Here is a 72,089-nt window from a genome sequence, read left to right as displayed (position 1 = left end):
TTACGACAATTTCGACCAAAAGAATCAGAAATCATTGCAGGCCGTAGAATAAATCAGCAGCCATGGCAAAGAACAATACTTTTTAGACTTTACGATGCCATGCTTTGACACAGGATGAGGTCCGTATTCTTGGCTTGATACAGCAGACAGGCCGAAACAAAGGCAAAGCTGAAGACTTGCAATCAAAGCTATTCCCTCCGACGAAAACGTTCATCAGCCCGCAGTTCACTGCTGTGCATTCACATTGAAAGAGAGACACTTCAATCCCGAGACAAAAAAGCTCACAGCTCGAACCAGAGCATCCAAAGAGAAACAGGAAGCCAACAATGATTTAATTCTCTTTCATGACTGGATAATGATACATTAGAGCGAAACATCCCAAAATAGCCACAAAATGAGAACTTTTCTTCACACCCGGCCGAGCCGAAACGATTCGAGGCAAATGTCATGTAGGTGGTGGTTTTACAACGTGGATGTGGATGGGGGCTCCTATGACCTTACCTCGCAAACCCCTGAAGACGGAAAATCAAAATAGAGCAAAACCACAGAGAGAAACAGAGAGAGCGAGAGAGAGCTACAAGCGAAAAGAGGAGAGCATGAGGAAGAGAACGAAAAGGCAAATAGCTGCAGATGACTGCAGAGCACATGGAGAGGCAATCCTCGAAGAATCTCCCATGGCCAACCCGGCCAACCACGACCCGTCAGCCAGAACAGCTTGCCCCGACCCCGACATCGACCCGGTACCCGAGTACCCTGTCCCGGTCCCAGACCCGGACTCAGACCCAGACTCTTGCGCCGGAGTGGTGGATGTTGTTGCTGTCATTGGTGTCGAATCTCTCGCTGTTTTCTGGCTGCACATCAGAAAAAAAATACAATAAACAAAAAATCCCCTTAAGCCCCCACGAATCATGAAACATACATCATTACTAGATTTAAATTGGGGAGTCAGATTCTTTGGTGGGGAAAGCTTTACTACACCCCGAGCAAATCACGGACACACATTGAAAGCTACTCAACCAAACCAGCCCCATCTAAAGGCAGAATAAACAAAATGACTGCAGAAAATTTAATGAGCACAACATGCAATTTGTTTGAAAAAAAAAAATATGCAAAAAGAGAATCTTTGGCCCTTGGTCTTTTGCCAGTTTCCCACTGGACCACCACAATGCACACGGCTCCAGACCTCGTCCTTTTGGCGCATATTGATTAACATCAATCACTACAGCAATTACTACTTCACATAATTTGACTAAAACTAAATGATGGCTACAGAAAATGTCGCCCGACCTTGTAGTAGAGGGGCAAAAGGTGACCGTGTAGTCCGCTCCGGTACAGGTGAAGGTGCTCGTAGCGTCGTCGTAGGCGTAGCTGTACGACCGGGGACAGGCGGACTTGAACATCTCCGAGTAGACGGTGGGGCGGCACGTGACGGGGGAGTTGTACGCGCCGCTGCAGCAGTACTCCGGGGACCCGAACGCCTCGCACGCGCTCTTGCACGCGTCGCCCTCCCCGACCCTCAGTTCCGCCGGGCACTGCCGGTTCAGATCCGCTGAGCAGCCGGTGGACGCGCACGCCCCCGAGCCGCCGCTCCCTTCTATCAACATCGGCAAGTTGTACCTGAAAGAAGACAAAAGAAATGGAAAAGATCTCATCTTTGACTCGTTAATGCTACCCATGTGGAGAAACAACACGAGGGTTACTATGGAAGTACGGAAAAGAAGTATTATTTCCAAGGTTTTATTTTTTGAAGGGGAGTTACCCGTCGACGAGGCTGACGTCGTAGAAGTCCTGGCCGCCGGAGCCGAGGGTGAACTCGGCGAGGGTGGCTGGAGGGGCGGCGCCGAGGCCGTTGCACTCGACCTGGCCGGAGCCGCAATCGCCGGTGAGGCACGACCCGGAGAGGGAGCCGTCGAAGCTGCAGCTGGTGCGGCCCCAGAAGCGGCCGGACCAGCCGGTCGGGGCCTGGAAGGTGCGGGAGGAGTCGGAGGGGAGCTCGAAACCGGTGCTGTCCAGGCTTGGGCTGCCGGCATTGGCCAGGATGCCGGGCCACACCGTGTACTGGCACCGGTTCACGAAAGTGAACGTAGCACCGGACGCACCTGGAAAACAACACCATCCCAAAAACCCAAACATAAGTTGAAGCAGGAAAAAGAAACTCTTTTTCACCGGAAGTCCCGTGGCGGAGGAGGTGAATGTGAGAGAAACCGAAGAGAATGCTGTTAGTGTTACCTCTGGAGACAATGAGGAGAAACAGGGTAAGAGCGTACGCAGGGGAGGACCACGAACGACGACGGAGAGGAAGTAGCTGAAGATCCATGTGATTCTCCGCAGTAGAAGCTTATGAGGCCGAGCGAAGAAGGGGTTCGAGCGGTTGCTCGGCAGCGAAACGAGGGAGGCAGAGAAGGTGAAGAAAATGTGGAACAGAGAGAGAGGGAGGAATGGCTGGGCTGGCAGTCGCCGCGAATGGCGGAGACAACACCCGACCAGAGGCCGAGAAGGGGAGCGAGGCAGTGACGGAAAGCGAGAAGAAACGGCGTTGGGTCGAAATGGGAGTGTGTGTGGCGTGGGGGGAAGAGTTCGGACTTCGGAGCACTTGTGAAGACGACAAAGGTGTCCTGTCTGGAGAAGCGAGCACAGTGCAGGGAACGAGGGAGGCGCAGGCTGAGTAGTAGTAGCTGCTGCTGGGTTGTCCTCGTCGAGAGGTGTACCGTGTACCTGAGCGGAGCTCTTTTTAACTTTTTTTTTTTGGGCCTTTCATTTCGGCCCCTCAATTTGTCCTTAATTTCGCTTGGCTCCTTATAAAGAAAAATCATCTTACATTGAAAGGCGCTTTTATGTTACCTGGTTAAATTTGGCCATAGATTAAAATTGGGCAAAAAGCAATTTTACCGTCATAGATCAACCCTATTCATAGGAAGCTTTCTTTGGAAGTGATCACCAAGAATTTTTAGACGGCGCCCAATTTGCCGAGTTCAAATATAATCTCGAGAGCGTTGCAAAATTTATGATTTCCACCCAATCAAGTGTTCTTATCGGAAAGATTAAATCGTAAGCTTTCTAATGCCAGGAGAATCATGCCAATCGAATTTGAAATAAATCAAGAATTGCAACTTCATTCGCCACGACTATCCCCTCGACGCAATTTTACTACATTCATTCTTCGTCCTAACACATTTTAAAATGATTGGACACGAAGCTCTGGCACGAGCTTTCCATGGACACAAAAATCCGATCAACTAGACGTTACGCAATAATTGAGGTCTAGATTTGACGTTCTTTTATTAAATAAATAATTTTCTAAAGAAATATATCAAAATAATAACCGACTATTTCAACTCGTGCCACACCTCGTTAGGGCACCAAACAGGTGCTACATTGATGCCAACTCCCGCAAGGCCACATCTCAGCTAGTCGCTGGTATAAGCCAAGCCAAGCCTGGCGCAATGTAGCTTATAGGCTATGAGATATTCTTGGGCAAGTTGCGGTCCTACTAGTAAAGGGATTACGGAGATGGGGACGTTAGTATTATGAGTGCGGGATTTGACTTCCGCTTTCTGTAAAGAGATAGAGCAAAAGTCAAAGAAATGAGATTAGACATGGGATAGACCAAAACAAAAAAATTTGAAAGTACATAGACTCTCAACCCTTAAATCAGGTGAATTTCATGCGGGACCCACTAATATCAGGAGTTGAGATAAGCTAGGCTCGTACGTATCCGATATGACCTAAAAATTATTTCGTGGGGCAACATTAGCACTTTGCCATCATAATGTGGCTCATTTCCCGCCAGTCCTAGCACCCACAGACCCCCTTTTGGCAGCATTTATTGGTTTTTTGGCAAAAGTATAGTAGGAGTGTCAATATTTATATATAGTGCTCACTTTAGTGCTAATTTTTTTTTTTAGAGCACTTAAGCATCAAATCGGAGAAAAGCCGAGCATCGAAGTGCCAGATCCGACCAAAAATGATTATTAAAATGCTAATTCCGGCCAAACAGTATATGTGGCACTTTTTTATTAAATTTTTAATGTTATGTGTCAATTTTTTTAAAAAAAATCAACCCACATGGCGCCCACGTGGATAGTTCAACTTAAAAAAAATTATTTAAAAAAAATTAAAATTAAACAAAAAAAATAGCCTAAAAAAAAGGAACCGTGAGTTCGCGGCGGCGAGAGTTATGAGCCCTCGCCGCTGCTGCCCCCACCATCGTCCGCAATAGCGAGCGAGGAGTGGAGTATGGTCGAGGGTGGTCGCCAAGGCCTCGCTAGGGTCGGCGAGGCTCGGCCGTGGTCGGCCTTGCAAACCCACGGCAAGGCCAACCTCACCTAGATCCGGGCGAGGTCGAGCCTCGCTAGAGCTAAGCGTTGCTGGCCTCACCTAGCAATGACCCGGCGAGGCCGGCGGCGCCCCGCCACGACGAGGCTCAACCGCGTCCAAATTTGGGCGAGGCCGGCCTAGCCATGGGTTTGCGAGGCTGACAATGGCTAGGCCTCCCCGACCCTAGTGAGGTCTCTGCGGGGGTCACCCTAGCTCGACGACCCCCCTCGGCCATCCCCCACCCCTCGTCGGCTATTGCCGACAATGGTGGGGGCTACGGCAACAAGGGTGAGCTCTCACCGCCGCTCTAGACTTCTTCTTCTTCTTTTTTTCTTGACTTTTTTTTAATGTTTTTAACTTTTTGCATTTTTTTTTATTGCTGACTTGGAAGCTTCGGCGAGCCACGTAGGATTTCCAAATAAATTCATTGGAGTTGGCTTTGAAATAGCAGTTTTTCAAAAAAATTGACACTTAAGTTATTCGAAAAAAAATATTAGCACTAAAGTGAGTGTCATACACAAATATTGGCACTCCTGCTGTACTTTTGCCCTTTTTATTCTTTGGTTCTTTTGCATAATTTTCCAACTTATCTTAAAATTTACTCTCTTTAAAATTATTTCGCAGGCTCGAGGTCTGTTTTTTTTTTCAATTTCTCCTTAAAATAACATTCTATATATTCAAGTCATCTTCTAAAAATGTACTTGATGGTAAATTAGTAATCAACTATGCTCAATGAGGCCTCAGAGAAGTGAAACGACTCTTGTCCATCTTTTCTCGTAGGTATTAGAATCGTCCTTTTGAAACTGAAAATATGACTTATTTACCTGGCAATTGCAATTTGACAGCCTCTAGTAGCCTCAAACATTGGTCCTGTAGTTCAGCATTGGGAATGAGCATTGGGGCTCTAAAATCCTTTGGCTAAATGTAAATGGTATTTGATTCATTTTTTGACTCACTTTGGGAAGATGCAATTGCATCTCAAATGTTTTCTAAAGTCCTTTGCCCAAAGTACCTCGTGAAATGCAACTAATTTTTTTTCTTTTAAATTTGTCACCTTAACTTGCCCACCATCCGCCGCCCACCGTCCGCCACGGCCCATTGTTTGCGACCGCCGCAAACCGCCGTCCATCACCGCCAACCATCATCGCTTGCCGACCGTTGCTCGCCACCGTCGACTACTGCCGTCGCCCACCACCGATCGCCACTGCTCGGCGACCATCGCCCGCCATGGTTTGCCGACCATCACTCGCCATCGTCGCCCGCTGCCCACCATCGATCGCCACCGACCGTCGCCCACGACCATCGCCGCCGCCACCGCCGACCTCTGTTTTTTTTTTCAAAAAGTAAAAATACTTTATAAAGTTCATTTTTCACTAAACAACATTTACGTCAAAGTTGTTTTTCAATGTGTTTTTAAAATACACTTTACCAAATACTATTTGTATTTTGGAAAAGGTTTTTAGTCTAAAGATATTTGTATTTTTTCAAAATCTCTTGGCCAAATGCTGAACCAAACAAGCCCAATTTCATCGCAATTAAGATTGGGGAGGTTTAGGTGACGTGGCACCTTTGTACAAAAGTCGATTGGTTGGAAACTCGATTTTTTCAGATAACTACTTATTAGCGATAGTCTCTGAAATGTTGGCCCTTTGATCATTAGCTGCATAAGTAAAAGTCAGTCACGCATGCACGTGGAGTGTGCTTGGAAGCTAGTTTATGTTTCATTGTTATATATAATACTGCGACTCCTTCAAATTTATATTAAAATACGCATGTAAATTGTGTTAGGAGGGAATTTGCATGGCAAGGAGTAGTTTATATGTCATAATTGGCACATAATTTATTTACTTAAGTTTTTTTTAGTGAAGATGGGTTAAATTGAATATATCGACTAGTTCGAACTTGAAGTCCTTTTCGGCAATTTCTCAAAGTAAAGGTATCGAATTTTTATAGTTGCAGTTATGCAATATTTCATTATTTCTCTTGGCAAACCAAACGTCCGACGGCCGGATTGTAGAGCGAGGCCCCCTCAAAATTCATACGGTCAAAAGTACCTTAATACATCATAAGCATTTGGACAAAAGCTGCATTAGACTTTTATAAACAAATATAATTTATGGTTAAAAGGACGTAATACCTAAGTCTAAATAAGCCAAATAGTAACATGACTCCAACGTGTCCAAACCACAAGATCAACCCACACAAGTATCTTAGTCACATTTAGGCCATGTTTGGTTCGGCATTGAAAATGAGTATTGAGGCTATAAAGTCCCTTAGCCAAATGTAAATGGTGTTTGGTTCATTTTTTGACTCGTTTTGAGGAGATGCAATTGCATCTTAAATGTTCTCCAAAGTCCTTTGACTCAAAATACCTCTAGAAGTACTTTAGATTAAAGGACTTTTGCAAAATACAACTAATTTTTTTTCTTTTAAATTTGTCACGTTAACTTGCTGCCACTCGTCACTGTCGCCACCGCCACTAGCCACTCGCCAGAGCCCACCGGCTACTACCAGCCGTTCGCTGCCCATCGCTATCAATAGCCGCCACCGACCGCCGACAACCGTCGGCCACCGCCCACCACCTCCGGCCAATCGCCATCGCCACCGCCACCACCGATTGCCGCCGCCCGTCGCCGCCCACCACCGATCGCCACCGACCATCGCCTACCACCATCATCGCCGCCACTAACCGCTGCCTCCCACCACCACAACAACCGATTCTTTTTTCTTCAAAAAGTAAAAATACTTCACAAAGTTCATTTTTCACCAAACAGCATTTATGTCAAAGTTGTTTTCTAATGTATTTTTAAAATACATTTTACCAAACACTACTTACATTTTAGAAAAGGTCTTTAGCCCAAAGGTATTTACATTTTCTCAAAGTCCCTTGGCCAAATCTTGGACCAAACAGGCATTTAGTATCACGCAAACACGTCGTGTCATTATGCATGCATGCATCCATGTTTTGAAAAACACAGAAAAGACGCGTGGCACAAGAAGTGATCAACAGTGTCTCACTCATTTTGTGAAAAATGAATGTTTTGAAAAATATTTTTTGAATAATAAAAATATTTTATATCGCTTGAAATAATTAACTAATGAAAAATATATTTATTATCAACAACAATGTATGTCTAAATATTTCATGGACGATGAATATAGTTCGCGTTCATTCATTTTCTTAGGCGATACGAATGATCATTTTTAAGAAAATGTTTTTAAAATTATTATTTTTTTTTTTCGAAACAAAAGCATGAGCGATGCGAAATTTTTCCTATGCTTTCATATTTTATAACTTCGTTTTTTATTGCATTCAAGAGTTAGTTGAAGCATGCGATATTGAAAGGACGTCCGGGGAATGTTAGCACTTCCACATTTGTAATCAAACCCTTGGACCATAAATTATTTTTCTTTTCTCCCAAATTGACCAGCACATTTGCACTTGCACTTAATTTATCTTCTCACAAACTATTGAGGATCCAAGACAGCCGGTCATCTTTATTTAATGAAAGGAATGATTGGCCACGTTGCATTGAAATTGAAAAACCAGATTTCGTAGGACTTTCAAGGAAAATTCTAGTAATTTATGCGCTATCGATTGACAACATAATTTTGTGAATTTGGTCGGGGGTTCTACAGACAATGTATGGTCATCGTGATATTATAATTATACCTGTCAAAATTGTATTATAAATTCATTTCTTAACCCGTATTTAATGGACTGTCATTAAATGAGTTAATTATATTTAGTAAATAAGTCATAAATGGGTTTAGAATGGTAAAACTCAACATGATATTAGTGTTAAATGAATTCATAACTTACTTACCACATCCGTGACTCTCTCTTTACTCACCTCGCCCTCACTTGATCTCATGCTTACTTACCCGCACTCTCACTTTAATTTGGGTATGATTTTTTTTGTTTATATTTAGTTACATATTGAAGTGTTTTAGTAATATGAGTCAAGTTAAATATAAGTCACTAGCTTTGCATCGCATTGATCAAAATGGGTTAAAATGAGTTAATTTGGATTAAATCATTTTCGACTCGATCCATCCGTTTGACAAGTCTAATTATAACGTATCGCATGATTATACAATTTAATTTTACTTGCATTCATCGATTACCGACACCCGCAATTGTGATCTCTTCCGTGGATTCTATAAGCAAAGTGACGATGGCGGGATGCCAAAAGTGTAGCTGAATTTATTGGTGGATGCCCATTCCAGCACACGAAATAAATCAAATGTTTATTGAGCTCAACAGATAAATTTCAAAGGAAGGGTCCAACCTTAAAAAACCATGGAATTAGGGTTAGAAAGAGTATGTTTGACAACGATTTTAATTCTTTGATTCTGTTCTCCGAAACTGAAAATGATGAAAAATCTGTTTGGTAATGTAAATAATTCTAATTCTCAAATTCTCTTATTCTGTTTCCGAAAATAGATTTGGAGCAAAAAAAAAAAAAAGTTGATTCTTTGTTCCATAATACTTTTGAGAAACAAGAGAAGAATTATAAAAAAAAAATTTAGACCTATTGTAATTGTGCTAATTTAATTCTAAACCTTTTGCAATTATGTCACTTCAGTTCATTTGATCGGCCAATGATGACGTGGCACCGCCGATGCTAACGTAGTAAATTTTTAATAGTATTTTTCAATTTTGAATTATTTTTTATTATTTTAATTATTTTTCTGTCTTGTGCCAATTCAGTCCATTTGGTCGGCCGAAGCCGATGTGGCACTCCCACCTCTGATATAGCAAATTTTTAATAATATTTCAACATTATTATTATTATTATTATTATTATTATTATTATTATTATTATTTAACAAATTTTTCTATCTTTTTTTATTTTATTTTTTGGTTTGGGTCGGCAACCCTGTTGGCCATTGGCCGAGGAAAAAATTATTAATTTTTTTTTATAAAAATATTAAATTATTATTAAAATTTCGTAACATCAATGTCGGATGGCCAAATAGATTAAATGGGCACAATTACAAAAGATTTATGACTCAATTGACAGGAAAAGAGTTTAAGATTGAATAGACACAATTACGTAAGGTTTAAGAGTTTTTTGGTAATTTTCCCGAGAAACAAGATAAAAATTTAAGTGCAAATAGCATGTTGAGCTTATATTCTTTATTAAGGATCTTGTATATGTCTTCATACTCCACGAAATAAATAGATTAATTATGAATTATGCATAATATGTATTCATTTTATTAATGATGCTATATAAATTGACGTTATAATGACAAAAATTAAATAAAAAAATTAGGAAGAAAAATTGTTCCCGTGAATGTAAACTTTATGCGGTTACCAAATGCATTCCGAGTCCGAGAACATAAATTTTGTGTAGTTACCAAACATATTATAATTCTCTAAAATTCATCCCGGGAATAGAATTAGGAAAAATCAATTCTGATCGAAATTGATTTTTGGATTAAAATCGTTGTCAAACACACCCAAAGTAATTGGATTCATTCATTTATATTCGACAAGAGAATTCAATTTGCATCAGCCCAACGCGCTCGTGCACATGTCTGAGGAACTTCACCCCTTCGGCAAGGGGCTTTTCAAGAAACTCACTTGAACATTGTCATGCAGTACGTGTTGGCTGTGATTATCTCGGTGTAAGCACAAGACAGACGGCGGACCCTAGAGATTCAAAATCCATTCATTTCGCGGGAAAATAAATACTCCTAAGGATAATCTCTTCTGTTTCTTAAAATGCCTCGGGCACCTTAACTGTAGCTTCGCAGCGACAACCTTGATCGAATGTGTAGGATAGATGGAAGGCGGCGAGGCACGACGAACAATCTTCGAAGACGCACCGAGAATTCGGAGGCGATAAATGTTTTAATTATGTTTGAATAATTATCGTGGACTATAGTAATATTTTTTATTTATTTATTTTTTACGGTAGATACAAATCATCATGCTTTGAGATTTTTTTTTTTAAAAAATGATATATTTTTCGTGAGTGGGAATGGGATGGGCAGAGAAAACCGTCTGTAGTGTGGAGGCCACCGCGACAGGTTTGCAGAATGCACGAGGAAAGGTCAAAAAAGAGGCGGGGCTTTTCAGAATTGGGGTGGGCCCCCACCGCTCTTCTTTTGAGGCGATGCGACTCCAACATCCGTCCCGTCAATTCAACTGCGTCCCCTCCCCTGGTCACCGAGGTAAAAAATAGCTGTAGAAATGATTTCATTAGGAGAATCAAAATCGTGATCTTCTAAATTTGGGACGCAAAATCATCCCGTTGCCATGTTTTAAAAAATATGTCATCATTTAACCCCCCCTGCCCTCCTGTTGCGATGATGGATATTAATTATTATCTACACGAACTTTGAATAAATCACCGGCGGGAACTTCTCCTCCTCGCGTAATTTTCTTTTAGGATTAATACCACGAAAAATCTCAAACTGATATACTTATGATAAATTTACCTCAAATTATTTTTTTGACCACAAAAAATCCTAAACTAGTATAACCGTGATAAATTTACCCTCCATTAATTTTCGTTAAATTTAATCATCAAATTACTAATTTGGTGACATGTGACAATTGATGGATATACTAGTATAGGATTTTGATCCTCCATTTGTCACAAGTTTATCAATTAACGATTTTTTGTGATATTAAATCAATTTAACGGAGGTAAAATTTGTTACAAGTGTATCGGTTTGGGATATTTCGTGATCAAAAGAATTAATTTAGGACAAATTTATCACAGATATACCAGTGTAGGATTTTTGGTGGTCAAAAAAATAGTTTGGAATAAATTTGTCATAAGTATACCAGTTTGGGATTTTTCGTAATAAAAAAAATAATTTGAAGTAAATTTATTATAAGTGTATCGGTTTAGAGTTTTTCATAATATTCACCTATTCTTTTATTTGACGTGAACACACATGCACAAGCGCGCGCACTCTCTCTGTCTCTCCTTGTGACCACGATGATAGCTCGAGCTTTGAGCTCACGGCCATGGCTGCTTCAACTTCAAGCTTGCGACCACTGTTGCTAGATCTCCGGCTAGTGGCCATGGTCCTTCTATCTCTTCTAACTTGTCGCCGTGGCCACTCGAGCTACGAGCTTGTACCCTAGCCATGGCTACTTTATCACTTCTCACTCGCGGAAATGACAGCTTGAGTTTGAGTTTTGTAGCTATGATCCCTCGATTTTCGAGCTAGCTGTCGTGACCAATCGAGCTTCAAGCTCGCGACCATGGAGGACTGCGGTAAGCTGCATCATTAGCGTCGATTGTGCCATTGTCGCGGATCGGAGATTTAGTGACCCAATTGATCGACGACATAGTCCGAACGATCAATATGACTTGGAGTGTTTTGACTTAGGATTTTCTTGAGTCCCCTAAAATATTTCGAGGGACGGATAATACAGTAATGTACCATGTTCTAAAGCATTTTTGTCTGAAATGTCGGTAAATGATATTTATGGAGGTACAATATCTACCATTCGATCGAGAGATCTCTTACATAAATAGAGAATATCTCTCCCTCATTTGTACGGACCAACTCATTTACAATAAAAACATTCTCTTTCTAAACTTTATCTCTCTATGATTTGAGTGGGCTAGCTGTCGATCGATCCCTATGGAAAAGCAAGAAGAGGTCAAAGATAAACTCAAGGCTTGCAAGACGACCATGGCACAAGGAGTGATCACCATGATGCCATGGGAATTAAGGATGACTGGACGAAGGTAATAACTTCAACCATGTATTTGACTGCCGTTGCTTTGCTTTGCTTTGGTAGCAAGGATGGTGTAATGACGAAAGATAAGGTGCCAAGCCGGTCACTCATTGGCCCGACTTTGTTATTGCATTTCGCAAGCGATTCTTCCCGGAGTGTGCCAAGGATGAGTGCCGCGGTAAGCTTCGCCATTTCTCTCAGAAAGGAGATGTCCACAAGTACGTGCGAAAGTTTTTCGAGCTATTGTTGGAGATTCCGGACATGACTGAGTCCGAGGCCCTATTCACCTTCATGGATGAGAGCCTTGGGCGAGGGTGAAATTGGAGCGTCGAGGAGTGAAAGAACTATCCAAGGCCCTCGTCGTAGCCAAGTCCTTGATCGAGACCTTAATCGGGTTCAAAGAGCTCAGGCTGTGGATTCATCGTCTCCACAGGAAAATTATGAATTTTTTTTTAAATTTATTGCAATTGTGTCAATTCAATTCTAAACATTTTGATTATGTTAATTGAGTCTTAAACATTTTTAAATGTTACCAATTGAGTCAATCCGGATAATTTTGGCATGATATTATCGGCGTGGACATTGACCGTCCTACATGAAAATGTAGGCACCGACATGGATATTTTTAATAATATTTAAATATTTTTTTGAATTGTTTACGTATTTTTTGAAATTTTGATTACATTTCTTAACTTTTATTTTTAAAATTAGGGCTGGTGGTAATGGCATCACGGCCCTCGTCAACCTCGGGCGAGGGCGTCATGGGTTGGCATAGATCAAGGGAGACCGTAATGGCCTAGGCGGGGGCGTCGCGGCACTCACCCATTGTTGTGAGGGTGTCCCGGCTCTCTTCTATGCCCATCGAGGGTCGGCCACTAAGTTAAAAAAAATTTAAATATTATTAAAAAAAATTCCACTTTAGTGCAGGCCGAGACATGCGGGACGACCAATATCCACGTTAGTAATTTCTGAAATTGGCTGGATGAATTTAATTGACAAAACGTGAAAATGTTTAAGATTCAATTGTCATTCCTTTCTCGTGTCACAGAAAAGACTAAGAAACGGTCGAAGAATTCTTTATTTTCTATTCTTCAATTAAAAAGATTTAGCATCGAATTGGCGCGAAATGCTATAAATTTTTATTTTTATTTATTTATTTATATATAATCCTATCCCATCTCCACGGAATCAAGAGAGGGAAAAAGAGAGGAGCATGAGCTGACAAAAAGCAGAAGAATCTTCGCGAATTGGATTTCCCCTGTGTTCCTCCACGAGGACCAAGCAGTGCTGTGAAGTTTGACTTTGACCTCGGGCTTGGGGTTGGGCGGGAGAGCTTCGTATTGCATTGGAGACCAACCAGCCGTTGCGTCGTGCCTATGTTTAAGGATACGATCCAAACACTTCTCGCCCATTGTCAACGACAAATCTCGTTTTTCTCGATGAACTATCGTCCTTTAGGGAAAAATTTATCATGTACGGCGTTCCAGGATACATTTACTATAGAGGGTTAAGCCTGGATGGTTCCTAGATAAAATCAAGATGCGTTGACACCTAAAATCGGTCCGGGCCCCGAGGAAGCCGGAAAGCCCGAGGACCATCATGGGCTTGAAGATCCCGAGCCATCTAAACATGCCGGCAATCAAAAAGGAAGCGTGGGGAGCACCGTGAAATTGGTACGTGACGGCGAAGTACGAGTAAATAAATCAGAGGACCAATCGCTGTATGGATAAGATGAGCAGTTATCGCAGTCTATCTAAAAATCTAGGGATGGAATAAACGAAAATAAAGAACTGCACACCGTGCAATATGTGAAACTCGGAAAGTCTCCCTCACAAACAAATTTCGTCGTGCAGTAAAGAATTAAATTGGACTTTTTTTTTTGTCAAAATAAAAGAGCTTAGAAAACAGTTTGTTTATCTCAAAAGTTAAAAAGTCCCGAAACTTGTCACGAAAGTGCGATTGAGTCCTAGATGACTTTCGAAAAAAAATACAATTAAGTTCTAAAACTAGTCAGAAAGTACAATTGAGTTCTAAATATTTTAAAAAGTGCAATTTTTTTTTTCCTTAAAACTTGTCAAATTGGCGAAATCAAGTCTTTCGGTTGATTGCGCTTTTTCAAAATTTTAAAACTCTATTGCACTATCGAAACTAGTTTTAGAGCTTTTAGTGCATTTATTCCTAAAATTAATGATGACTCTTGACTACTTAGGGATTGTGAGTACTTCCTAGAAGGTGACTAATCTCTAGCTGTTTCTTGTCAAATTGTGAGTACTTCCTAAATTTTTTTTTTCCTTAAAACTTGTCAAATTGGCGAAATCAAGTCTTTCGGTTGATTGCGCTTTTTCAAAATTTTAAAACTCTATTGCACTATCGAAACTAGTTTTAGAGCTTTCAGTGCATTTATTCCTAAAATTAATGATGACTCTTGACTACTTAGGGATTGTGAGTACTTCCTAGAAGGTGACTAATCTCTAGCTGTTTCTTTCTTCTTCTTTTTGGCTGTTCTTATTAAGCAGGGACGGCTACCACAGAATTCAGAACTGCACCGCCTGCGCATGATCTGTTCCAAATCGTTTCATTCTCTTACGTTTACAAAGATCAATGTGGAAAAGCACAAATCGATCTAGTTTGAAGCAGGAGGGCAAAAGCGGTAAAAGCATAGAACTTTTTTTTTTTATATATTTTTTATCGTGTTTACTTCCTCTTCAGTGCCGACATTTTCCGAAATGATGATGTACCGATAGCATCGCGTACTAGCGATCGACAAACCAGGAAATTGGAACATCGAACTCAAGCGCGCGCCATGCTTCTTTGCTCATCGATTTAGTCATCTCGATTGATATTACTGTTAGGATACACGTGTGAATTAGAAAAATCTCACATTGGACAATTAATGTAGTGTGAAACAGTTAATATATCATAATTAGCTATAATTCATTGGCTTAAGCTTTTGAATGAAGTTGGGTCCAATTGGATATCTTGCGAGGCTCGGGCTTGGATTCTCTCTTAGTGATCTTTTAAAGTATCGGACTTTTGCTGCATGCTCCAAACAAATAACACCAAGTTAAGTAGCCGCTTCACATTGATCCGGCGAATCGAAGTTTCCGAGGGTGGAGTCCTCCTCCTTCCCCCTAAAAACAGTTCGAGCCTGGCCAGTTGAAGATCGCTGCATCATCGAGGCCGGAGTCACAGTGCATGGGCAAGTCGGTGAACGTCCTTTGGTACTGTCGTCGGATCATCAGTTCATGACCCTCCCAATTTCTGCCAACCTTGTGAGTTCTAGGTAGGCCTCACAAATCTGATCCAGCGAAAACTCTCTCCTGATCACGTGCTTGAACACAATTAGCTCGTCACCTAATCATGGCCACAAGCTTAGTCGTTTACTAGCAACCCCAGAGAGAAAAGACCAATTGACCAAATTTGACTTAACAATCGATCTGAAAAATGATATGCAGATTTGTTTCCTTTTATTTGGTCGAACCTCGTAACTCATCCTACAAGAAAATATTGGGTAAGCCTGATTGCTCCACGACAGCGTGATCCCTAACCACTCAGGAAGCAGACACGTGGAGCCACGTGAGCGTGTGGGACGGGCCCGTGCGGAGACGTGGTTCACGTGTCTCTTCCTGATTGGTAGGGAACCACGCTGACCTGGAGAGGCTGGGCTACCCTATATTTTCTCACCGCGGACAGTGCCATGCCTTCTGTCTCTCTTTTCCTACGCATCCTAAAACTTAGGGAAAATTTCAAAAAAGGGCTCAAAGTGCCATCGTTTTCTCAAATAAGGGCCTGAAGTGAACTTTGTTTCAAATAAGGGCCCGAAGTGCTCAAATTGTTTCAAAAGAGGGCCTAACCGAGGGTATTTTTATCTTTTACATTTTTGTTATTTCTTTAATGTTTTTCTTTACCTTTTCTTTTTCTCCTCCCCTCCCTCCTGTTCATCATCCTCCCCACGCAATTCTCTGGAGTTCTCCCTATGAACCAACCAACCCAACCCCTTCTTCTGGTGATCGAAGAGCGCGAACTTTATCACCTCCCTCGGTGGCTCCAGGGCTTCCATCGTCGCATTCTTCTCGACATTCTTGTCCACCAGCTTAAAAATCTCATCCACACACCTCACCCCATTTTGACCCTTCTTCTCCTTCACCACGACCGCCTCCGACAAGGCAAACGAAGCACCCACGTCCAAAATGAGCACTAACCCGCCTCGTGAAATAGCCGACTTAACGAGGTCGAAGGCCTCGATCCTCGCAAAAATGTGAACTTGGCAGGGTATCCCGAACTTGCTACTGCAGTTGCGAGTGTGAGGCAAGGACAGCGACGATGTCGCGCTCGATGTGGCCGACCTGGATGGTCCTGGTGTTGAGGACCCGGATGGCGGATTGTGTTCTCGTCGTAGGGATTCAAAGGTTCGCGGACAAGGCCCACCATCTCGCGGCCGCCGATGGTGCCGGAATAGTGGCGGAGCCCGACTTTGTTGGCGATGATGAAGTCGAGGAGGTAAGTTTCGGAGGTGGATGCTTGAGAGGAAGAAGAAGAAGACTGAGAGACTTGCGAAGACATGGGGTCGTCATCTGCTTCACAGAATTGCCAGTCAAGGGCCCGGAGGGCATTGCCGACGAGGTCCGCCGCTGCTAGAGAGAGAGAGAGAGAGGCTTGAAGGTTTCTTTCTTTTGAAATTAAAGGTTTTGAATTCGTGACTTATATTTTTTTACCATTGGCCCGAGGATGGTTGATTGAGGGATGAAACCGGTCGGATCGTCGTCGCGGATTTGTGAGGAAGAAGCTTCAAGGGTTCGCTTCTGGGTAGGGCGGAAGTAGAGGTAGAGAGAGAGGGTGTTGAATAGAGAGAGGGCGACTACCACTTTAGCTTCTTCCAGTCATGGCTTCTCTCCCTCTTTATGTGGAGTCTGCATGAATTCAATGGCGGAATCGATCAGCTGCGTGGGGAAGATGATGAACAGGAGGGAGGGGAGGAGAAAAAAGAAAAGGTAAAGAAAAACATTAAAGAAATAAAAAAAAAATATAAAAGACAAAAATGCCCTCGGTTAGGCCCTCTTTTGAAATAATTTGAGCACTTCGGGCCCTTATTTGATACAAAATTCACTTCGGGACCTTATTTGAGAAAACGAGAGCACTTCGGGCCCTTTTTTGAAATTTTCCCTAAAACTTACGAGAGTCTGCATCCGACCATGCCTACTTCCGAACATCGGGCCAATCCTTGCGAGTTTTCCGATTGAGCTCGGCCAACGATGAGTATCGCTCGCATTTCACCGGCGAATCCTGCTCAGCCAAGAGATTGGCGTTGGTTTGCTACATCTGCGAAGGCTCTGCCTCAGCTTGATCAATTTCGCGTGGACGCCGAAAACCAAGTTTGCTCCTTTCGATTGAGTGCTCGCAGTTCCTGATTCGTCATCCATTCTTGGTGGAGTCCTCGCTCCTTCGACTCCGACGATGAAATCCCCATTTCGTCGATTCTCGACCCTCTTCAGTTCCTCCCCTGAAAAGCCCCTCCCCATAAACCCCAGCCCCCGTCGGGACCCCATTCCGGTGCCCCACAGGACGATCCCCGAACCCAGAGGACGGGACCTCGATTTCGTCAATGTCGCTCACAGCCACCTCTTGCACTCCGACTGGGGCAAGCTCGATCTGCTGAGCTCTGGGTTGACTCCTCTCCGGACGAGCCACATCTTGCTCAAGATCCAAAAGGACCACGTCCTGTCGCTCGAGTTCTTCAACTGGGTCAAGCTCCGAAGCCCGAGCGCCCACACCCTCGAGACCCACTCCATCGCGCTTCACATTCTCACGAAAAACCGGAAATTTAAGTCCGCGGAGTCGATCGTTCGAGGTCTCGTGGCAGCGAGTGGCCCGGTTGATCTTGCCCGCCAGCTGTTTGATGCGGTGCTCTACTCTTACCGGGCGTGTGATTCTTCGCCTCGGGTTTTCGACTCGCTGTTCAAGACCTTTGCGCATCTAAAGAAGTTTCGGAGTGCCACGGAGACTTTTTGCATGATGAAGGAGTACGGGTTCTTGCCCACGGTGGAGTCCTGCAATGCCTACCTGAGTGCATTGCTTAGCATGAACAGGGTCGATGTAGTTTTCTCGTTCCATCGGGAAATGCGGCGTCGCAGGATTGTTCCAAATGTTTTCACCCTTAACATGGTCTTGTCTGCTTTTTGCAAGGCGGGAGAGCTCGAGAAGGCGGTCGATTTGTTTCGTGAGATGGAGAGTAAGGGTTGTTGTCCGACGGTGGCATCTTACAACACGTTGATCACAGGGCATTGCAGTAAGGGTCTTCTCAGCTCGGCCATGGAGCTTAAAGAGAGGATGCAGAAGAATGGTATTCATCCTAGTGTGATTACTTTCAATGCCCTTATCAGTGGCTTTTGCAAGGAAGGGAAGTTGCAGGGAGCGAACAAGATTTTCAGCGACATGAAAGCTTCGAATGTGGCTCCCGATACCGTGACTTACAATACTCTGATACACGGATACAGTGAAGCGGGCGACAGTGAAATGGGGGGTAGGCTTTTCGAAGAAATGCCGAAGTATGGAGTGAGGGCGGATATATTGACATATAATGCATTGATATTGGGACTCTGCAAGAATGGTAAGACAAAGAAAGCTGCTTATCTGGTTAAAGATCTTGATGGCAAGGGTTTGGTTCCGAACAATTCGACCTTTTCGGCTCTCATTAGAGGGCAGTGCATCAGGAACAACCCCGACGGCGCATTTCAGCTGTATAAAAGCATGATCAGGAGCGGGCGCCATCCAAATAGCGAAACCCTCACTATGTTGATGTGTGCTTTTGCGAAATGCGATGATCTCGATGGAGCAGTCCAGGTCCTCGCGGAAATGGTCAATAGGTCGATGCTTCCCGATTCGGATATGTTGTCCGAGGTCTGCCATGAACTTCACCATTGTGGGAAAGATCAGGTGGCAATGAAACTGTGCAGTGAGTTGCAAGCTAGAACTCTAATTCCGGTGGGTTTTGATAAAGGGCTTTAGAACTGAGTGCCGAAAACTTGACAGCAGCAGTTCATTTGTGACGAGTCTTTGGATTGGTTCTTGACATGTAAATTCTTTTCGATTTTTAGACCAAAAATATAAAAATTTCTTTTCGATTCCTTTTTTCTTGTTGACAGCAGACAAATCAATCGTACAGTTTAACAACAAATGATAATTGTTTTAAAGGCATGATTCTCTGTTCTGTGTTGCATTTATGATCTTTTATGAAAAAATTCTAAATAAGAGTATGAAGTGCTTTTATTTTCTTAAATAAGAACTTGAAATGATCATGTAATCTAAAAAAAGGGCTGATTTCAAGAGCATTTTTGTCATTTGTCTTTTCATTTTTTGTCTTTTGTTTTTGTTTTTGTTTTTTTTTTTTCTATTTTTCCTAAATAAAAAAAGATAAAAAGTGATAAAAAATACAGGTGGGAGGGACCGGCGGAATGCTAGCGTCTTGGTTCAGGCCTCGACCCTTGGCCAGGTTCAAGCATGGGTGAGTGGGGCTGCCTATATTATTATTTTTTAACTGTTATCGTTTTTAATTTAAAAAAAATTAAAAATAAAGAAAAAAATAAAATAACTTAAAAAATAAACAATGACAGTGCCTTGGAGACCCTACCTTTTTTTGAGGTTATATGGTCACTTCAAGTGCTTATTTGAAACTATTATGCTACTTAAGACCCTTATTTAAAATATCGACTTCGGACCTTATTTGATAAGATGAGAGTACTTCAAATCCTTATTTAAATTTTTTTCAATTTTTATTAGATAATCTTACCCCGCTCATCGGTTTCGTCCATAGCTCTCGAGCTAAGCAATCCAAATGGAGAATAACATAACACAATCTAAGAAGCAATTGTGCATTTTTTATCTGGCATTATTTTTTTATATAGTTTTGGGCCGAATGGCATTTTGTTTGGTTGGCAGCCTCAAAATTTAAACCAAAGAAAGAGGGTCCACCAAGAGCTGTTGAACCGGATGGCAAAAACAAAACTTAGATTGACACAGATGGGTGAAGGAAGTCCCACCCCAGCAGACCCTTTGAATCCTATTCCTTGTAGACCGCCTCATTCTCCCCAAAATTGTTCAAATCATAAGCCTTTTTTCAATCTGAGTAGCCAGTGAGGACAACAAATTGAGGACATTTTCCAGCCACATAAGACACTGACTAATGCTACAGGAAACTGTGGATTAAATTAGTAAAAGAAGAACGTGCAGCATATGGCAGATATCTTGGAATCTAACGGACCGATTGGCTGTAGCCTAAATTACCAAAAGAACGTTAAGACTTAGACAAGTGCATCATTCTTCTTCAATGGCTTCAGCGGCAGATATCTCAGAATCTAACCGATCGATTAGTTGTTCGCTTACATGCTTAGCCACGGATATCATATCGAGGATGACACTTGGATCCAGACCCGCTCCTCCCCGCTTGGTAAGACCACATATTAACCCTTTCCTGTTAATGGAAACAGAAACAGCGGAGCTCATCTGTGATTCTTCCTCCGGAGTCGCATCTACAATATAATGCCTGCCCACCTGGACAAGGAAGAAGATGAGAATTCAACGGCGACACTAAACAACTCTGGAAGTGGAGAAATACTGAAGCTTTTATACCCTCGTTAATGTAACAATGACAGGAACCCCAGATGTGTCGAATTGTAAAAATTCTTCGTCACTGATATCAAGTTCGGGTTGATCTTCACCGGATGCTTCGGCTACGACGTGCACTCTGGGGATGCCTGTGTTGCTCAGAGCAGCCTCCACTCCAGAAGGAGCAATGGAAGGGATGTCAGAAAAAGTTTAAGGGCATAATATACTAAGGACCTTGTAAAATCAGGACACAATCAATTACGATGTTGAAGGTACCAAACTTATAGAGCCCAAGCCCGTCTAAGAGTATGTTTTGACAAAACAGAATGCTCGAGAAAGGTATACCTTGATGGAAGCACCAAGAGCGTCTAGGAGATTCCCATCTGAACTGATGACAAGACCATCAATGTACAGATCCCAACAGACTTTTCCTTCCACAACTATCAGAGATGACAACTCAATTCCAGCACCTGTGAAATATAAACAATCACAGCTTGTGATTTAAATGACCGGTACTAATACACATTCGATAGCATGCGGCCAAAACAGAAAAAGAAGAATATCTTTTCACTAAGAAAATACAGATAAAGACTGTATAGTGGATATCTATGCAGTAACTTGTGGCATTTCAAACTCAACTCTACATGCAAATTTTCAAACCTGCTCCACTTTTCCCACCCAAAAGACATCGCTGAAGAGCGACTGAGAGTTCTGTTGACAACTCCTCACCCCCTCTACCCTGCATAAAATTGCACTGCAGTGTTAAATTGATGTAACTAGCAGAAGTTAAGAATAATATGGTGAGGAATAGGGACAGTGAAACGTCCAATTTGCAACTGAGTGTCCACAGAGGAAAATTCAGGTTTCCGTTGATTTTGCCCGGTTTTTTTTTTTTTTTGTTGGTTGGGTGGGGGGAGGGGGTGGGCAGAGGGGGGTTGAGCATATACGGAAACTAAGTCAGAGACCACATTCTATCTAGAAGTATAGAGCAACTCCACAATAACCAAGTCAAGGTTCATTTGGAAGGAAATCGGCCAGCTATCAGTTAATTTAAAACTGATATCCATACCTATTCTCTTATTGTGTACCGGAAGCATAATGTATCAAACATAATGCAGCTCATACGAACAAAGTTTCAAAATGTCAGTATTTTTTTGGTTTCTGTTGATCTTACTCAAGGGGAGAAAATTGAAAGCTAAATCAGAGACCAGATGCCGTCTAGAAGCATCAAGAAACCCCATACGAACCAAGTCAACATTCAGTTTGAAGGCAGCAGTCAGCCACATATCAGTTAATTTCCACTACGCATGAAGCATACTGTACCAGACATGGTGCAGTTTATAGGAACAAAGTTCCAAAATGTCAGTATTTGGCTTCAAACCCACCCTTTCAATTTTAAACAATATCAATCCACTTGTTCTGCTAACTTCATAATCAGGGGACATTCAAAAGAAACATGAAGGGAAGAGAAATTAGAACTGCCAGATCTATGCAAACTAAAATGACCAGAATAGATATGTCGAGAAGCAGCAGAAATAAAAGTATAGGACCTCAAACATTGGAGCGGCAGTTGGGCTGCAATCAACGTATATGGAAACTTTCCCTTTGTTGGGTTGTAGGGGACTTGGTCTTCCAATTTCGGCCTGCATTGGAAAACATCAGGAGGGAATAATGAGTACCACACTACGGAGCACAAACACGAGGATGAATGCGCAGATTGAGTAGAAACAGAAAGAAACCTCCTCACCACCAAACTGTGAAGTCCTACAAAGAGGAAAAACAAAGAATCATGCTTTAAACTACCTTCACACTGGCAATGACATCAGTTCCACCCATTCTAACTCTGGCTGAGCCATTGGCCTGTCATACGGGCAAAACAGTATTTGCACTGGATAAATCTCACCACATAAAACATCAAGCGCGGCATTTCTATGTACTGTGAATCAGGAATTACGAAGTACCTGAGGAATGACCCCCGTTTCGACATATATAGGTCGGTAAGTTAGTCTTTTACGACCATCAGAGCGGAGGTCTTGAGCAATGCCGCCTTGTATGAATTGCTTTTCTCCAAGAGATAAGCCGGTCATCCTGCATATGCAACAAAAAACTCTGATTATTGTCCTAATACTGGAACAGAAGAAGTAAGACATGTGAAGCTTGAAGAAAACAAGTTTCGCCTGCTCTCAAATTCTCTAACCCTAACCATTTCTCTAACCCTACCCATTTGTTCTTAGGTAAAGATTGCATAAAAAATCGGCACAGCATGCAACGGCTCTCACTATCAGGAGCTGCAGCAGTGTCACCATTGCCAAGCCGGACAAAATCGTTTCATCCATTCAAACAAGCCCATCAGTTTCCATGAAGATGACGAAATTGCCGCAATCAACTCAAAAAACATGAATAGAGTCCACAGAGAAGCAATTCCCAATAAGATCATGCCCACGCGCTTTTCTGAGCAATGATCAGTTTTACATAGGTTCTATGCGCTCTCGCAACTACCAAAATTTGTGAAAAATTCGAACTTGTGCACTTCCAACCTAATCAAAATCGATTACTGAACTTGAGCGCATTATTAACAAACGCCATAGCTAACAGCTATCGCACGTTCACCTTGGTTTCGACGGCGAATCGGCGAGCTAGGCGTGGACACTGCAAAGATCAGCGGCGGCTCGGAGTCGGCGAGCTGGAAAAAGAAACGAGAGAGGCGGAGCTGGGTTGCGCAGGCGGGAGCGGAAGCCAGAGATCGAAGGGAGTCCGACGGCGGCGAGAGTGCGACGGCGCTGTGCGAGCAAGAGTAGAGTAGGGAGACTGAGAAACAGGAGAGAGGGAGGCGGAGGTCAGAAGAGAGAGAAGATATGTTAGAGTAAGGCAAAACTATCTTGCTTAAATTAGTCCCCGGCTTTTTATAAATGTTCAATTAAGTCCCTCGCCTTTTGTTTGTGCAATTGAGTCCTCCAATTATATATATCCCTTTCAAGTTGGTCCTTCAATTAAAATTATACACGGGAAATGCGGAGGTGATTGTTAAATACTGATGTGTCACCTTATGTGGAATTTTACGTGGGAATTAGCCAATTACAATACCAAAATATGTTTTTTAAATCTCTTCGAAAGAAAATTGAAACATAGAAATTTGGAAAACAATTTTTTACAGCATAATTCCCACGTAAGATTCAACATAAGGTGACACATAAGCATTTAACGGCCACTTCACCATTATCGTTTGTATTTTAACGGAAGGACCTGTCCGAACAAAATGGTATATAATCGAGCAAAACTGCTTGTCATATATATATATGATGCGCGTGTGACAAAACGCAAACTATCAATTATGACATGACTACGACATGTTGTGTGATGATTAATGTCCAGGAGATCAATGTCTAGGAGACGTGATGATTTTGTTTGGTTTGTTGTGTAATGACATGTTGTGCTATACGACGACATATGCGATGCCTTATCATATATAATAACAACATGGATGCACCGGCCCTAGCTTGATATGCATAATATTGAGGTTTAGATAGTTAAAAATTGATGTTATGAAAGTAACTAATGATTTGAAATAATAAAAGCACCAAAAATAAAAAAAAATATATTCGGGTACCAACCGAAAGCAGAAGCCCGAGAGACTAGCCCGTTTTAGGATTTATTTTATGGGGAGGAGCCACCAGAGCCCGACGAGGATGAAATTATACCGGAAACCTCGATACAAGTTGAAGGGCCGGAGGACGTATTGCCAACGGGACTAGAAACTAAGGTTGTCTAGGGACCTATGGAAGGAATAGTCGAACAGAGACCGAGGAAAAGGGGAAAGGGCCAAGAGGAGGGAGGAAAGTTGGATGTGGGGAAGACGAGAACTGGCACCCAACTGGCGATCTTAGTCACCCCTTGGAAAGAAACAACACCCAAACACCTAGTCGAGGGCTCCAATGAAGTCGGGAAAGATCGGAGTTGCCAAAAAGACGAAGAGGGAAGTTTCACTATCTATGCGGGGGAGCAACAGTGCTACTCTTGATGATGCGTCGCTTCATGATACTCCAATCCTTGTGAAGGATGATGGGTCAAAAGGATGGGGTTTGATGGCTAATCCTAATAAGCTAGCGGGAGATAAGTGAAAATCCCGAGTAGGAATTGTCGAGGGCTGGGTTCTATCCCGACAATCCAGCACCTCAGAGCCTTAGTGGCACGCGAAAGACCCAATGTTATCTTTCTTATGGAAGCAAAGGATAAAATAGATGTGGTGGATAGGGTGAAAAAAAGGCTCAACTTCAATCAGTCCGTAACACTTGACCCGGTAGGTACAACAGGGGGGCATGATTGTTATGTGGGATGAAGAAGCGAAGATGTGATGGGTTATATCTTAAATCGAATCAAAATAATCGCACAGAAAATACAAAAAATGATGACACACAAGTTTTACCCAAGTTCACTCCAAAATAGGGCTAAGTTACGCAAAGAGATTCCACTATGATATTAGGTTTACAACCACAGCCACAGCCACGACCACTCATTATAATGATCTCTCATACGAGTATAATATATAGGACTTAAATGGGCCCAAAGTCCAGGCCAATTCGAATCCCTTGGATCTCACAACAAACGGGCTAACTTAAAACACAAGCTTAAAATCCAACGTTGTTTTGGGGGTGCTGTCCCCGAGCTTCGGCCTGCTCACTTGCGGGAGGGGCTTGTTCGCTCACCGGGGAGCGGAACTCCCGCTTGTTATCCAAGCAGCGGGACCCTCGACATTTCATGCGCATGGGTCATATGTTGTCGGTTTATACTTCGATTTCCTTAAACTCACGTGGGCATGCCCAAGATGAGAAACAAAGGTCTCCGAAGTATTCGCTAACTCCAACATTCTCCCACTTAATAGATACTTCGCACAAATAAGAACCTTCCCAACATCACTCATCTTCAATCCAATCACAGCAGAGCACCATTCAAACTTTGCACCCGTGACGCTTTAGTAAGGAAGTCCGAACTATTTTTCATCGTGTCGATCTTTTCAAGTTGAACCACTTTCTTCTCCACCTTCTCTTGGATAAAGTGATATTGTATGTCGATGTGCTTTGTATGTGAGTGAAACACTGGATTCTTAGCTAAATAAATAGCCCATTGATTGTCGCATCTCACCTCCACGGCATCTTGCTCAAAATCGAGCTCCAAGCACAACCGCCGTAACCATATGGCATCTTTTTCGGCATGAGTAAGAGCCATGTACTCAGCCTCCGCAGAAGAAAGCGCTACCATGCTTTGCCTCCTACTCATCCAACTTAGCGCAACCTCAAATAATGTGAAAACATACCCGCTAGTTGATTGTATACTATCAATTTCTACACCCCAATCTACATCTACGTGGCTCACCACATCGAGGATGTTTCAATTCCCCGTGCCTTCAAAACATAAAGAAAAATTTCAAGTTTCATGAAAATACCCGAAAACCCTCTTTATCGCATTCCAATGTTCTCTACTCGGGTTAGACATATATCGGCTCAAGACTCTCGCTGTTTTGGCTATATCCGGATGCGTGCACACCATATCGTACATCAAGCTACCCATTGTACTTGCGTATGAAACTCGGGCCATCTCTTCAGCGTCCTCATCCATTTTAGGACACTGTTCCCAAATAGTTTTGGTCCCTAAAGGTATAGGGGTGCCAACAGGCTTGCGATTCGTTATGTTGAATTTCTTCAACATTCCTTTGATGTATTTCTCCTGCCCTAGCCATAACTTCTATTTCCCATGGTCCCTCGTAATTTGCAAGCCTAAAATAAAATTTGCATGCCCCAAATCTTTCATATCGAACTTCCTAACCAACAATTTTTTCACGGATTTCATTATCTTCACGCTATTCCCGATTAACAACATATCGTCCATGTATAGCGTGAGAATGAAAAACCGATCGCCCACCCTCTTCATATAAACACAGTGATCAGAATTTGAACGTACAAAATCGAGCTAGAGCATGTACGTGTCAAACTTCCTTTGATATATTTCTCCCGCCTAGCCATAACTTCTATTTCCCATGGTCCCTTGTAATTTGCAAGCCTAAAATAAAATTTGCATGCCCTAAATCTTTCATATCGAACTTCCTAACCAACAATTTTTTCACGGATTTCATCATCTTCACGCTATTCTCGATTAACAACATATCGTCCATATATAGTGTGAGAATGAAAACCTGATCGCCCACCCTCTTCATATAAACACGGTGATCAGAATTTGAACATACAAAATCGAGCTAGAGTATGTACGTGTCAAACTTCCGGTACCACATCCTCGGCGACTGTTTTAACCCATATAAAAACTTTTTCAGCTTGCACACCCGATTCTCCTTTCCTTTTGCTTCAAAACCTTCCGGTTGCCTTATAGAAATCTCCTTCTCCAAGTCCCCATGAAGAAAGCTGTTTTTACATCCATATGTTCCACCTCAAGATCGTATGCAACTGCTATGGATGTAACAAACCGTATCGAGGTCAATTTCGCTACGGGGGAGAAAATCTTGTTATAGTCAACTCCCTCGATCCGAGAATACCCCTTGGTTACGAGCCTCGCCTTGTACTTCTTCACGGTTCCATCCGATTTCAATTTCCTCTTGAACGCCCACTTGCACCCAATTACCTTTCTATCCTTAGGCAATTTACACAGGCTCCATGTCTCGTTATAATCAAGCAACTTATCTCATCTATCATTGCGAGCTCCCACCGATTTGTGTCATCCATGGATCTCGCCTCTTTTACAATACTAGGATCATCTCCAGTAATGCTCAAGGCATGAAATGTACTTAATGCACTAAGCGAGTGCTGAAGTGGTACTCGCCTCTCCTGCGTTGATCTCCCGAGAGCCGACATACAATCTGTGTCCAGGTTTTCATCCAAATCTACATCTTCAATTTCATTAACCAAGTCTCCTTGTTCCGGATCGAAATCAGACTCCACTGGTGTACCTTGTGGAACCATCTCCACATTTTCAGCTCTCGGACTTTCTTCAAGCACTACTACTTTCTTAGGCTCATCACTTTCCTGTGTGCTTGCTTGGGATTTTTTTTCATGAAAGATAACATCCCTTCTATATATGATGGTCTTTGATTCTGGATTCCACAGCTTATAGCCCTTGACCCCTTCCTTGTATCCAACGAATATGCTCTTTTCAGACTTATTGCCAAGTTTACCCCTCTTTTTCTTGGGCACATGGACGTACGTGTCACACCCGAACACCCAAACATGTGATGGATTCGGCTTCTTTCTAAATACTGCGTCGAATGGTGTACGATCCTTCGTTGATGAGGTCGGTGACTGGTTCTTCAAAACCTTGGTCATTATGCTTTTTGCTTAGTTGATTGTAGGAGATTTTTCAGTCTTATACTATTGCTATTTTAAATTGATGCATTTGGACTAAATTCTTTTTTATAGGGAATGAAAGAAGAAAGTCAAAAATCTCTAAAATATTAAGATTTTTCAATTTTATGGAGTTACAAGCTTACCCTCACGTTTACATTATCTTAGATAATATTTAGGTGTAAAAGAGGAACTTGGGTGTTTAAAATTTCTACAAAAATAGGTGGTCCTCTTCCTTCAATATAACAGTATAGCATATATTTCGATCGACTAAGATTTAGCAAGTGATTTCGTTTGTACATAAAACTTAAAGTACACAAGCATAGATGATGTCTATATTTATACATTATTTTGCTGGATTTGTTTTACAGAAGCAAATCCTAACCACAAATCAAGTGTTAAAGAAGTTTTGGTCCACATATGAAGAATGTGCTCAATGTAGGTCTTTCTGTCACATGACCCAAATTTTCATTACTGATCTATTATCTTTTAAGAAAACCCCGAGACTAGTTTGTTTTTCAGATGCCTACAATGACAACTAATGACAGTTGATGGTGACTCAATTAGTATAGCCTCGAATCAGATATGCCTTCCTCTTTTGGCTGTGGAAAAAGGACGAACATCATTCAATGGCTTGAACCAATCCATGGCCATTAATAACCTAGATGGGGTTGGTTGTTTGTTCTTGTTCTTCAAAACCCTAGAAAACAAGATCGCAGAGCCAAAACGAAAAGGTTGAATAGTCATGGAAGTCAAAGCATCAAAGAAAATGGTTATGATAGTCATGGTGGGGTTGATGTTCTCGACACTTGTTGTTGAGATAAATTCTAAGGATTGCAGAAAATTGTGCACAGATTATTGTAAAGGCAGTCTTACCCCAGGTTTGTGCTACCTCATTTGCATCATTGGCTGTGTCCACAGTGATGCAGCCGTTCCATCGGTATTGCGCCATTGCAAGCTTGGTTGCGTGTTATCAACGTGCATCGACCAACGTTCAGGTACTTATTTGTTGAAGTGTTGATACTTGAGTTCAATTTTGGATAGGTATTGACTCAATTGATTCTGCTGAAACTATGGCATATCACATGAACGAGGGTCTCAAGGTTTTGTAGGTTGTTTCCTCGATCACTTGCATAGCAAATTGATGGCCAATTCAAATGAAAATGATTCATGTCATTGCTATAGGCATCACTAAAAGATTTTAGATTACTTATGATAGATTGTTGACGTTTTTCAAAGAGGTCATTGAATCGATGTAAATATCTCCAATTTCGCAATAGGTAGGAGAGGATCAAGTGGTTGCTTTGGGAAAATTGTCCAAAAAATCCTTAATTTATTGCACTTTTATCAATTCAGTCCTCAACATTTTAATTTTGTTAATCGAGTTTTAAATCTTTTCACGTTTTGCCAATTGAGTTCATTCGGCCAATTTTGATCGGAAACACCGACGTGGATGTCGGTCGTTTTACGTGGCACGATTGATACTAACGTTGATAATTTTTAATAGTATTTTCATATTTTTTGAACTTTTTTATGTACTTTTCTTGCGGTTTTCCTTTCCTTTTCTTTCCTTTTCCTTTTTGCATCTCCGGGTGACGAACCACCGCCAACCATCGGCGAGGGTAGCGACCCTTGCCTGGTCCGGGCGAGGGCGTGGAGGCCCTTGTTCGTGGCTGGCGAGGGCGTTGCGGCCCTCGCCCATACCACGAAGCGAGTATAAATTCTACCTACCTCTATCAATGTTGATGAATTTGCAAATGTAAGGGTATAACCTCACCACACGTGTTTGATAAGTCTTCCGGACTCGCAAGGTTATGCTGAACATTTGTTACATTTTCCACGAAACTAACACGAGCTCTTTCCCCATTTTTTCCCCTCTTTTGTTTGAAATGTATTGCAGATGTAAAGAAAGTCGAAGCAGACAAGGAGAAGGCTGAAGCTTGTGTGGGTTCATGCTCGAAAAATTGCCAAAAGTCTTATGGACCACACTAGGGTGGACACAGAATGGGAGTAAAGCAGCAAATATATGTAATTCCTTTCATGAAATCTTGATGAAGCTTAAAATCATCCATCATGTCTTAACCGATGTGTTGTTGTGTGAGAGAGAACTATACGGAGTTCGACGAGATCTTGATAGAGTTGTTGATTTTGTTGGTTAATTCACGAGATAAGCTCTTGATGTGGAACCGCATAGAGTGGCATAGCTATATTCCGCGAATTGACAAAGGGGACACCAAAGGAAGTTTGGCCGATAGCCAAGCCGGTGCGAACAATATCCCTTGCGAGATGGTGCGCTTACACTTAGTATGGGCTCTCTCAAATCCTATAGATCGCAACTTGATTTAATTATCTATTTGGGAGTCAACTTAGGAGTCCCCACTAATATAAAATGGGCCATTTTGGAGCTAGGACGGGGCACCTACTTTACTTCTGCAAAATTCTTAAGTTTGAAGACTTGGTACGTTATTTTCACCTAATGTCCGTTATTGGTACCTATTTTTTGTGATTTGGTAAGGAAAATGTTATTTGATTTTCTACATCATCGTCTGGTCGCAAATTGCTGATGTGGACCTAACCATCCTATGTGACACGTCTAGCGCTAACGTAGATAATTTTGTAATTTGTTTTTTAAAAAATGGATATGTAATTTTTTATTTGTTTTCTTTTCTTTTATCTTTGGTCAATCGTGGGCAACATTGACGGCCAGCGATCGGTCAAAGGCGAGGGAGGAGCCTCGCCGGCCACAGGTGAGCTCGAGCCTCGACGGCCTAGAGCGAAGCCGAGTCAAGGGAGACCGAGCCTCGCCGGATCTAGTGAGCTCGACCTTGGCTATGGTTGGTCGTCGTCGTGACCGGCAATTGGTAGAGGAAGAAATAAAAAATTAAATATTATTAAAAAAATTCAAAATTAAAAAAAAGAAAAGAAAAAAGAAAAATAATAAATAGTTAAAAAGAAAACGAATGTGAAAAAGAATGTAGGAAGGAAGGAGGAGAAAATAGATTTTTTATTTCTACTCCCTAGATAGATTTTTGAGCAGAAACACGCGTTTAATAATGACATAAAATCTATGTTCCCGTAACAGAATTTTATTTAATAATAGAATAAAATTTCTACCGTTGCCGGTCACCGGGCCTTGGCAAGCGATCGAGGACGGTGACCAGGAACTAAGGACCGGAGATCGGCGAACAATGGCTAGCGGTAGGGACACGAGAGAGGCGACCGGTGGTAGATGACAACTAGCAGATGGCAACTTGTAGCCGATAGGTGGGGAACGGTGAAGGGCAGACGGAAGTCAACACCTAAGATCGGTGGCAAGCGATTGGTAGATGGCAAACGGTGGCCAGCGGAAGAAACACAAGAGAGGCGATTAGCGGCTAGGGACCGGAGACCGGCGGTTGGCGAAGGATGATCGGCGAATAGCGGATTGCGACTAGCGGCAAGAACGTGAGAGAGAGGGAGATCGCACGCGAGAGAGAGGAGTGAGCAATAAGAAAAATTCTTATTTTTATTTCTCTACTGGAAATAGAAAAGTACAAAAATTTGTTGTATTGCACGCCCTTTTTGTCCATGTGACTATCGATCCACATATATGTTCATGCAAAAAAGATAATCATAATCTTAATCATAGTCTTTTCAAGATTCTATTTATGTTTAAACGTATTTACTTTTTCATGGACCTATGTTTAGAAGAATATTATATTGCTGAATTTCATATTGACGAATTATGAGTGATTTTGAATTTCGAATCTCGAATGTAAAACCGTTATGATCGAAAATAAGTTAGGATATTTTAACTTTTAAACATGCATCCACATTATAAATAAGAGATGGTCGATCACTTTTTCACCTTAAAATCTATACGGAATTCGAAAACTAGGTGGTCATCTTTAGTTTAAACAATAAATGTTTAGAGAGATAATTACGGTCGTTGCCACATACCTCGTCATCATCATCGGACAGCTGCGCGTGAAATTCAGATACACAAAAACCAAAACACGAACCACCACAGAGAATTACCAGGAGAAAAGGAAGAAAAAGAAAAAGAGAAAAAGTGAAATTTAAAAAATTTAAAAATTGTCCACAGACCATTAAAATATGTTAATGAGCAACCTGTTCAAGAAAGGGATATGTTCATTAGAAGGTGCAATTGAGTTCTAAAACATGCAAATAATACAACCAAATCCTAAAACTTATTTAGTACAATTAAATCTTTCCGTTAATTTCGTCCAATTTGGCTAACAAAAAATGCTAAGGTGACTTTCTTTATTCATTTCTCTTGCCTCCATGGCAAGTAACTGAACCGATGAGCTCCACACGTGCAAAACGGTGCCGTTTAGAGCATTTACTAATCCGAATAGGCTGCGTTTGATCGTCGGGATTTCTGGTCGGGATAGGATTGGATAGAAGATGATAAGAAATCTAGGGATTTGACCATATCCTATCAACTGTTTGGTGAATCGCAAATTTAAAGTCGGATATTCTCATATCCTATCATATCCTGCATTTGGTAGAAACCGTATATCAATGTAAAGAACATATATGCCCCTACGTGATGCTCATGAAATATTCCGATCTTATTACTATAAAAATAACGTTCTCATACACAAGAAAACTTGAAAATATACACATTTTATTAGATTTTCAAACCTCTTTGCAAAAAAAAAAAAATTAAATAAAATTAAAATAGAAACAAATGAGACAAGAAAGTTGTCATTATTCTAAAAGTTAGCTCTTATATGACGGATAAGAGAAATCCTATCCGACCTTATCCTACCCTCTCCTCTCAGATTTTTTTATCCCGGTTATATCTCATCTATATCCGACATTATACTATCCGAGATACCTACCAAACACGGGGATAGGATAAAACATATCATATCCCGAATTTTATATGGACGACCAAACGCAGCCAAAGGGTGTAATTTATTCCCAGCCCGAAATTGAAGCAAATCGCTTGTCAAGCTCGAAATTGAACAATAATGAAGAAACCAAAGAGATCACTTCTTCATCCAGTCATCTGCTTCGTCTGCGATCTCTTCTTCGTCTATGGTTTACCCCACATTTTTCTTCTTTGTCTAAGGTGGAATCGAAAGAATATCGAAGGAAAAACTAGCAAAATCAATGGCATTACAATTGACCAAGGTGCAATCAACGAAGCTTGTTCCTTAGAGGTCGTTCAAATTTCCCTTCTTCGTCCTAGCCCAAACCCGAGCCCGAATTCCTTGTATTTGATCCCTCTGCAGGTCGTTGTGAAGGATCCGGATCGCCTAACATTGAGATTTCCGTGACATGCGTGATATTACTTAAATCAGGCCATCCATATTTGAACCACGTTTGGGATTCAAAATTTTTCAAACTCCAAAAAAAAATTCCTGCCCACTTTTTTTCCCTCCCTTTCAACACATGATGTGGCTCAAATCAAGTTGTTCATTTTCATTTGGACGGCTTGATTTGAATAACGTCACGTATGTCATAGAAATCTCAATGTTAGGCGATCCAAATCCCACTGGGAAGGTCAAAGAAGAAGTGCGAGGCTTGTAGTTTTTCCTGTCATAACCTATACTATCCTTTCAGTTTTTTTTTTTTTTTTTGAGTTATGGCTTTCAGCTGCTCTTCATTGTTTCAGTCTTTGTCTGTTGAAAAATTGTCCATTTTTGAAGTTCCAAAATTGTTTTTCCTTACCATCTAGTTGTAGGTGTTAGAAACTTTTGAGAATAAGAGTCGATAAAATGTTAAATGCTGCTATTGCTAGATGTGTTGCAATAATTCTTGTAGTCTCTAGAATGTCGGATATTAAGATGGTGCTCGTGGGTTGCCTCCATCTTGCGTAAAGACAATTTTGGATCAAATAACTTGCCTCTATTTTTCTGGTTTTGCTGGTTTGCAGGCCAGAGACGTGTTTTTAATATTGCTGGTTTTGTATGGTCAGAAATATATTTCTTCAAGCATTTGGCTTTGTTCGGATCTGAACCTTTAATTGCCAAATCAAAATAAGGTGACAAGAAGAATGAGGGCACCAAAATCTGAATCAAAGTGGCATGACTCCTAATGAGGTTGATTCCAAGCTAACCTGTTATTGCAGTCTTCAATCACCAATTCTCTCAAGGGTTTCATGGTTGTGGAAAGTTCAATAGTCCAAATTGCTGCAATTTTTTCATATGGGTTGCTCCAAAGATACCTGAACGAGCAAGGGACATGATAGTCAATCTCCTTGAAAGAATGACTCGCTATACGAATCAAGGCAGTTAAGGCGTGACAAGGTCGATGAGAGCTCCCTGCTAGCCGCAATTAAGACTTGAAGGATAAATGTCTAAAGGAAGAGCTTGCACTAAGAAAGAGGGAAGTTGTGTAATTAGAGAGTTGGTTGGAGGTTTCTAAGTCTTCCGCAGCTCACTGTTTTGTTGAGACATTTCTAGGTGAGAGTGAATTAGTGATGATAATTGAAAGTAGGCAGTTTTAGGACTCCATAATTCTCTGTTTTGATGTGATGTACGTTGTTCTTTTTGAGATAAATTAATGAAGTTTCAAGTGAAATTCAATTTCGAGATTAGATTTAACAGGGAAGTCGTGCCCATTCAGTTTGCTTATTTAGTGGATGAACTACTGCTGGACTTCGGAAAAATCTGCAGAAATGTTATGTCACATGTCAGCACAATTTGTATAAATATCTCAGAGGTCGATCATAACACTGGAGCCTATAGATAACAAAAGATTCACTTATTTGAAGGTATAGCGAGCTGAAACTTTACTCCGAGAGTCATCTTTAACATTCAACCGATTCTAGAATTCAATGTGTATAGTCCAGCAAACCAGCACCATGAGTCATAGCTTTAAGCCTTGTTCACGCAAAAAGAGCAAACCACTCATGCATAGCATTCAAGTTTCAATTGACGAGAAGAGCTGATAGCGCAGAACTTAAAAAAAAACAAATAAATCCAGACACGTCTGAGTATCAAGAAAGGATAAATACATTTAACAGTTACTAATCATAACATTTCATAGCTATCTCCAAAGTTCTAACCACCAAATAAATAAATAAAAAATCATCCTCTTGAGGTTACAGAAAATTTGAAAATGAAGAGATCCATGACTCGAACTCAATAAATTGGTTAATTTCACAACAGAAAAAAAGAAATTGTAAAATCACTAAAATATGATACCAAGGAGGCAAACCGAATGCCCACAGCTTGAATATTTCACAAGTCTCGACAACACACGAGAATGACGAATGCACACAGCAAACTGAACACCCATTCATCAGATGTGGTCCACATATGTTCAGCAACATAAAAACCTTCCTGCCTTTCAAATTATCACAATGGGAACTAGGGAATAATGATGAGAGGAGAATGATCTGATCCAACTGCAGCAATGCAAAACACGTGTTCTTGGCCAAATTCAGCGTATAGACCATCACTCTGCAATCGTTCCACCTCCTCCAGTTTCTTTTTTTTTAAAAGACATATTCTTCAAGGCCAAATCCAGATTGTAGACCATCACAGCTTATCGGCAATCTTCCCATCCTCATCATTCAAGCTTTGCTCTGGTTAAATTCCACCTACTCGTAGTTAATTACACTTTCGTTGACAGTAATGCCTTCGATTTCCCAAATTTTTCCTTCGATTCTCTCTCAACTTTCACCTCAGACGAAGAAGACTCGGACGGCAATGCCACCGATTTTGTGAGTTTTTCCTTCGATATTCTCTCAACTTCCACCTTAGACGAAGAAGAAAAATTTGGGGCAAACCGCAGAAGAAGAAGAGTACTCGCATGACGAGATTTTGGATGTACGAAGAAGAGATCGCGAACAAAGAAGAAGACGACTGGATGAAGAAGAGATCTCTCTGGTTTCTTCATTTCTGTTCAATTAAGGGCTTGACAAGCGATTTGCTTCAAATTGGGCTGGGAATAAATGACGCCTTTTTAGATTAGTAAATGCCGCAAACCACACCGCTGTGCACATGTGGAGATCACAGTTAACTCACTTGCCACATAGGAGAGAGAAATGAATAAAAAAAGCCACGTCAATATTTTTCGTTAGCCAAATTGAAAAAGTTAACGGAAGGACTTGATTGTACCTACTTGACAAGTTCTAGGACTTTGATTGCACTTTTTATAAATTTTAAGACTCAATTGCATTTTCGTGATAAGTTTTAGGACTTTTAATAAGCATATCCCTTTAAGAAAAGCAACTTTAGATAGAAAGAAAAGCAGGAGGAGGAAGAAGGAAGAAAGAAAAAGTCCAGCTTCATGGAAAGTCCCCTCAGGGAAAGTCACTTACGGGAGTAATCCACAGCTGCTTGACCTTCGCTTCTCACAGGTGGAGTTGCCAGCGCCATGACCAGGCCGCCCACCACTGTGTTCAAGCCGAGCTTGTTTTGCTTCCTCTGTTTTCTCCTCTAATCATTCTCTAGATCTTGAGATTTGGAGATCCATGGCCGAAATTGTCAGTGCTCATCCATGGTAGTCGATAGCGTCACCCATGGTCAAATGCGTTCAGGTGTCATCTCCGACGTCTTTGTGGTCGACTGTCTTTGCGACTATGACCTCTACTTACTCTATTTTTCTTCTTGATATTCGAGCCCATGGCCATCAAGATCTCGACCTTGCATATCACGGCCATGGATCGAGCTAGTCATGTCATGGCCAAATCCAAAGATTGCTTCATATTTGCAAAGCATGCCTTCACAGCTAGCCTGATGGACAAGCCGTGCTGACGACCATTCAGTTCAGATCTAAAGCCATGGGAGAGGGAGGGGAAGCTATGCTTTCTTCTTGAGTGTGAACCATTCAGTCTAGATCTGAAGCCCTACTAACGACTAAGACTGCGAGTCGCTGTGAGGTGGAGAGGCCATAGATAGGGATTGACATAAAGTGAGCACCTAAGGAGGAAAATGGAGCTGACCACAAGCATGGAGGGGAAGCTTCCATGCCTGAGCAGTTTTATTTGATTTTTGTTCCACGTCAGTAGATGCATGTCAATTTGCCGATGGGGATGTCAATTGTATACCCCTGTGCACGTAACCTTTGTGGGAAGAGCTGTACACGAAGGTGATTGGCCCCATCCCGATGGAGAGGGATGCCAACAAATAGCATAGTAATGCACATGCCCATGAGAGATTTGTGTGGCTATGCTCAATGATGTCGCACATTTCGAGAGAGACGAGCGAGAAGATCATCTTGCCGATGCTGCTCAACAACAATAATCGCCACCCGACCCGATTAAGACATAAGGCGGCAATGAGAACGCACACTGTCTTCACGAAGCTAATTGCCATGATCATGAAAAGTTCTTCGAAGGATATGGTGATACCAACCTTCTAAAAAATAATAGGACTGAGACCGTATAGTAGTTTGGTATCGATGCCACATGCCTATTGGACGAATTGGACCCCGATAGTGCGGACAAGCATGTGGCGTTCGAAGCGAGCCAGGTGGATATCTTGTCATACATAGATATTCCGGTTGGTATCCTTGAAAATGTCGTCATTGCACTCCTCAAGTATGTTGGCAACCTTCTTACGGCAAGCGGGAGTGTGGCCTCCTTGCGGTTGGGAGGTCTTGGTGAGGACGCACTTCACATCGCCAAGCGCACCCTGCATGATGAGCGACATAGGAGATTCCGACGTGGCGAGAACTTCGAAAGCAAGCACAATCGAGGCGATTGATCTCGCGATAAGCATGACACATCACCCAAGGTCGAAACGGAGTTCGAAAAAGTAGTTGGAGATATTGCGAAGGAATGTGCCAATGTTGACGAATACCTAAACCACGGTAATATCATACGCTAATATCATATATCATACATTCCTTATCATGGTTCAAGTGTTGATTAACATTGGTACCTTCCTCGGCCACGTCTCTAACTATTTTCTCCGACATTGGGTGGCATATCATGTTTATCGCGGGATCAATCTCCTAAGTCGTGCTTGCATTCGGAGTTCTCATCATGCCAGAATTCCCGATGTAGCTCATCATGCAAGGCCGCTTTGACGACACGAAACGTGCCCTCACCAAGACCTCTAACACTAGGGAGGAGGCCGCACTCCGCCTTATCAACATCAAGAAGGCCGCCAGCATAATGCAACGACAACATTATCACAAACACCAACCAGAACACATGCGTATGGCAAGATATCCTCCTCCCGACCCGCTCCGTATGCCACATGCTCGTCTGCACCATCTGTATCTAGTTCGTTCAACAAGTGTGTAGCATCAACACCAAATTACTGTACATTCCTAGTCCTCTTATTTTTGAGAAGGCCATCACCATCGCATCCTTTAAAAAACTCCTTATGAACATGACAATTGACTTCGTGAAGACAGTGTCTTCATTGCCGCCTTAAACCTTAATCGGGTAGGGCGGCGACTATTGTTGCTAAGCAACATTGGCGAGATGATCTTCTCGTTCATCTCTATCGGAATGTGCCTCATCATCATTGAGCATAGCCACACAAAGCACTTGTGGGCGGTGGGCATGTGCACAACCATGTCATTTGTTTATGTGGCCTCATCTTCCATCACGATGGGGCCAATCATCGATGTGTGTATGACTCGGAGATCTTCCACAAAGGTTGCGTGCGCAAGGGTTCATAATCGGTGTCGAGGTGAAACAAATGGTGAGAATACTATTATCGTTGATGTACTGTTGATGCCGGAAACAAAGGATAGAACATTTCTTAAGAAATTCACCAAGTGGAGGTCCGCGGAAAACGAGTTGGAGATGCAATGGACCGAAGACACAACCAAGGCAGCGAACAATGAGGCTTTCCCTATGTATAGGACCAATTAGATGGAGTACACATGGAACTAGACCATACCCCGAGCTAGTTAATATGTTTTCTTGAGATGTTGATATTTTAAGTTGCCCATAGACTGGTTCAATGAACAATTGGAAGATTGCAATGTTTTGATTTTCGTTTGCCTATCTATGCTGTATATTTGATCTGGTATTTCTTGTAATTGAAAAATGCACAGCTATCCAGCTTCTGGTATTTGAAGATGTGGAGGTCCCAACGCACAAGACAAACATCATCTTCTAAAGTCATGACGAGTAAGTGGAGAACACTAAGAAATTAACAATAATGGAGGTGGTAAAATGAATATGAGAGACTGCAAATTGTGATCTCTCCTACTGATGAGAGTAGTGGAAACTGAAGAGTGAAAATAGAGGGCTTTTCCATTGCACTTGCATTCTTTTTTTGCATTTTTTTTTCCATTTTTTGGTACTTAGGACTAAGAGGTTTGCACCAAAGATGAGACAGGGAATCAGTCAAGAACTTTGTTGAATTGGATGGTCCAGCATGAGGAATGAGCTTAAAATCAAGATTAATGGAATGCACTCATCAATTCAATTCGATTCAAGATTTGCGCCTATCTTGACCAAGGTCGACTGACAGAAATTTCCAAGATAGGGAGAAGTTCCTAAAATTCAGCCGAGGTAATCCATTGAGGCACCAACTTTGATTAGTCTTGGGTTGGTAAATCAATTCGAGTTCGATTTGAAATTGGTCCAAGATTTGGGACAAAATGGGTTGAAATCAATTAGGAAAGATGAGGGCAGCTTAGGCTTTATAGATCTTGTTGCCTTCAACAAGGCAATGCTCGGAAATAGGCATGGCGCTTAACACAGGCACTGAATGCCCTGTGGAGTCAGCTGATGAAAGGAGTCCACTGCCCATGAGGAGAGTTTTGGAACGCAAAAAAAGGCCATCACCCCTCCTGGGGGTGGCAAAGTTTGTTGGCAGGAAGGGAGGTGATTGAGCCCGAAGTGAGATGGATAGTGGGAGACGGAAAGAAGATTAAAGTCAGGGAAGACAAATGGCAGTCCATAGGCAAAATTGGAGGTCCGATAAACCAAAATGACCCCTATTTCGTTGAGGAGCAGATAAATCAGGATACTAAGGAATGGAAAGTCCATAAGCTGACTGAGCTTTTTTATGGGAATGTGGTGCAAGAGATACTTTCAGCCCCACTCAGCCATAATCCCACGATTGCTAAGCTAGTTTGGACCAGAAACAGTGCGGCTCATACTCGGTAAAAAAAATTTGCTCCCAGGACAAGAAATCCAAGAACACTATGGACCACAACATGGCAGACTCATTCGCACCCCAAAGGTTCGATTCTTCCTTTGGAGAGTATGCAGCAATGCACTTCCAACTAAGGAAAACCTTTATAGAAGAGGAACGGTACCTGACCCACTTTGCCCGGTGCGCCGTAAAGCCCCAGAACCTCCTGAGCACCTCTTCCTCCTCTGCGACTGGACAAAACAAATTTGGTCAGACCATCGGTTAAATCTCGACACTTCCCCGACAAAGATAACCAGAATCGACAAGTTGGATATTGGAAAACTTGAACTCCCGAGCTGACCGACCGGTCCGCGAGAGCAAGTCTCGCCGGTACACTACGGTTGATTTGGAAGGGAAGGAACGCGTGGGGTATTTAGGAACAATAAACCAAAACCCAGCCATATAGTCGAAGAAGCGTTCAATTCACAAATGCTCTACGAAAAATGGAATCACAGCATGGGGAAGCATACAAGACAAGAAAACTCAACTCCCGACCACTGGATCCCGCCGCCTGCGGATTCGTGGATGTTAAACGTAGATGGCTCCTGGCTCCTGGCGCCAGCGGAAACCCTAGGGATTAGAGGGGGACTGTCGTTCGTGGAGGAGGCAAAGTGAGGTGAGGAAGAAGGAAAATTGATCTGGGTGCTCAGGTCCTTGGGATCTGCGGGTGGCGATCAACTCTGTGTCTTATGTTCTGGGCCTGGCTGAAAACCCTAGCCTGTACCATCCATTGTGATGGACCGCTAGCCGCTAGGCGAGCCTCCGTTTATTTCACGAAAACATGAGCCGTTTTTGAAAAAATATTTTTCAGAATGTCAATTTTTAAGAGAACAACTATATTTTTCAGTATTTAATTAAATTATGAAAAGGACTCTAAAAATATTTTTCGCTATTTGATATAGAAAATTGAATTGAATTTTTCTCCATACACACCATTCAATATTTTTTTTATTTTTTAAATAATTGTTTAATATTTTAGTGATATTTTTGTCCTTTTTCTCTTTTCTCTTTTTCTTTTTTTTAATGTTTTTTCCTCATTACTATTTTCTGCCGACCACCGTTCATTTTTTTTCCCATTACTGTTTTCTGCTTGCGACAGGCCGTAGGCGAGACCGACTACTGCAGTGGCCTGTGATTGACCGAAGGAGAAGAAGGGACAAGAAAAAAAAAAGAAAAAGAAAAGGAAGAGAAAAAATAACGAAAGTAATTAAAATTTATTTTTTATTCAAAAAATTAAAAGTTTTCAATGTTGAAAAGATAAATAAAAAATGTAAAGAAAGTAACAAAATAATTAAAAAGAAAGAATATGTGAAAAAAAGGAGGAATGAAAGATAAGGAAAATGTTTTTTGCTTCTCTTTTCTCCACTTTTGAAGGAAATTTTTCCATATGGGGAAAATGTTTTCCGGAACTCGCTTATTTTTCGCTCCCAAACTCCAAAAAATCCAAAAAAAAAATAATTTTTTGGGAAGTTATTTTCTGCGAAAGAATAATTCTTGTTACGATTTCAGTCTGGCTCTCTTGGCCCGAATTGGCCGGATAAATCCCCTCCCTCTTGGCCTGAATTGGCCGGATAAATCCCCTCCCTCTCTTTGCTCTTTGTTTTGTTATGATTTTGGACAATCTTGTGATTTGCATCCTCCTTAATAATGAAAGTATGATCTTATTGTCCTTCTAGGTCCACCATGATCGCTCAAACCATACTATGCCATTTCAAAAGAAGTAAACAACTTTTTTAAGGGAAAATTTTAAAAAAAAGTTATTAAGTGCTCTTATTTTCTTAAATAAGAGCATGAAATAGATATTATTTCAAATAAATGCTTAAAGTGCCATTTTTATTTTAAAGAATGGCCGGATCGAAGATATTTCCGTCTTTTTACCGTTTCTATTTTTTTTTCTATTTTTTTTTCTCTTCCACCTCACCTCGCCTCTAGCGGTGATGAATCAGAGTATAGTGGAGGGTTTCGCAAGAATGGTTTAGGTATTGTGTTTAAGCGGACAATGAATCTGCCTAGTATCAAATCCCAGCAAGGAAAAACAAAAACGGAGATCATCAAAAACCAAAATTTGACCGGCAGAGAAGAAGAAGAGGCGCAGTTACACAGGCGAGGGCCGGCCTCGCAGCCGCCGGCGAAGGGAAGGTCACGAAGGAGAATTCGGAAGATCTCGGCGGCGATAGTCGAGTTCGGGGGGTGGGTGGCGGGGACAGAGCTTGCATAAGTTCTTGGCAATCAAAGTTTGCTGCTCTCACCGCCAATAGTGAGAGAGAACTTAGCCATCGCCAGCGAGGAAAAAAAAATTGGAGAGCATCAAAAACCAAATTTAACTCAAGAAGAAGAAGAAGAAGAAGAAGAAGAAGAAGAAGAGGCACGGCTACACGGGTGAGGGCCGGCCCTGCGAGGTTGAAGGCCACAAAGAGAATTTGGAAGATCTCGCGGGTGATGGAAGAAGAAGAAGAAGAAGAAGAGGCACGGCTACACAGGTGAGGGCCGGCCCTGCGAGGTCGAAGGTCACAAAGAGAATTTAGAAGATCTCGCCGGTGATGGAAGAAGAAGAAGAAGAAGAAGAAGAAGAAAAGGAGGCACGGCTACACAGGCGAGGGCCGGCCCTACGAGGTCGAAGGTCACAAAGAGAATTTAGAAGATCTCGCCGGTGATGGCCGAGTTACGGGTGTGGGTGGCGAGGACAGAGCTCGCATAAGTTCTTGGCAAGCGAGGGCCCCGCGAGGTCGAAGGTCACAAAGAGAATTCGGAAGATCTCGCCGATGATGGCCGAGTTCTGGGTGTGGCGGGCAGGGACAGAGCTCGCATAAGTTCTTGGCGCTTAAAGTTTGGCGCTCTCACTACAAATAATGAGAAAACCCCAAACCCATCGTTGAATGCCAAACACGAAGAAAACCCCAAACCCATCTCACCAATCCCCTCCAGCAATTATGTCTCCAATGTCCCCTTCACTTCTTCTTCGTCTTCTTCAATCCTCAAGCCCAATTCCAAGTCCCATGGATTACTCTTCAAGCCGCACAAATTCTTGGCACCCACATGGCAAAACGTCGACACCCTCGTCGAGGAAGCCGCTCAAATCCCCTCGCCGGTGGCCTCGAGGCCGGCCCTTGCCTGGGCTGGGTGAGGCGAGCTCTTGCCTGTTGTCGGCGAGGCCGCCCAGCCCATGGCCACCGGCGAGGCGAGTGGAAGAGACAAAAAGGAAAAACAAAAGAAAAAAAGAGAAAAATCAGAAAATGCAAAAAGTCAATACATATGAAACTATAAAAAGAAAATTTCAATTAATTTCTTAGTAAGTATTTTCGAGACACTTGTTTACAATATTGTGGTCTTGTTAAATGTGGAGTGCATGGAATATACGAGGAAGAAAAGCAGGAAAATTGAATATTCTAGGATCATCATTGGCGCAATCAATTCGACCGTACGTATTGGGCATAATCAGATTAAGCCAACTGTACTTATTGGGTTGGCTTTCCGGTTAATCCAATAAGAATGAGGACTTGATTGTAAGTGTGTTAGACTCTATTGTAACTAGGTATAAATTACGATATCTATGGATATAATGATAATGTGGTATGAGTAAAAATATTGAAATTGTACACGTGAAATTAGAGAGATCGTTGCTTTGGCCACACACAGCTCAAAATTGGAGATCTCTTACGATGTATTTTGCTCCAAAGAATAGGCAGCTGAACTCATCGTGGACTTCCCGTTACTTCTGAAATAAAAGAATCGAGTAGAGAGAAAATTAAGTGACGTGTAATTTATGGATGAATCATCGACTTATATTGCATAGTCAAGGCAAGGTTCGCTTACATTCGATATCGAACCTAACATGCCTCTCTAATGCCACAATAGAATTTTGTGTTTTGCTCACCGAACCCGCACGATTAATTCTGGCCAATTCGCCACCGCCGGCCCGATTAAATGAAAATGTAATGCAAAATGCGGAAAATTACACTATCGTATATGTAAATTATATAAAAATGAATTATTATTTTTTGGTTAGGGACTGAGGTTAGTCCTTACTTTTTATGCAATTTATTCTAAATTATTAGTCAAAATTTAGATGTCCACACCATCCGATAATAAACCCAAACTTCACGGCCTCCCTTAGCTTTCATTTCTTTCCTTTCCATTTGTCTTCCTCTTAGTTTGCCTTGCTTCAACCGAGTGCTCTCAATCTTAATCGCCCCCGCCACTCACGGTATTCTTTCCTTTTCTTTTTTTTTTATATTATTTATGAAACTACCAAATTTATGGCCCTCTTTAATATAGCCAAGAAAAGTATACAAAAAATCTTAAACTTATTGTACTGATAGCAATTTAGTCTTAAACCTTTTAATCCGACAAATTTAGTCTTGTTATAAACATATTAATTATATGTGGATGCTTCACCTTTCACCATTACCTCTTCCAATGTATGTTACAAATACATTGATGTATATTGATGTACATTGATATGGATTGATGTTGCACCTTTCACATCCCATGAGCGGTTTTTCCTCTCCCAATGTAATATACCCTCTAGCCTATAAATAGAGGCTTTTGTAAACTTGTTGAGGAATGAAAAAGAGTTAACATTTGCTCCCTACTTCTCTCTTATCTCTTCTCTCATATTTCAAGTTGGTGTTATGTTTATGAGTTGATTCCAAAGATCGCCGTTTACTTTTACAACACGTTATCAGCACGAACCAGTTAGAATCTTGGATATCACTCGAGGTAACACATCTTTACCTTTTCATTATCTAACATCTCTACATTTTCTTTTAAGTATGTCAAACATTACCAAGAGAGAGTTTGCAACGTTAGATATTACCGGAAGTAATTATCTAACATGGGTTTTTGATGTCAAGATACACTTAACATCATTAGATCTTAGTCGATCTATTCTCCCAGAATCTAATTATACCCCGGCCCAGAAGGCTAAGGCTCTTATCTTCATTCGCCACCATTTACATGAAGATTTAAAGGCCGAGTATTTGACCGAGGAGGACCCTACAATTCTATGGCAATCCCCGAAGGATCGCTTTGATCATCAACAAGAAGTGGTCCTTCCTCATGCCAGGTTTCAATGGATCAATTTACGCTTTCGGGACTTTAAGTCCGTAGCAGAATATAATTCTGCTATTCACCGAATTGTATCACAATTAAGACTCTGTGGCCGGGAGATCACGTAGACCGAAATGTTGGAAAAAACATTATCTACCTTTCATGCCAATAACCTTGTACTCCAGCAGCAGTATAGGGCAAAGAATTATTCAAAACATTCGGAACTAATTTCCGCACTACTTGTAGCGTAAAAGCACAACCAGTTGTTGATGCAAAATCATAATTCCCGTCTTATGGGATCCGCACCTGTGCCTGAAGCACATGTCGCACGTCATAAAAACAATAGTCACTAGCATTGGAAGGGCAAATGGCGTAATTTGAAAAATCAGCCTTATAAGAGCCGAGATAGAGGTTCAAAAGGACCTAAACGCGGTCCACAAAGAAAAGAAGGTCAAGAAGTATCTAACCAGGTTGGTGCCGATGTTTGTCATAGATGTGGTTCTACAGGCCATTGGTCTCGCACTTGTCGCACCCCAAAGCACCTGGTTGACCTCTATCAAAGGGAACAAGATGAGAGAAAAAGGGAAGCCAATGTTGCAACCAAACCCTTTATGGAGGATAAAGAATCATCTCTTGACAATACATCTTTTGATATTGATCATTTTTTGGATTTAGATTAAGCAATATATATAAGTTTATGTTTATTCACATGTATTTTCTTAGTTTTTGAATAATATTCACGTTTAATATTATAATTTCATTTCTTATTCTTTTATGTTAGTCATCAATGATGCTGAGCAATTATCTCGAGGAGAACAATGGTATTCTTTGTCTTGTAGACAGTGGTACTACACATACTATCCTCCAGCAGAGGAAGTTCTTTGAGGCATTAAAAAAATGCGAAGGGAATATTACCACTATTTCAAGCGATAGTAATATAATTACAGGCTCAGGAAGAGCTCGTGTAATATTACCAATGGGCACAGAAATTTTTATTAATGATGCTTTATTTTGCCCACGGTCTAAAAGGAACATACTTAGCTTTAAAGATATTCGTTCCAATGGGTTTCACGTTGAAACTAAGACCGAAGGTGGTAAAGAATACTTGTATCTAACTCAAATGAGTGGATACGGAAAACAAATTATGGAAAAGTTACCATCATTCTCCTCCGGGTTATATTATACTTACATAAATGTGAGTAATAAACATGTTGCGATGAACCCGAAGTTCACAAACCCGGAAGGTTTTCAATCATGGCATGACCGTTTGGGTCACCCAGGGTCGAATATGATGCGCCGAATATTAACTCATTCAGTTGGACATTCATTAACAAATCGTGGGCTCCCTTCACCCACCGATTATGTATGCGATGCGTGCGGCGAGGGTAAATTAATTGTATGGCCGTCTCTTACTAAAGTAAATGTGGAATCTCCTATATTTTTGCATAGAATTCAAGGAGATATCCGTGGGCCTATCCACCTTGCATGTGGACCTTTCGGGTACTTCATAGTCCCGATTGATGCTTCAACGCGATGGACATACGTTGAGTCGTTGTCAACACGTAATATGGCTTTCGCAAAATTACTCACTCGGCTAATTAAATTACGTGCACAATTCCCCGATTACTCGATCTAGAAGATCCGGTTAGATAATGCTGGTGAATTTACGTCTAAAGCCTTTGATGACTATTGCATGGCTATTGGGATAGACATGGAGCATCCCGTGCCACATACTCATACATAGAACGGCTTAGCGGAATCTTTAATCAAACGCTTGAAAATGATTGCTAGACCGTTGCTGTTGAGAGCTAAATTACCCTTTAGTTTATGGGGACATGCGATATTGCACGCTGCATTATTGATTAGAATTCGATCCACTGCATATCATGAATACTCCCCGATTCAACTTGTACGTGGATGTGAACCCGATGTTTCCCATCTGCGAATATTTGGTTGTGCCGTATATGTTCCTATACCACCTCTACAGCGCTCCAAAATGGGGCCTCAACGTCGACTTGGTATTTATGTGGGATATGAATCTCCATCTATTATGAAATACTTGGAGCCCCAGGCGGGCAACTTGTTTACTGCCCGGTTCGGCGATTGTATATTTGATGAGGCACATTTCCCGGCATTAGGGGGAGAAAGCCTGCAGCTTAAAGAATGCCGTGAAATTTCCCGGAAGGAAGATCAATTGAATTATCTTGATCCACGTACAAGCATGACCGAACTTGAAGTTCGGAAGATTATTAACTTGCAACATTTAGCAAGTAAACCGCCAGATGCATTTACCGATTATAAAGGGGTGACTAAATCCCATATTCCTGCAGAAAACGCACCACCTAGAGTGGAGATCCCCTTGGGGCCAAAAATGTCCGATGAGCCTAGTCAACGCCGGAAGCGTGGACGACCCACGAGGGCTAAAGACATAAGTTCGCGGAAAAGAAAAAACATTCAATCACCCAATGCGCCTCCCGCAGAGGAAAGCAATCCCGGTGAAATTAGTGCAACTGCCCCAAATAACAATTCCGGGAATACGGAACGGCCAAATCCTATTGATTTGGGAAACGATGAGGATTTGGTTGATGTTAATATAGAGGTTGCAGTAAATTATATGAACACGGGGGTGAGATATGATAGAATTACAACGCTCGTCGACGACTCATTTGCCTCCTCGGTAGCGCCGATTGTCTCAAAAGATAATCCGGATCCGAACCAAAATCCATTCTTGAATGCCGAAGCGTTCGATTGGAATACATGGAAGGAGGCAATTAAGGCGAGAACTAGACTCGCTTAATAAACGTTGTGTTTTTGAACTCGTTGTCCGAACACCCAAAGATGTTATCCTCGTTGGATATAAATGGGTGTTTGTAAGAAAATACAACGAAAAGAATGAGGTGGTAAGATATAAAGCGAGACTAGTTGCCTAAGGATTTTCGCAGAGACCCGGTATAGACTTTGATGTCACTTATTCTCCCGTAATGGATAATATTACGTTCCGTTATTTGATCAGCATGACAAGAAGTATGAATCTAGATATGCACTTAATGGATGTTGTGATTGCATATTTATATGGGTCACTTGACACCGATATATATATGAAAGTCCCCGAAGGATTTTCAATTCCTCAAATGGGAAAGAATGAAAATCGCAACATGTACAGTATCAAATTGCAAAGATCATTATATGGTCTTAAACAATCAGGTCGTATGTGGTACAATCGGCTAAACGATTATCTCCCGAAGCGGGGATATGTAAATAATGTAATATATCCGTGTGTGTTCATAAAAATGTCATCAAATGGCTTTGCCATCATATCCGTTTATGTGGATGACCTGAATATAATTGGAACCCCAAAAGAGCTCGAAGAAGCTCGTTCTTGCCTAAAGAAGGAATTTGAAATGAAAGACTTGGGTCAAACCAAGTATTGTCTTGGCCTGCAAATCGAGCACCTCCCGGAAGGAGTTTTATTGCACCAGTCTAATTATATAAAAAGGATATTGGAGACATTTTACATGGATAAATCTCATCCTCTTAGCACACCAATGTTGGTACGTTCACTTAAAATGTACAAAGACCCATTTAGGCCTAAAGAGGAAAACGAGGATAGGTTAGGACACGAAGTTCCTTACCTTAGCGCCATAGGAGCACTATTATATCTTGCAAATTGCACCGGACACGATATTGCATTTGCAGTAAATGTTCTAGCTAGACACAGTGCCAATCCAACCCGAAGACACTGGAATGACGTTAAACATATCATACGTTACCTTCAAGGAACTGTTGATCTTGGTTTACTTTACCAAAGAAACAAAGATTTAACATTGGTGGGATATTCGGATGCTGCATATATGTCCGATCCTCATAATGCCAAGTTACAGACTGGTTATGTGTTTCTCTGTGGAGGTACGGCGGTTTCATGGAAGTCGAGAAAACAAAGTGTAGTTGCTACTTCCTCAAATCATTATGAGATTATTGCATTATTTGAAACCGCCAAAGAATGTGTTTGGTTAAGAACTTTGATACACCACATTCAAGATTCATGTGGCTTATCCTCGGTTCATGATGCCCCCACTATACTTTTTGAGGATAATGCGGCTTGTATTGCACAAGTGCGTGATGGATTTGTCAAAAGTGATAGAACTAAACATATTTCACCTAAGTTATTTTATCCACATGAGCTTCAAGAAAAAGGTGAAATAGATATTCATCAAATTTGCTCTAGTGACAATCTTGCGGATTTGTTCACTAAATCCCCACCTACTTCCACATTTGAAAAACTTGTATATGGAATAGGGATGCGTCGACTTAGGCGACTACTTCAATTAGGGGGAGCGAATTAACCATCCTCGAAGGATGGAACCCGGAAGGTTTATGGTCAGACTCTTTTTCCCTTTGTAAGTTTTTTTCCCATAGGGTTTTTACTTGCCAAAGGTTTTTAATGAGGCAGCCTACGTGCAATGACTATTACAATGAGGGGGAGTATTATACACACTGTACTCTTTTTCCCTTCGCCGAGTTTTTTGTCCCACTGGGTTTTTCTTGGCAAGGTTTTTAATGAGGCAGTTTAAACAATGTATAATAAAAATGGTGAACATCTAAGGGGATTGTTATAAACATATTAATTATATGTGGATGCTTCACCTTTCACCATTACCTCTTCCAATGTATGTTACAAATACATTGATGTATATTGATGTACATTGATATGGATTGATGTTGCACATTTCACATCCCATGAGCGGTTTTTCCTCTCCCAATGTAATATACCCTCTAGCCTATAAATAGAGGCTTTTGTAAACTTGTTGAGGAATGAAAAAGAGTTAACATTTGCTTCCTACTTCTCTCTTATCTCTTCTCTCATATTTCAAGTTAGTGTTATGTTTATGAGTTGATTCCAAAGATCGCCGTTTACTTTTACAACAAGTCTTAAATTATTTCGCATTTGTATCAATTGAGCTTGTCCGGCCAATTTATGCCGAAAATTGCTGACATGAACGTCGGCCATAAGATGTGGCATAACTGGTGCTAACATGAATTTTTTTTTAATTTTTAATTGCTTTTTTATTTTCTTTTTTTCTCTGTTCCTTCGTTTCTAATTTTATTTGCTTTCTCTTTTTTCCTTATTTCCCTCCACTAGTCGCTAGCCACAGTCAAGGGCTGGGACGCCTTTGCCGGTCACAGATGAGGATGGCCCTCGCTGGCCTTTGGCGAGGGGACCTTCACCCGGCCCTTGCGGGAGACCAATGAGGCCCCCCCACCATCCGGGCTAGGCCACCCCTCACTAGCCTCTAGCAAGGGCCGGGGCAAGGGCCTTACCGACCTATGGTGATGGCATGGGGGCGCTCGGATCGCCTTTGTCGGCGACCATTATGGAGGTCGGCGACTAGCAGAGGGACATAAGGAAAAAAAAAGGAAAGAAATAAAAGAAAAGGAGAAAAAAAGGCAAAAAAAAAAAAAACGAAAACATTAATAAAATATTAATACAAAAATTGAAATAAGTATTCCCAAATAAAAAAATAATTGTCATACGTTAGGGTCGGCCATGCCACTTATGAGTTGGAGTCCATGTGAGCAATTTCTCACCTAATGTGGCCTCAATTGGTAACAATGTGAAAAGATCGTAACTAAATTTGTCCAGTTAAAATATTTAGGATTAAATTAGTACTTATGAAATATGTTTTAGACTTTTTTGGTAATTTCCCCGGCATATCCTTTTGGCTGAAAAATATATGCTATGTGCCAGAATACATGCCGGTTTTCTATGTTTTGTCGGTCCTCAAGATTGGCCTAAAATGACTTTCCTATCCTGTATTTACTAAAATTCTTTGCCTTGAGTTATTTACTTACCTGATTTACAGCACCACGTGCACTGTACATACACCTTTCGGCCAAGCAAAGGAAAAAGAAGCATCGGCCGATTTTCAACAAGGCCTGGCTCATGTGGGCTTTGTCTGGAAAATTTAACTAAGTTTAGGCCCTTTTTTTTTTAAATTCAAGCTGATTTCATGTGTTGGGCCAATTTGAATACAATTCACGAATGAACCCGGGGTTCATTCGATGCACACATGCTATTCCTAAACAAAATTGTCTTTAAAATCTGAATGCATAGAAATGCAGTAAACAATGCAAATTCAAATATGTCACATCAGTATTTACATTTAGGGGTGAAATTTTACCATCGTCATCAAATCCAATCCCTAATTTTCATGAAATTCATAAGAGCTCTTCAGATGATAATTTAGGTATCAAAAAGGACGATTGCGATGTGCCTAAAGAATGATGTCTATTTCAATATGTACGGGCTGGTAAGTGCCTTCCACGGCCATCAGTGCAGAGATTCGGAAGAATGACATCTCACCTTGCATGGAAGGCTTATCTCCGAAAGATAATCTGAGCATCCTCCGGGTGCATAAGAAAACAAACATTGCTGTCGGCACGAATTAACAACGATAATGACATCCCAAAAGAATCGCTAGGCCTGCCCAAGCTACTCTATTCAATGGCATACAAGCATACTTGAGGAGAGATCATCTACTATATATAACTCTATTTCAACTTTTGCCCTCAAATAAATTAGTTGTTGGGGCCAAAATTTAACTAAAAATTGCAATGATGCATTAAAAGCTGATTCCCTGAAAATATTAAATGATCAATCACTACAAAATATTCGACAAAAAAAATAACTAAAAAATAGAATTTTGATTATCGCATATGTTGAGCATGTCGGATTGGATTCGTCCCCATTGTTTGATCAACATTCAAGGGTAGTTCACTATGCATGAGGTGTATCATCTGTTTGTGTCAATTAGACAACATTCGGGTTTAGTTAGGTATTTTCAAGAAAAAAGTACACTACAAGTAGTTATAACTTTTGTACAGTGGACCTTGTTTCTTCATATAAGGGCCCGAACTGCCTTTATTATTTCAAAAAATGGTCTGACCAAGGATATTTTCGTTATTCATTTTTTTTTCTTTTTTTTTTTTCCTTTTTCCTTTCATGTTTCGCATTTCTCTTTATTTTCTTTGTTGCGACCGGCGAGTGCTCGACGACCCTCGCCGATTGCTAGCGAGGGCCGGCCTCACCTTTGGCCGGCAAGGGCAGCTCTTGCCCCGCCCAGCCGAGGTTGGACCTTGCCTAAGACCAATCACAGATGAGAAGGAAGGAAGAAAAGGAAAATGAAAAGAGAAATGAAAAAAAAGATTCAGAAAATGTAAGTGAAGAAAATACCCTTGATCAGACCCTTTTTTGAAATAATGAATGTACTTCAGGTCTTTGTTTAAAACAAAGTCTAATTTGCCTTTATTTAATAAAATGATAGCACTTTAAGTCATTGTTTTGAACTTTCCCTCTTCCTGTCAACTGCAGAGAACTCCCATCCCACTAACCTCTGGAATTTTCTTGTTGGATATGTACCCCCAACCTCCTTACCATCTGTATCTTGGCCTACGTTTCCTCTCCAAAAAATTATTCAATACACGGGTAAATTGGGAATAAATCCATATTATTTCCTTTGTTGTGGAGGCAATATTGGAAGCACTTCCAAAAAGACTGAGTGGTTTTGGCTGGATTTACAAACTAATTCCAGAAAAAACTTCATCTTTGGTGGTTGTAGGGTGTCCACCCCAAATTTCATCCACTTTCCCCATCAAACTACCCACTTTCTATTCTTAGACAATCACTCGACTTCATGCATCTGCGTGTCACATGCCCTTACACAAGTTTATAACAACAGGATGTTTTTCTGGACAAGATCTATCAGCCACGAAGCACGACTAAACATTAGTTACATTTAACAATCCTACTCGATCTATTTATTATAATGCAATTCTTTCTATCACCGTCATAATATGAAGTTAAAATCGAGTAGTTCGTTCATTATTCTTTCCAGGAGTTATAATAGAAAGATGGTATCATAACTTTATTTAAGAGAATACCGGAGAGAAAAATTTGGAGATATCTATGTCTAATGGATTCGCTTAATTTAGTTTAAGCTAAACTTATGTAACGAAATGTGGACTGAACCTCCTTTCGTGACAAAGTTTAATGAATTGACAGGAAGATTAAGTCACATTGATGTGACTTTAATTTTTTGTACTTCTATTTGGTAAGACACACCTCCAGTCATTATGCTTTTTTGCTTAGTTGACTGTAGGAGGTATTTTAAGTTCTATACCACTGCTATTTCGAATTCTCATATTTGGACGCAAATTTCTTATTTATGACGAAAGGAGAAAGTTAAGATCTCTGAAAGATAGTGATTTTTCATTTTGATGGCGTTACTATATTTATCCTCACGGCAAATTTATTTTAGGTGATGCATAAAATATATTCATCGTGGCATTCGAGACACATACTTGTCAAGTATATCTAGCTCAGCAAGTGAAATTTATTATTTCCTCTTTGGCTGTGGAAAAGGATGAACATCATTCAACGGCTCGAACCAAGGCATGCCCATAAATGACCTACGTCGGTTGTTCGTCTGTTCTTGTTCTTCAAAAGCCCTAGATGACAAGATTCTAGTGTCGAAATGAAAAGGTGAACAGTCATGGAATTCGAAGCATCGAAGAAGATGGTTATGATGGTCATGGCAGGGTTGATACTCTTGGCGTCTTTCATCGAGATAACTGCTACGGATTGTGATAAATTGTGCAGAGACTTCTGTGCTGGTAGTTTCACCCTAGGTTTTTGCTACCTCATTTGCATGAGAGGCTGTGTCGGGAGCGATGCGCTTGTGCCACCGGAATTGGGACATTGCAATCTCGGTTGCGTAGCGTCGTCGTGCATCGACCAGCGCTCAGGTACTCGTTTGCCCAATTGTTGATGCTTAGATTCCATTTTGGATAGCTATTGACTCGATTAATTCTGCTGGAATTTATGACATATCACATGAAAGAGGACCCAAGGTTTTGTAGGTGATTTCCTCGATCACTTGCATATCACCTTGAAAACGATTCATATCATAACTTATATGCTGAACATTTATTCCATTTTCCACGAACTAACACGAGCTCTTTCCCCTTTTTTCCCCTCTTTCGTTTATAATGTATTGCAGATGCGAAGAAAGTCGACGCATATAAGCAGAAGGCTGAAGCTTGCGTGGATTCATGTTCGGAAAATTGCCAAAAGTCTTATGTACCACACTAGGGTTGCAAATGTGAAGGACGGAGTGGGATTTATGCAATAAATATACAAAAGAATGATGCCGGTTTCGACGTAAATGGGCCAGTAAGTGTCATTCAAGGTGACATCTCACTTTGTATCAAAGGCTTCTCGCCAAGACATAATCCGATCATCCAGCAGGTGCATAAGAAAACTCTCATTTGCTGTATTCATGGTGGAGTGCAGTATCGTCGTCCAAGAATACAATTTTTAGTATGATGAATGCTCATGGGATAAGCATATCAGAAGTCTTCATTGATATGTAACATGTTCATTAAATTGCGTAATTCAAATTGTTTGAAATATGGAAGAAAATCCAGATTAGAAAGAATCCAGAGCACCTACATCCATATTCAAATGCTTATAAAGACTCCCTCGCAGTCTGAAACATCAATTAGTAAATCAATTTCTAACCGGTTCTTGTACAACTCAGCATTGCTCGACAGAGATTAGGGTTAGGGTACATAGTATATGAATGACTGTCTATTGGGCTTCCTACTTCTACTGGGCCTAGCCCAAAAAAATACTTGGGCCCAAAAGAATTGCCAGGCCTGCCCAAGCTACTGTATTCAGTGGTGTATCTGCCCAACATGAATTCAATACAATCTGTCTTACTGATTACATGAACGGTCGGAGGCAACAAATAATGCATGAGCACATACAAGATGGGAATCATCTACTACTATACACAACACAATGGTACATGCATCTTCCAGATGAACTTTTGCCCTTAATAAAATTAGTTTTTGGGGCCAAAATTTTAGTTGCAATAATACATTCAAAACTTATTCCCTGTATGAACTCAAAATGTCTAGCTCGTGCATAAACCTTCACTATCCAATCCAGTCATTTTACTAAAGAACAAAATTTTAATATCATTTAACTTTGGCATCAACAGATAAATGACATATTCAACGTTGCGCTAACCCGAACCGATAACGTCATGATCTTTTCAATCGTATGAACTTTTACAAGGTTGTTATCCTTAGTCAAATTTGAAAGACATATTAACTAGAAGAAAGAAAACATCGTTTTCATCTTTGGTGATGATACAATCAAAGAATATACACTCATGAGAATAGGACATTATATTACTATAACAGACCAAAGCCATTATCACATGACCTAAAATGTGTTTAATGATTATCCATCACCTTTGGGAACAAATCTTGAACTTAAATTAGATTTTGAACAGCTACAATGACCATAAAAGACAACTTATGGTGACTATTGACATTTAGCCTGCAATAGGTTAAAAACATTTCCCATGATTCTAACCTATTAGAAAATATCTTTTTCCCTCCGAGGCTGGATAAGGATGAACTATTTCAATGACCTGTGCTGTAACAAATGCAAAAGCGAGCACAGAACACAAGGATTTATGTGGTTCGATTAAGGTGATCTACGTTCACGGGCGAGGCAAAACAAGATTCCACTGTAATCAAAGAGAGTAAAGATTACGTAAGTCGGTCTTATCGATTGAACAAAAACACACGATTCACAAGTCTCTCATGTAAAGAAAATTCTTAATACTAAACGAAAAAACCCTAGCCGCAGTATAAATAGAGCCAAAAAAATTTTTTTCTCGGGGGCATTGCCCCCGAACCCCCATAGAAATTTCTTCGCACCGTAATAGAGATTTGTTCGTTTGCTCTAAGTTGGGCCTATCGGCCCAACTCTCTGCGTCACGAACTAAATCTCAATTTTTTTCTCCACTTTTGACCAGCACAAAAATATGTCGGGTCGGGTGATAAACCAAACCGGCTATATAAAATTCAAGACATATTTAACAACTTGAACCAAGCTCCGCCTATAAAATGAACTTGCATTTGGTCACTCCAAAAGCATGAGGCAACAAGATCATAGAGCAAAAAGGAAATGGTGAAGTCATGGAAGTTGAAGGATCAAAGAAGATGGTGATGATCTTCCTAGTGGAGTTGACATTCTGGGCATCTGTTGCTGAGGTAGATGCAACATATGCTATTAATTGTAAAAGCACTAACTCTGATATCATGTTAGAAAGTCCATCCCAAAAGTTTAAGCCGATAGGTAAAGGGAAACTGTATGAATATAAAGAACATATAGGACTTGTTATCAAGCGATGTGGGACAACAACTTCAACATGCTATGCCAAATGTATAAGACCCTGCGAGGATTCATTTAGGTGTTTACATTTATGTCTTTATTAGGATTCGTTTGTTTCTTGGAAAATGAATGATTTGGAAAACATATAATCGCTTATATAGCTCGAAATAGTTAGTCAATGAAAATTGTTTTCATTTATTGACAATAATTTATGTCCAAACATTTTCATAGATGATGTAAATAGTTTTCGTTCACTTATTTTTGTAAATGATAAGAGCGATTATTTCTAGAAAATTGTTTTGCGAAACGTTCAAATTCGGGCAAACAAACCGCACCCTTGACTATGAAAAGGATTCACATCTCTAATTTTCAGTGGTCAGGAGATTCCATCGAATATCTCTCTGTCTGTTCATTCAAATAACACCAGCTCTTTTCTGTTTTTCCCCCTTCATTTTTATGCATTGCAGATCCCGAAAGAGAGGAAGCAGACAAAGAGAAGATTGAAGCTTGGGCGGATTCTTGCTCGGATAATGATTGCCAAAAGTCTTACCCGCTGCACTAGGGTTACGAGCTTGAATGGGGAGAGGAAAAGTAAATAAATGGTTGTTCCCATCATGCAAATAAGTTTGTTCGATAGATCCATCATTTTTTGCTGATCGACGCGTAATTGTATGAGCAAATTCTACAGTTCTGTGAGATCTTGATTGTGTTTCCATGGTTTAAATTTCTTGGCAACTCTACAGATCGGTCCATGTCACTAAATTCGATGCTTTAGTATTGATCATCCTAACTGGTGTTCTTGTAGAATTTGTGCAAGGTCACATACACCTTGCACAGAGCTTGAATATCTGGATCTCCGAACGAACGAATGCGCCGCCCAACTGGGTTCTTTCTTGCGTCCTACGTTTTAACGCTGACCAAATTATGTCGTGGTACCTTGAATAGCTCAACTTACAAGGTGAGAACCCTCTACTAAACTTTTCCGGACTCAGTAATGAGTTTACCAGTCCGATCTCGCATCAACTGGCTAACCTCAGCCAACTTGCCGAATTGTAGCTCCGGTGCAATCAACTATCGGGTTTTTATCCTACAATGGCTAATGAGTTGGGGTGTCTGCTCATAAATTCCACGGCCACAATCCATCGTCAATCTCTCAGTTCCGGAATCTAAAATTGCTTCGGGTAGCGAAAAAAGAGTTGACCGGGACAGCAAACCCAGACATGTTGTTGAAGCTCAAGAAATTAGTTGTGCTGCAGATGTTCTCGAACCGATTTCTCATGCCTTACAGATTAACTGCAAGTACATAGAGATAGTTGGAATCCATTGCTATCCAAGTTTGGACGCACAGCCTCTAACTATTACTCCATGTCGAACAGAAAGTTCTCGACTGGCTTAGCATTCTATGAACTAGAACAAGCCCCTTGGTTTTGGCACCTTACCCATCTCAAAGTTGGGTAGATTGCATGTGGCTAGAGGTGACAAAATGGGTCAAGAACCCATATTTTAACCCACATTTAAAAGTGCAGGTCATAAATGGGTTGCTTCACAAATTTAAGTGGGTCATCAATGGGTCATTTAACAACTTAATGTGTCTTCTAAATGGGTTACCTTACTATATCAAGTGAGTCGTAAAAGATCTTCTGATTTTTTTCTTTTTTCTTTCTTTCTTTTACTTTTTTTTATCGACACTTGGCGAGTGCTGCAAAACCCTTGCCGAGATCCGGGCGAGGGACGAAACCCTCGCCCGTGGATGACAAGGGTGGTCGGCCACCGGACTTTGGAAAAAAAAAAAAGGAAAATAAGAGAATAAAAGGAAAAGGAAAAGATAAAAATTCTGATATATATTTTTTTTTTGGGTAAGTAAAATTCTGATATTTTGTTCTTTATTTTTATTTGCGATTTTTTTAAAAAGTGTAAATACTGAACCATTTATGACTCAACCCAGCCCAACCCACCCGTTTAACAAATCAACACGTGGCTCGCAACAGTACGGCCACCTACGTACTTAGTTGCATTATCTACTTAGTCTCTTAAACGTCGTCCTAGAAAGAACCAATTCGATCACTCACAGCATGGTGCGAAACCCTAGGTTCATCGAGTTTCATGAATGATGTCCCTAGGCCATTTAAGGTATTCGCCTTAGTCTCTAAATCCTCAATCTGTTTCTAATCTTCGCTCCTTTGAGTGTTGATCATTAGTCCAAAGTCTTTCGCTGTAACTCTGGCTTTGATATAAGTTTAACGGTCCGAACCGCTTCCCTTGTCTGAAGGATTGTGCAAGTAAGCGAGCAACGCCCCGATGCTGAAGCACATGCACAGTTCGCAAAATCATTTCTAAGAGAAAAGGATGAAAACGGGTCTTAAGAATAAAATGTTCTATTCAGTTGCATTAATCAACAATACAAGCAATGTACATCGAAGGACTATCGAGATTGAGTAGTTGAACCCTCATGAAGAGCTTTAAAGACATTATTTGTTCTAGCATGCAGGTACTCGGGATGGCACTATCTAGCAATTATGAAATATAAGAAGAATATGAAATGTGTAAAAATCACTCCACACTATGGGACACGCGCTTGACTCAAGTGGCCGTGGACAAGCCTAGGTCAAGACACTCCCAAAGGACTTGGGACGATGCTCGCTCTGATAAAATAAAATAGAATAAACGGTATGCTATTGTTGTTGTTCATATATAAACTGTATAACTTAGAGAAAATATAAAGTGGTATATATATTGAAGTGATGGATTAGAATGTAACCTATGATTATTACCTTATGCAGCGTCCTATGATCACCATAATGAGATACACAAATCCCATAACCAAAGTAGAGGAATTTACACATTTTATTTGGGATCCATCGTTTTTTATGCGGAATATTGATGAATCAACACTCAAGAGCTTCTCCTCTATAACTCATGAATCACCTGTTTCAATGAGATTGTCCCTCACATGTCGCTTCTTGAGGTGATTCTTTATGTGAGGTTATGTATTGGGATTTAGAGGAGGGGCTTAAGCTCCATTTATAGAGTTTGTAACCCGACTTTCTCATTACGGATAAGATTTAACTTGGCCCACACTAACTTACCCCATATTAAACTAATTACCAAACTGTATATTTTTTCTTTGTTAGTCAAATTAATTAATTACAATAATAATTTAGCCCAAAATTAGAAATAACCCTTACATGGAACACAATTAAAAAATTCAAATAAGAGCCCGAAATGCCATTATTTTCTCAAATAAGAATCTAAAGTGAATATTGTTTTAAAGAAGAGCTTGAAGTGCCTTTATTATTTCAAAAAAGGTCTAACAAAGGGTATTTTCGTCATTTTTTTCTTTTTGATTTTTCCATTTCTCTTTTTATTGTTTCCATTTTTTTTTTTTGCCCTTCCTTCTCGCTTGTGACCGGTCTCGGGCGATGGCTGGCCACCGGCGAGGGCTAGGCGAGGTTGGCAAGGGTCTCACTCAAACAAGGCGAGAGTTGTCCTCATCGACCTTGCTCGGGCGAGCCAAGGGCTACCCTCACTTGGGCGAGGCGAGGCTACCCTTGAGGCAAGGGCATCCCTCCTAGGCACTTGGCCGGGCGAGGCAAGTCCGGCAAGGGCTACCCTTGTTGGTGGCCAATTGTCCAACGAGAAGGGGGAAACAAAAGGAAAGAAAGAAAGAAAATTTTAAGAAAATTTTAAAAAGTAAATGACAAAAATGTCCTTGGTCGGGTAATTCGTTGAAACAATTAAGGCACTTCAAGTCTTTATTAGAAACAAGCTCAACTTCATGCTCGTATTTGAGAAACAAAGGTATTTCGGATTTTTATTAAGAAAATGAGCCTATTTTGGTCCCTTATTTGGAAGTTTCTCTTTACATAATGATAGGCTATGAAAATGCGGATGGAAATCAAAACTTAATCTCTCTCTCTTGTTATCTTGCCGCTTCCACCCTCAACCGCTATCCTTCGCCTCTTCCAACTCCATGCCCCCGCCACCACGACCTTGGATCAACGCCATTCGAGGTCGTGAGGGATTGACAATGGTGTCCTGGCCAGGCAGAGAGAGAAGTGAGTAGAGAGAGATACACACGCGAGTTTTTTTTTTTTTTTTTTTTTTGGGTAGGATCACACACAAGAGTTGAGTAGGAGGAGGGAGACACGTTAGTACTTAGTACTAGGGGAGAGGAGGGAGATGAGGAAAAAGTTCTAAATAGATTATAGTTTTGATTATTCAGATCTAAACGTTTTAATTTTGCTAATTGAGTCATAAACATTTTTTTGTTTTGCCAATTGAGTCTATTTGGCCAAATTTAGCCGAAAATTGATGATGTGGATGTCGGCCATCCTACGTGATACTGCCGGCGATGACGTTGATAATTTTTAATAAAATTTTAATATTTTGTACGATTATTTATTCATTTATTTATTTATTATTTTCTTCTATTTTCCTTTACTTTGTTTTCTTTTTTTCTTCCCTTGTTCCCTCTCGCCACCATTAACAAGCTCGGGGATGGTCGGCGGAGGTCGTTACCCTCGCCCGATCCAGCGAGGGCGGCCCTCGCTAGCCCGGGTACAAGCGTCTCTCACACGAGGCCTGCGAAGGCGGCCCTTGGAGGGAAGAAAAAAGTAAAGGAAAACAGAAAAGAAAGGAAAAAATAATGAAATTCTCGAATAAATATTAAAATATTATTTGTCCACTTCAATGTCAACCCCGTCACGTAGGATGATCAGTATCACATCATTAATTCTTTGCACCGAATGAACATAATTGGCAAAACGTATAAATAATTTAGACTCAATTGATAAAATTAAAAGATTCAAGATTGAATTAGTAAATTTTAACAAATTTAAGATTTTTTGAATAATTTATTTGGGAGATGAGCAATGGTAGGGTCGACCCTTTCGTGCAAAGGGTGGCCATGGCTTCCTCGAAAGCGGTGGTGACAAGCGACAACTGCCTTCGTGACGGGCAAAGGCTGTTGGCAGCGCTATAAGTCAGAGGCGGAGGGGACTAGGGTTTATCTTGAGTCTGGCATTAAATAAGCTTGAAATCTTGGAAAAAGTTAAAATCTATCTATCTACGACACAAATACAATTACTGAAGAATGAAATTTGATAGATTGATCCCTAATTTGGGGAATAAATTTTCCACCACTAGACCAAATGAAAGTCTAATTTCTTTTTATCAAAATTCGGTAAAGTAGATAAAAGACAAAAATAAAGAAAGATGAACCGAATAATTTTACTGAGACATTGAACTTTCCAAAATCACATATTTGTAATATGTTTCATATTAAAAAAGGTCTAATACCCTAAAATACGTCCAGTTAAACCTTTTGCCTTATAAAAACTTCAAACTTTACGTTCAGTCTCAATTCTACCCCGAACTTTTTTTGTTCCATAAAAAGCACTTAACTTTAGATCATGTCTCGGTTCTGCCATAAATTATTTTTTGTCCTATGAAAAACCTCAACTTTAGGTATTGTCTCAATTTTATCGTATAGTCTCAAATTTACCCAAAAATGTATACGGTCCCATAAACTTTTATTTGAATCACAAATGCGCCCCTAGGCATGGCCACGAGCCCGAACCGCCGGTTCCCGTTCGTAGCCACTATGGAACCGGAATCGGCCCTTGAAGGGGAGGTTCCGGTTCTAGGGGGGAGGGAAAGAGCAACGGCTCTTTCCCTATTTTTTGTTTGGCCGGTTTGGAACCGGCCGGTGAGGGGTCGGGCTGATTCGGGTTCGGAATTGCCGGTCTCGGTCAACGGGCCAATTCCGGTTTTCCACGAGGCCCAAACCGGCCTCGTGGCCATGTCTATCTGCCCCTATTAACCTTCGATTCAAAATTTCTCTTTGACAATTGAGAAATAGAAAACTGCTTAGCACAAGCTATTTGAACATCCCGAGCGCAAACTCTCCAAATTCAACAGATGGAATATTCTAAGCAAGAGATATCGAAAAATGAATACAAAATCACTAAGAGCTATTTTGACTGAGGGTTAAATGGAGACAGATTTAGGACTTAAGTAAAAATTGGTGATCTTTTATGATACAAAAAAATTAGAGCAAAACTGAAATTGGATCTAAAGCTGGATTATTTTTTTAGACAAAAAATCATGACAAAATTGGTATTGGACCTAAAGTTGAGGATTTTTTATGGGACAAAAGAAAAATTTTATGGTAGAATTGGGACTGGACCTAAAGTTGGGAGGCTTTTATAGGATAAAAAAAAGTTTAGGGTAGAATTAGGACTGTATCTAACGTTAGAGATTTTTTATTAGACAAAAAGTATAACTGAGACAAGATTTAAAGTTTGAGGTTTTCTAGGTTATTAGACCTATTAAAATATGCCTAAGAAATTCTCTTTTGTACCTTTAGATGTCAAAGGCTAAGGTGAAAAATGGGGGAAAAAAAACTCATTTCAACACCCGAGGAAAGAGAAAGGAGAAGAACACTTGGAATGTCATAACTTGTGTACGTCGCTTATTTGAACATCATAACTTTTTTTTTGCTCACTTGAATGCCATAACTTTTAAAAATCAATTACTTGAGTGCCATCAGAGATTTGAATCGTCGAAAATCCGATGTGGACGTTGAAAAATCTGACGTGACACAACTAGAACACTTTCATTGAATTTTTTATTACATTTTCTTTTTTGCTTTGTATTCTTTCTTTCTCTCGGCCTTGTGGCCAACAAGGGTCGCCGGTCACGAAATCTTGCCTCGGCCACCTCGCCAATGACCGGCGAGGCAGCGACGGTCCTAGGTAGTGGTGGCTACGGGCCGGTTTGGGCTAGGAACCGGCCCATTGACCAATCGTAACCGGCCCGTTGATGGGGTCCGCTGGTTCATGAACTGGAACCAACTAGTTCCGAACCATAGCCACGACTAGTCCTAGGCGAGGGCTGTCACAAAGTCGCTGGCCGTGGGCAAGGGCACGAAGGCCCTCACCTAGATTTAAGGGGGCCACCTCGGGCGAGGCGAGGGGGCCACAAAGGCTCTGGCCGGTCGAGATCGAAGGGGTCGCAAAGGCCCTCGCCGGCCGCAATTGAAGGGGCCTTCACGTATGATAATTTGTCGGAAGTGATAATCAAGTGAATGATTTTGCTCCGATTTGACTTTCAAATGATCGAAAAAAAAAAAGTTATGGCACTTAAGTGAACCCCATACACAAATTATGACACTCCAAGTGTACTCACCCCAGAAAAAGAGAGATGTAAAAATTCAAAATCGGTGCTACAAAAATCGCTCGCCCGGTGGCAGTATGGAAGCCACAAGGGCATTCACATGATGAATTGATGATGCCCCCGGGCAACCACTGAGTCAACTTTCCCCATTGGAGTTGACCAACATTTCAGAAATGAAATCCTTTTTGTTTTTTTTTTCGCCGGATTGGTCTGCCTGTGATTCGAACTCCTTTTGTTACATCAGAAGTAGCAGAATCATTATGAGTGCACTGACATAATGAAGAAAAAAAAAAACAGGTGGGCAAAATCACAGTTTCGCATTCTCTCTTGGACTTCTATGAAGTTCTAATAAGACTAGCATGCGTAATCTTGAAATGAGTTTGTTTCGCAAAAAATTCAAGATCTATAAAAAAATTTCGAAAAATAATTGATTTTATTTTTGAAAAAAAATTAGTGAATGAAAAATATTTTCATCACTCATGAAAATGATTAATTATAAAATATTATCGATAAAGAAAATATTTTTCGTTGACTAGTTTTTCTAAATGATATAGCCAATTATTCTTTGAAAAATATTTTTCAAATCTTGAGTTTTCCATGAAACAAATGCACCATTTTTTTTAGGGAAAGTAATTTTTGAGAATTAAATTTTTAGACTTTCACCCATTTGGTTCGCCGAAAATAATTAGTCAACTGAAAATACTTTCCGATCAATTGAATATTCATGCATAAAATTAGGAAAGTGCATTCCTAAATCTAAAGAAGTAAAAAACACTTTTCAAAATTGCACCTCCCAACTTTCTCAATATTGTAGTAAATTAATAGGATATATTTATTTTTTATTTTTATTTTTATTTTTTCTTTTTTGCTTCTTTCTCTGCGGGTGGCTGGCCACGACGATGGAATTTGGTGAGGCCGAGCCTCGTCGGCCTTGGTCAGCTTGTCCTCACTTGTGATCAATGCTGGCAATCACTAATGACCTGCCATTGGTCGAGAAAAAAGGACAAAAATGAAAAAAAAAAAAGAAGAATACAAATTTAATTTCTTTTGCCTCATATAAAGTCATGAAATTGAAATCATTTCCCGAATGAGATCCAAACATTAAAAAATGTTTCTGGTCACATATATCTAAACATAAAAGAACTAGCTATTTTCTTGAAAAATGATTTCCCGAAAAGTATTTTCCTTTGTCACCGAATTTTTTTCCCCAACCAAATGCACCCTTAGTGTACGATGATTGCTTGGTCTGGTTGAAGCCATTTTATCTTAATAAGTTGACTCTATTCATGAGATGAATCATCGATTAGCCATGGCAATTGCTTGTTCTTGTTCGGGTGAGCCTTTCTCATTCCAAAATATGGTCTTATTAAAAGAGCACTAAATTGTTAGGATTCGATGCACAATCACAACAAAGTAAAGCGTATAAAACGAAAAAGAGAAATTGAGACATAAGGTTTTATCCTTGTTCACCCATAGACTAGATTTACATCCAAAAGAGAATTTCACTATAATTGGCACATCGCACCTCTCATTACATTATTCAATTACAAGTGAAAAAGAGTATATATAGAATAGTTATTCATGGGTTCGAGTCCAAACTACCAATGAAAAAATATAAGCTCGAGCTATAAAAGTCCTCTCGTGTCCAACGTGGACGTGCCAATTTTTAAGAATATCTAAAATATTATTTCAAATTATTTTGTTTTTATTAAATTTTTATTTTCTTTTTCCTTTTTTTTCTTCTCCTTCTTCGTCCGGCCCGTCGCCGGATTGGCGACCCACCATAGGCGAGGGCTGGCAAGGTCGACCTTGTCATCGCTAGATGAGGCCTACCTCGACTTCACTAGCCCTCTCCTCTGATCGGTCACCAAGCTCAAGGAAGAAGGAGAAAAAAAAAAGACGAAAAAAATAAAAAATAAAAAATAAAAAAATATATTAAAATACTACTGAAAATTATCCATGTTAATGCTGTCGTCCACACGAGCACCAACCTATGTCTACGTCGGCGTCCGCCGACCAAAATTAGTCGGATGGACTGAGAATTGTCACAAATATAAAAGATTTAAGACTGACAAAAAAAAATTATATCTGAATGTGCATAATTATAATAGATTTAAAACATTTTTTTATAAATTTCCCGAGCAAAGAGTTAAATTCTTAGATGAAACCCCCTCAGTTTACTTAGATGAAACCCCCCCTCCTTAAAAGAGAAGGCATCAAGGGGGAAAAAGAGCTCGACCTAGATGCAATAGAAATCACGCCAGAAGCAGCACCATGATTTCAGGTGCTCACTGGAGCATCAAAGAAAAGTTTAATTTGCCAAAGCAGTTCCTTCCCATTAGGCATTATCATAGCCGCTTCGATGATGATTTGAGAGGAAATAATTGCATGCTCCCCCCATCTTGGGTTGACCTCTGATTAGCGTGGGCCTATGGCCTGCTTAATTTTCAACGTCGCAAGATCATCGGTTGCTGTGTGTTCTGATGGTGTTTCATGCGTTTCGCGAGCATGAGTGGGAACTTTTCCAGAGGGCTTGGTGTTCTTGATCCAACCAAATAATTAACCTAATCTTGAGATTTTCCTTTCTGTTCCGTGGCATGTGTCTTAGAGAAAGTATTGATTGTTTTGGAGTGATTGGTTCTATTCTCAGTAAAATAAGTCCATACAGTGTCGTTTTCGTTGCACATGTGCTATTAATTTATCTGAGGCGGTCTCTCTATCTTAAAGACGATCCGAGTAGGATTAAGGACTAGAGAAAGTTATCTTTCGTCAAGAGACCTTGTCCATTGTTTAAATTAGTTTTAAGTGTAATGTGAGCAGTCCGAGTACATTAGGTTGTATCACTTGGCGAAGCATTGGAAGCTTTTATCTTCATCAGAGTTGAAGAAAAAGTAACAAGGCTATAATCAATTAGGCGAATAAAACCACCATTCTCTTTTCTCTCTTTTTTTTTTTTTTTGTTCGGGTCGAAATCATTCTCGTTGAGATGTCAATAAATTCGAATAAAGATATAGATGCGGGAAAAGCATTTGTGCCTAGGGAAACATTTTGAAATTGTTTCTAGGAGATCTAGATATGTCAAAAGTCTAAATTTCATCGGTTCATGGGGTTTAAAGGGTATTGTATGGGTTTTAAATTGCAAAAACTCTGCACTTATCTCTCAGGATTATGAAAAGAAATAGTTTAAATATTGTTCTCTTACCGATGAATGCAAAGAATTGTAATTTCTTCGAATATAAAAGAGGCATAACGAAGGGCAGAAATGTAAAAGGAAATTAAGTTGAAAAAATAAAGGGCCACCAATGCGCTAGGATCACTCTTTTTCCGCTCTCAACTTGACTTAGACACTCACATTTCACAATGTACCGACCATATTACCTCTTGTCTTTTCCTCCTTTAGAATTCTATATCCGCAAATACTCAAATGTGGGGCTTATGTAGGATTTATTTTATTTGTTTCTTCTTTTTCTTCCACTTCCCTTTTTCTTATTGGATGTTTTGTTGATTAGGGACTTCCGGATCGAGGATGAGTCCGCCTCTCGTGATATGAGGATCAATGACAAGAAAAAAATCAACCAATGTGGGAAAAGAATTGTATCGGCCCCAAAACATATTGCTCTTGAATTTTTCAATGATTACCGGAGTTGAGAAGTCGTGTTCTTAATAGGTACGAAATTGTTCCTAGAATGATTGTTTGGATGCAGTCTGTGATGCTTTTATGATCTAGTTGTTCTTTTTATCTATATGAGTAATCTCAAAGAGTTGATCAACATAATCAAATTCTCTCTTTGTTCATCTACTACAACTATTAAATTCTTGTAAATTGAAGCGATGAGATATTTGATTGAATTTAGAAACATTCATGGCAAAAGTGGCTTCTTATTTGCAATCTAGAGATCGTACGTGGATTTATCATATCAGTCCAATCGAGTAATTATGAAAGTATTCAAGGTATTCTAATTTAAAAGGGGTTCCGCCATTCATCCAATTCTTGATTGTTCGACATGAAATGAGGGGAATTGCTTTAGCAACTACTCCACATATTTTCCTCCTTCATGGACTTCACTGTACCTATACTTGATCTATGCACTCTTGAAAGCTTCCTCTATTATCTCTAGAAACAGGATGACTTTGACAATTTCCCATCTCGATCATAACAAGTATACTACAGAAGAAGAAGAAGACATGATGGACAAAAAGTAGGGGTGAGCAGTTCTAGGGTAGATCCGGGTTTCGCTTGGAACCAATCCGTTGGTATCCATAGAGGCCTTAGAGGAGAAAGATGAAGAAGTCTGCCATACACTTCGACACGAGTGAGAATAAGAAGAAAGAAAGTGAAAGTAAAAGAAGAAAAAAAAAAAAAAACCAAACTAGGCCCCACATTGAGGGGTAATATAGTCAGTATCTTGTGAAACTGCGTGTTTAAGGCAAACAAGGAGTGGAAATAGTGTCGTCCATGTGTTAATGTGTTGGCTAATTAACTTTCTTTCAAGTTTCCCGATTGTCTTATATCATTAAAATTAAGAAAAGACAATTTTTGATTCAAATCATCTGCAAATTAAGGGAAAAATGTCATAAATATCTTAAATCTATTACATTTGTATCAATTTAATCATAAATCTTTTAATTGTACCAACTTAATTCTAAACATTTGGACCTATTGCCAATTCAATCCTTCCGGCTAATCTTTGGCCGGATATTGCTAACCCGGACGTTAGACGGCTTACATGGCACGGCGGGCGCTAATGTTAACATTTTTTTATTTATATTTTTTACTTTTTTCTTTCTTTTCCCTTTCTTTTTTCTCTCTATTTTTTTACTCCTCTTTCTGATGGTCGGTATCGCAAGGGTTGGCCTCGCCCGAGCAAGGGTGGCCCTCACCGCCAAAGGCAAGCATCGGCCTCTCCGAGGTGTGGGCGATGCCCGGCCTCGCCGGTGTTCACCTTTGGCGGGGAGGGCAGCCTCGCTAGGCCTCACCTTGGCTGCAACGAGGGTCGGCATCCCCAAATACGGCGAGGCTGGCGTTTCTCGTTGGCTTCACCTAGGCCAAGGCCATGTCGCCCTTGCCCAAGCACGGCCGGATCTGGCGAGTGTGGAGGTGAAAAATAAAGGGAAAAAAGGAGTGAAAAATGTAAAAAAATATTAAGATATTATTAAAAATGTTCATGTCAATGCCAGTAGCCATACCACATAGGCCGATTGGGTAGCGTACACATCAGCAATATCCGATTAGCCGAAAGAGCTGAATTGGCATTAAGTGAAAAAAATGTAGGACTAACTTGTTATAATTAAAAGATTCGGGACTAAATTGACACTAATAAAATAGGTTTTGGACTTTTCTCACACTTTTTCCCACAAATTAAAGCCAATGAAATGTCACTAAAAACTTTTGTCTTCATAACGACTTTCCTTTCTTTTCTTCTTCTTTTTTTTTTTTTGCCTATAATCCAGGGGACATGTCCATGTGATTTCCACCGAATTCACCATTTCTCTTTGCATCTTCGATTCCAAAACCAGAAAATTCCACGCACCTCATTGAATTTTCACTTCTTCCCAGCATCAATTCTCCATCTTATTAGACATATTCATTGAGCAACTTACCCCGCTCTTTCATGAGATTCAGAATTTGAGATTCGAAAACCAACCAAACGGGTCGCCTAAAAACGCCATCTTTGATCTCAATCCTCCGCGAGCGAAACGAAGCCAAATACGAAAACCGGGGAGACAAGGAGTCAGGAGGGAATGTTTCTGGTCCAAGCGACTAAGAAAAAGCAAATCTCACAAGGTCGCAACCAGGGAGTGAGCCCAGCGACCAACAAACCGCATGAATATGTTCGGCTCTGCAATAAAAGCAAAAGACCTTTTTAGACCTCATGAAGTAGCAGCAGCAGCAGCTGCTGCTGCTGCTGCTGCCCTCCTGTCCGCTGCCCATCTCCTTCCTTTTAATGACTAATTTACTGGAAAGAAGACAAAATTCATTATGATCTTTACTGTGCATCGTGGGATAGGCCACAATGAGTAGCCTCTGTGGTTTAAATTCTCGCTTGTCTGAATAAGACAACTGGAGCTATCGACCTCAAGGAATATTTTACATTTGTTCTCATGTCTTACATTTGGAAATATCCGGAGATTTTGCAAGTTTTTCATGAATTTTTTGTTGTTGTATTTAGCAGCTCGATAAAGGTATCTCCTTTTAATTAGTACTGTGAAGCCTCGAGATTATGGTAGTAGCATAGTTGAAGGACGTGGCCCTCCCTCGAGATTATTTTCCTTTAACATGAAATTTTTTGTAAAACAAATGCACTCTAAATGAAATTATGTGGAGTCATATGAAAAATGAAGTTCATCTTTTGAAAATGCGCTTTATAAAGCATGATTCACAAGCACGCCTTCATCTAACAGCTTAAACTTTTAACAGTTAGTAGTGATATCATAAAATCTCACAATTATAATGACTTAAAAGAACATATAGTTCCTAACTTGTATTCGTAAACATACAAATATTAATAAGCCACGGCCACTTTACTCTCCAAGTTTTATGAGAGACATTCTATTAAGAAACCCAGGAATATATCTTAAATAACTTTTGAGTAGGCATAATTACAGATTTACAAAATTGTAGTTTGATGAATCGAGATGATTGGAAGTAATCAATGAATATCTTACTTTCTAAATTTGAATTGAAATGAATGCTAATATTTCGTAAATCTTTCTCTTTTTTTTTTTCCTTTCAAGACAATCGAGATTATGTTCAAAAAATTTGATCAAAATATTTATGTACTATTTCATTATTTTCCTTTCATATGCAACACATGTGCAAATTTGCTAGTATGTTTCGAAGCAAACCCGCCCGCCCCTTTCATCCTCCGATTGTTCCCATAAGGCCATAACATTGCTAATTGGTATCCATCAGATAAATAACCTTATCTTCCCTATACAATGAGTTAAATGGTAATGTAAAAGGGTCCATACAATAGCATATCAACCCCTCATAGATAGAAAATTTATATTTTAGCATTCCATAGTCTTAAAAACAATTAAAACCCATCTCTTAAAATAAGTCAAATCACGGTTTCTCTTCTTCAATTAAAATTTTCGTTCCATCTTTGCATACATAAAAAAAAAATGTGCCTTTCTCTCTAGTTTATTGTAAAATATGCCATTAATCCGTTCATATTCTCACCATGTCTTAGTAAATCCAAGCCTTTTCAAATCATACATCCGTAATTTTATTCTTCGTATATTTTTTCCGAGAAACCGACCCGTATAATTCACTAGGTTAGTTGCCCTAGCTACTATCAAAATGATTGCTACACGAGGGAGATGTGAAGAGGAAACGATAAGATTACTACTTTCAAGAAGAGGTGGAAAGAATAAGGTGTGGTGAAGCAAGAGAAAGTAGGGGAATATGAAGGGTATACCAAGACAAATCTCTCCACAAATATATTATAGACTAATCCCCGATGCTCTTTCCAAGGGCACATGAGTGATGATCTAACCACTCCCAAATTTGGCTCCTTATATTGATTCTTCACCTATACACTCCTTATTAAATCTATATATATACACACATACATAGATATATATCTAGAGAAAATATAAATATTATTATAAGTCTTATAATTGCAATTGCTATTATTATAATTATTTATGGAATTCAAGCAAGAGCATTGGCATGTGAGAAAAGCAGCTTTCATCTTCTTGTAAAGCGACCACGCCCGTTTGGCTGCAATCATGCGGTCTACCTTGTTATAATTCCTTTCACTTGTTCCTTCTCGTTCTTACATATTCTCCCTCTTTCTCTCTCTTCTTTTTATTTTTTGTTATTTCCTAGAACCTTGTTTTTCTAAAACACAAAAAGGGTTTTGTTTTGTTTTTTTTTTTTCTGCCAAATTGTCTCTTTCTCTTACCATCGTATTCCTCGCCCTATTTTAACCTTAGTCTCGGAAATTACCCCAAATTCTTATGACCTATGGTGAATTTTTTATTGTAAACCCAAAGCTTCTTCTACCTTCCCCCCAAGTTAACCCCTAGTAAGCCCCGCAAATGAGGATGAATGATTGTTAATTTCTTACGGTCGGGCATTTGTCGACCGTGCTTCGAAGCACTCTCACACGTAAAATTCGAGAGGTGTCTGCAGTATCAAGTGCACAAAGCCATGTTTAACGGACCGGGTGATTTCTCTTATAGTGAAATCGAGTCGTGGTATTATACTCTTATCCGAGACTAATTCCGTTCGTTTATTTTTTTTTTGCCCTTTTCGAGGTAAAATACGTTCTTTTTTTCCTTCCTCATATTGGATAAAAATGGATTGCTGATAATTAACGTGTATAAATTAAGACAAGTTACAAAGAAATTAATTAAGCAAAAAGCGGGACGACTTCGAGCTCGGGAGGCGCGGAGACCCGCTCGTGCGGAGGAGCCGCTCACGCTCCCTAAGAAAACCAATTAAGAAAGAGAGAAATTCCACCAAATGCACAGTTGTTATTTTAATCATGAGCTAAACTCCAAAAGTCCTCCATCGCAACCAAGGCATCGAAGACCACACTTGAACTCGTCAAACCTCAACATTT

The 72,089-nt window shown here is 40.5% G+C and overlaps 3 protein-coding genes and 1 pseudogene across 6 annotated transcripts; 1 reads left to right on the top strand and 3 right to left on the bottom strand.

The window, feature by feature from the left end:
* Window positions 1-309: 309 nt before the first annotated feature.
* On the bottom strand, window positions 310-2,683 carry LOC115727770 (thaumatin-like protein 1). Its single transcript, XM_030658044.2, has 4 exons — window positions 2,230-2,683; window positions 1,760-2,099; window positions 1,288-1,617; window positions 310-851 (listed from the first exon to the last, which is right to left on the bottom strand). Exons 1-4 carry the CDS (start codon window positions 2,315-2,317, stop codon window positions 575-577), a joined length of 1,035 nt encoding a protein of 344 aa, XP_030513904.1. The 5' UTR covers window positions 2,318-2,683; the 3' UTR covers window positions 310-574.
* A 12,586-nt stretch (window positions 2,684-15,269) lies between these two features.
* Window positions 15,270-16,600, bottom strand: LOC115727768 (annotated as a pseudogene).
* A 599-nt stretch (window positions 16,601-17,199) lies between these two features.
* LOC115727773 (pentatricopeptide repeat-containing protein At4g26680, mitochondrial) lies at window positions 17,200-19,062 on the top strand. Of its 3 annotated transcripts, none has more exons than XM_048279511.1 (2): window positions 17,200-18,773; window positions 18,810-19,062. In XM_048279511.1, the coding sequence occupies exons 1-2, from the start codon at window positions 17,486-17,488 to the stop codon at window positions 19,034-19,036; spliced, it is 1,515 nt and encodes a 504-aa protein (XP_048135468.1). In that variant the 5' UTR covers window positions 17,200-17,485; the 3' UTR covers window positions 19,037-19,062. The 3 variants fall into 3 exon arrangements, with proteins under 3 accessions (XP_048135468.1, XP_048135467.1, XP_030513906.1); XM_048279510.1 differs by having other exon boundaries at window positions 17,200-18,776; window positions 18,813-19,062; XM_030658046.2 differs by having other exon boundaries at window positions 17,200-19,062.
* A 953-nt stretch (window positions 19,063-20,015) lies between these two features.
* LOC115727774 (exosome complex component RRP42-like) lies at window positions 20,016-23,482 on the bottom strand. Of its 2 annotated transcripts, none has more exons than XM_030658047.2 (9): window positions 23,243-23,482; window positions 22,594-22,720; window positions 22,436-22,492; window positions 22,183-22,275; window positions 21,293-21,371; window positions 20,978-21,102; window positions 20,657-20,800; window positions 20,366-20,578; window positions 20,016-20,230 (listed from the first exon to the last, which is right to left on the bottom strand). In XM_030658047.2, exons 2-9 carry the CDS (start codon window positions 22,717-22,719, stop codon window positions 20,126-20,128), a joined length of 942 nt encoding a protein of 313 aa, XP_030513907.1. In that variant the 5' UTR covers window position 22,720; window positions 23,243-23,482; the 3' UTR covers window positions 20,016-20,125. The 2 variants fall into 2 exon arrangements, with proteins under 2 accessions (XP_030513907.1, XP_048135332.1); XM_048279375.1 differs by having other exon boundaries at window positions 20,263-20,578; window positions 23,243-23,481.
* Between the last annotated feature and the right edge of the window lie 48,607 nt (window positions 23,483-72,089).

Source organism: Rhodamnia argentea, chromosome 5 (assembly GCF_020921035.1).
Source record: "Rhodamnia argentea isolate NSW1041297 chromosome 5, ASM2092103v1, whole genome shotgun sequence".
NCBI classification, from domain to species: domain Eukaryota; kingdom Viridiplantae; phylum Streptophyta; class Magnoliopsida; order Myrtales; family Myrtaceae; genus Rhodamnia; species Rhodamnia argentea.
This window is presented reverse-complemented; position numbering and strand designations above follow the sequence as displayed.

Excerpts from the sequence above, each read along its gene's own strand:
- LOC115727770 (XM_030658044.2), bottom strand. The coding sequence starts at position 2,317 with ATGGATCTTCAGCTACTTCCTCTCCGTCGTCGTTCGTGGTCCTCCCCT. Across the intron at positions 2,100-2,229 it reads TCTCCTCATTGTCTCCAGAG|GTGCGTCCGGTGCTACGTTC; the intron begins GTAACACTAACA and ends GTTGTTTTCCAG. Across the intron at positions 852-1,287 it reads TTTTGCCCCTCTACTACAAG|CCAGAAAACAGCGAGAGATT; the intron begins GTCGGGCGACAT and ends TCTGATGTGCAG.
- LOC115727774 (XM_030658047.2), bottom strand. The coding sequence starts at position 22,719 with ATGACCGGCTTATCTCTTGGAGAAAAGCAATTCATACAAGGCGGCATT. Across the intron at positions 21,103-21,292 it reads GGGTGGGAAAAGTGGAGCAG|GTGCTGGAATTGAGTTGTCA; the intron begins GTTTGAAAATTT and ends TATATTTCACAG. Across the intron at positions 20,801-20,977 it reads CTCTTGGTGCTTCCATCAAG|GCTGCTCTGAGCAACACAGG; the intron begins GTATACCTTTCT and ends TCTGGAGTGGAG.
- LOC115727773 (XM_030658046.2), top strand. The coding sequence starts at position 17,486 with ATGAAATCCCCATTTCGTCGATTCTCGACCCTCTTCAGTTCCTCCCCT.